This window comes from Lithobates pipiens, unplaced genomic scaffold, assembly GCF_037356315.1.
Source record: "Lithobates pipiens isolate NorthernLeopardFrog02 unplaced genomic scaffold, aLitPip1_a1.2 Scaffold_25, whole genome shotgun sequence".
Taxonomy (NCBI): domain Eukaryota; kingdom Metazoa; phylum Chordata; class Amphibia; order Anura; family Ranidae; genus Lithobates; species Lithobates pipiens.
The window spans coordinates 105,182,027-105,254,115 of record NW_027507787.1 but is presented as its reverse complement, the minus strand read 5'-3'; the positions used below and the strand labels follow the sequence as shown (position 1 = coordinate 105,254,115).

The 72,089-nt window shown below is 42.8% G+C and overlaps 5 pseudogenes; all 5 read left to right on the top strand.

The window, feature by feature from the left end:
• Nucleotides 1-23,371: 23,371 nt before the first annotated feature.
• Nucleotides 23,372-23,491, top strand: LOC143931033 (5S ribosomal RNA; annotated as a pseudogene).
• Nucleotides 23,492-23,599: 108 nt separating this feature from the next.
• LOC143932560 (5S ribosomal RNA) lies at nt 23,600-23,718 on the top strand (annotated as a pseudogene).
• A 108-nt stretch (nt 23,719-23,826) lies between these two features.
• On the top strand, nt 23,827-23,945 carry LOC143932220 (5S ribosomal RNA; annotated as a pseudogene).
• A 108-nt stretch (nt 23,946-24,053) lies between these two features.
• Nucleotides 24,054-24,170, top strand: LOC143931453 (5S ribosomal RNA; annotated as a pseudogene).
• A 291-nt stretch (nt 24,171-24,461) lies between these two features.
• On the top strand, nt 24,462-24,580 carry LOC143932401 (5S ribosomal RNA; annotated as a pseudogene).
• Nucleotides 24,581-72,089: the final 47,509 nt, after the last annotated feature.

Here is a 72,089-nt window from a genome sequence, read left to right as displayed (position 1 = left end):
TTTTTGCGTTTTTGGACATGCATTTTTGCCACGTTTTTTTTTTTTTTTCTTCACTGTGGTTGCTTGCCAACCAGCATATACAGTGAAAAAAAAAAAAAACTGCAAATCGCAGTAAAAATGCAGTGCTTGCGTTTTTCGATGCAGCTCCATTGACTTCTATTACATGAAAAAACGCTGCATTTTTGCATGGAAAAAATGCCCCGCCCTTTCCAAAAATGCAGAGGCACAAAAATGCATTGATGTGAACATGTTCCATAGGAACCCATGTTAAAAAAAATGTCCCTGCATCTCTGCAAAATGCATCAAAAAACGCGTTAGTGTGAATCCAGCCTTAAAATCCATTATATTTTATTTAGAAATTTCCTCTAAATGACTCTAGATGCAGCCGTCAAGGCCAGTGTAAATGAGGCCTAATAGTCGATAGTCTGGTGTAAAATGCATAAAAAAGCACACCTATGCTTTCTTTTTTTTTTTTTTTTGTGCATTTTCAGTTTTGCATAAACACCCTACAGTCCATTTAACATGGTTTCCTATGTATGTAGTTCACATCTGTGCATTTTTTGGAAAGGGCCAGGGATTTTCTGTTTTTTGGTTACATTAGATGGTTTAAATGGTCTAAAGATGTGCATTGAAAAATGCTAAATACACCTGCAATATGCAAACTGCACAAGTGTGAATCAGACCTTGGACAGATTTAGAAGCTGCAGTGTGCATGGGCACTTAGGCTGGATTCACGCCTGTGCATTTTGGAGATTTGTACTACAGAATGTGTTCCATATGAAAACATGTTAAGTGGGCTGTAGTGAAAATCTGCAGAATGCAAAAATCACAAAAAATGCATGGGTGTGAATCAAGCCTTATAGCTTATGAAGAAAAAACTATCCAAGGAAAAACCCTTACCTTTTTTTATGTATAGGTTTTGCTTGCAAAAGCTTTCTTCTGTCTCCCAGGATGCCAGTTTTTCAGACAAGAGATTGGCAGCATTTTTTTAAAATTTGGAGCACTGGCCTTTGCTTGTGACCAGACAGTGAACCCTAAGGCCGCGTACACACGGGCGGACTGTCTGACGGACTTGGTCCGCTGAAACGTGTTTCAGCGGACAGTCCGCTCGTGTGTGGGCTTCAGCGGACTTTTTCAGCGGACAGTCTGGCGGACTAAGTCTTTCGGAATTTCCGTAATATTGTCCGTCCAAACTTGGTTTCAGCGGACAGTCCGCTCGTGAGTAGGCAAGTTGGACGGACTAAGTATGGCGCATGCTCAGAAAGGATTTACACGGCCGAAGGTTGCATTGCAGTGTATTGGACGTCGTATTTCTAGTCCCGTCGTACGTGCTGTACACGTCATCGCGCAAGCTTTCAGCGGACTGTCTGTTTATCGTGTGTGGTCAAGTCCGTTCATTCAAAAGTAGGACGGACTGTCTGTCGGATTGTCTGACGTACTTAGTTGGACGGATAGTCCGCCCGTGTGTACGCGGCCTAACTTGTTACAATGTTGTATCCTCCTATCAGGACATGTTTTGGACTTTTAAACTCAGGTGACTCTGTGCTGTTTCTTCCTTTGCATTTTGGATTTTATCTAGAGTGGATTGAATTTATCAGAGTCTGTGACCAGATCATCCAGTGCGTTGGAAGAAGTGAATATCAAGTCACATTCAGGTATGTACACCACTTTCATGTTGTGAAGTTTGTCAGTCACTAGAGAGGTGACATATGGGCTTATTTTTGAAGTGCAGTTTGCCGCTTTTGTAAACTTGCGTGATGCTGTCTATTGGTGAATGAGGGATTTATCTGGAAAGTTGGTTTGCAGGGTTTCTTCTTCCTTTTTTATTTTTCAATGTTATATACTTAGAATGCAAGGGTAGAGCATACTGCTGTATACTCTATATTGTGTAGTATGTGATATGTAATGCAAACATCTTGCATTCTGTAGTTTTTCTGTATTGTAAGCACATTTAAGCTTGCCATACACTGTACAATGTGATTTTACAACCTTCTTTAGAACTACCAGAAACTATACGGTGCAAGTGACTGTCCATTTGTGTTCTTTCGCATAGTTTTATTCAAGCCATACACATGGTGGTTTTTAGTTTTTTACTTTTTTTATTTACTTTAACATGCAGGTTGAAGGAGAGTGTGTATCTGTGCAGTAAAGCTGAACGATTCTGGCTAAAATGAGAATCATGATTTTTTTTTGCTTAAAATAAAGATCACGATTCTCGCTGCGTAACATCATCTTTTACAATATATAAAAAAATCGGGCTAACGTCACTGTTTTTTTATTTATTTTTTATTTGTTGAAGTGTATTTTTTCCCAAAAAACTGTGCTTGAAAGACCCCTGCACAAATACAATGTGACATAAAATATTGCAACAACCGCCATTTTATTGTCTAGGCTCTGTTAAAAAAAATATATGTAATGTTTGGAAGTTCTAAGTAATTTTCTAGCAAAAAATACTGATTTTAACTTGTAAGCAACAAGTGTCAGAAAAAGGTTTAATCTTTAAGTGGTTAAACTGACCTCATTTACACAAAGTTCATCCCTTTCATCTCTAAAAGTACTAAATGTTACAATGTTTATAGTTATCTCCCAGCGCTGACAATTTTGTGAAAAATGTGGCAAGCTACCTGTTTTTTTGACAGCTGAGTGAGCAGAGAACTTTCTGCACTTGTTAGGGGAATGAATCAGGGAAATGCGCATAGAGATCGGGAGGGGGGGTTGAATCAAGATCACAATTTTTGAACGAATAATTGTGCAGCTCTACTGTGCAGCAAGGTGCAGCAATCTTCAAGGCTAAGCGAGTCTGAACAGCCGCTGGTCTGAGGGACTGGTATGCATAGCAGCAGGACTATGGAAGCATAGCCAGGTTGGCTAGCATTTTCTCCAGTTCATGTTTTGATGTTGAAGAACTCTTGTATGGGAACCTATATTCATGGACTTTTTTAACACTAGGGCGGTGCTGGCGTCGGCGGTAAAGTGCTGCTATTTTTAGCGGGGCTTTACCGTCGTTTTAGCGACGGTATGCGGCCACTAGTGCTGCAGTTTTAACCCCCGCTAGCGGCCAAAAAAGGGTTAAAACCGCCTACAAAGCACCGCTGCAACGGAGCTTTGCCGGCAGTATAGCCGCACTGCCTTATTGATTTCAATGGGTAGGAGCGGTGAATAAACCGCTCCAAAGATGTGGCTAGCAGGACTTTTTTCACTGCCCTGCTAGCGCACCACTCCAGTGTGAAAGCCTTCCGGCTTTCACACTGGAGTGAAAGGGGCTGTTTTTTTCAGGCGCTACATAAGTGCTATTTTTAGCGCTGTAGCGCCTGAAAACCACCCCAGTGTGAAGGGGGCCTTAGGCTCGATTCACATCTATGCATGTTGCTTTTGAGCGTTTTTGCAGCTCTTGTTGCGTTTTTGGACATGCATTTTTGCCACGTTTTTTTTTTTTTTCTTCACTGTGGTTGCTTGCCAACCAGCTATATACAGTGAAAAAAAAAAAAAAAACTGCAAATCGCAGTAAAAATGCAGTGCTTGCGTTTTTCGATGCAGCTCCATTCACTTCTATTACATGAAAAAACGCTGCATTTTTGCATGGAAAAAATGCCCCGCCCTTTCCAAAAATGCAGAGGCACAAAAATGCATTGATGTGAACATGTTCCATAGGAACCCATGTTAAAAAAAATGTCCCTGCATCTCTGCAAAATGCATCAAAAAACGCGTTAGTGTGAATCCAGCCTTAAAATCCATTATATTTTATTTAGAAATTTCCTCTAAATTACTATAGATGCAGCCGTCAAGGCCAGTGTAAATGAGGCCTAATAGTCAATAGTCTGGTGTAAAATGCATAAAAAAGCACACCTATGCTTTTTTTTTTTTTTTGTGCATTTTCAGTTTTGCATAAACACCCTACAGTCCATTTAACATGGTTTCCTATGGATGTAGTTCACATCTGTGCATTTTTTGGAAAGGGCCAGGGATTTTCTGTTTTTTGGTTACATTAGATGGTTTAAATGGTCTAAAGATGTGCATTGAAAAATGCTAAATACACCTGCAATATGCAAACTGCACAAGTGTGAATCAGACCTTGGACAGATTTAGAAGCTGCAGTGTGCATGGGCACTTAGGCTGGATTCACGCCTGTGCATTTTGGAGATTTGTACTACAGAATGTGTTCCATATGAAAACATGTTAAGTGGGCTGTAGTGAAAATCTGCAGAATGCAAAAATCACAAAAAATGCATGGGTGTGAATCAAGCCTTATAGCTTATGAAGAAAAAACTATCCAAGGAAAAACCCTTACCTTTTTTTATGTATAGGTTTTGCTTGCAAAAGCTTTCTTCTGTCTCCCAGGATGCCAGTTTTTCAGACAAGAGATTGGCAGCATTTTTTTAAAATTTGGAGCACTGGCCTTTGCTTGTGACCAGACAGTGAACCCTAAGGCTGCGTACACACGGGCGGACTGTCTGACGGACTTGGTCCGCTGAAACGTGTTTCAGCGGACAGTCCGCTCGTGTGTGGGCTTCAGCGGACTTTTTCAGCGGACAGTCTGGCGGACTAAGTCTTTCGGAATTTCCGTAATATTGTCCGTCCAAACTTGGTTTCAGCGGACAGTCCGCTCGTGAGTAGGCAAGTTGGACGGACTAAGTATGGCGCATGCTCAGAAAGGATTTACACGGCCGAAGGTTGCATTGCAGTGTATTGGACGTCGTATTTCTAGTCCCATCGTACGTGCTGTACACGTCATCGCGCAAGCTTTCAGCGGACTGTCTGTTCATCGTGTGTGGTCAAGTCCATTCATTCAAAAGTAGGACGGACTGTCTGTCGGATTGTCTGACGGGCTTAGTTGGACGGATAGTCCGCCCGTGTGTACGCGGCCTAACTTGTTACAATGTTGTATCCTCCTATCAGGACATGTTTTGGACTTTTAAACTCAGGTGACTCTGTGCTGTTTCTTCCTTTGCATTTTGGATTTTATCTAGAGTGGATTGAATTTATCAGAGTCTGTGACCAGATCATCCAGTGCGTTGGAAGAAGTGAATATCAAGTCACATTCAGGTATGTACACCACTTTCATGTTGTGAAGTTTGTCAGTCACTAGAGAGGTGACATATGGGCTTATTTTTGAAGTGCAGTTTGCCGCTTTTGTAAACTTGCGTGATGCTGTCTATTGGTGAATGAGGGATTTATCTGGAAAGTTGGTTTGCAGGGTTTCTTCTTCCTTTTTTATTTTTCAATGTTATATACTTAGAATGCAAGGGTAGAGCATACTGCTGTATACTCTATATTGTGTAGTATGTGATATGTAATGCAAACATCTTGCATTCTGTAGTTTTTCTGTATTGTAAGCACATTTAAGCTTGCCATACACTGTACAATGTGATTTTACAACCTTCTTTAGAACTACCAGAAACTATACGGTGCAAGTGACTGTCCATTTGTGTTCTTTCGCATAGTTTTATTCAAGCCATACACATGGTGGTTTTTATTTTTTTTTATTTACTTTAACATGCAGGTTGAAGGAGGGAAAAGCGGATCCCCCCCCCCCCCCCTTCCCACATTTCTCTTTGGATGGGGTAATCTTTCCTACTGTGGCATTGCAGTATGACAGTGGGCTGTTTTCAAATTACTAGTGTTGTCAGCTATAGCCACACTGATCATTGGGGAAAATTGTCTGGTTGTACACAAGTCATCCAATAGATCAACTTCTGTACAACCAGCCAGCCTGTACATGGATCAAAATTCAGCCATTCCTGCTAAACAAGCAAAATTTTTTGACTCCATGTACAGCCAGGCTAAGGCCGCGTACACACGGGCGGATTGTCTGTCCAACTTAGTCCGCTTCAGCGGACTTTTTCAGCGGACTGTCTGACGAACAAAGTCTTACGGAATTTCCGTAATTTTGTCCGTTCAAACTTGGTTTTGTCCGTTCAAACTTGGTTTTGTCCGTCCAAACTTTGTTTCAGCGGACAGTCCGCTCGTGTGTAGGCAAGTTGGACGGACTAAGTATGGCGCATGCTCAGAAAGGATTTACACGGCCGAAGGTTGCATTGCAGTGTATAGGACGTCGTTTTTCTAGTCCCGTCGTACGTGCTGTACACGTCATCACGCATGCTTTCAGCGGACTGTCTGCTCATCGTGTGTGGTCAAGTCCGTTCATTCAAATTTTGAACGGACTGTCTGTCGGATTGTCTGACGAACTTAGTTGGGCAGACAATCCGCCCGTGTGTACGCGGCCTAACTCTAAAGCACAACCTCTGTACAATCAGATTGTCTCTTGTATGGCCAGCTGAAAATGCAAAAGATTTTAGTGTCTCTTGTCAATAACAGTCCAGGTGATAGAGGGGCTTATTTTGAAGTGCAGATACCCAAGTGTATCTTTCAGTTTACTGTAAGTTGGCGATTATGTTCTATTTGTGAATGAAGCATGAGGGAAATTGATTTGCTGTGTTCCTCTGTGTTTCTTCCAGGTATCGCGGCTCCGGCGCTGTGAGTGGCCGGAGCCGCGATGTCGTCACTCCCACGCATGTGCGTGGGAGATTTCATTCCGGCCGGTCGGCCACTGCCGGATTTTCAGACCGAGAATCCCCTTGTGCGCATGCGCCGCTGCAGTCAGCGGTGCATACCGAGGGGAATATGTCCTAAACCGTACAGGTTTAGGAGATATTTTTTTTACCTACAGGTAAGCCTTATTATAGGCTTTCCTGTAGGTAAAAGTTAAAAAAATGAGTATACAACCACTTTAAGACACTACAGATTAGGGAATATGCCAGGGACTTGTATACTATTTGAGATCTTGACTTCAACCATAACAAAAAACGCATTGCATAGACCTAGTTTTTCTGTCTTGTTATGCACATTTAGGGTGGTCATACACTATACAATCTCCTTAAGACCCCTTTCACACTGAGGCAGTTTTCAGACATTTTAGCACTAGAAATGGCCTCTAAAAAGTGCCTGGAAACTGCCTCCCATTCTGTGCATTGTGTGCTTTCACACTGGGGCAGTGCACTTGCGGGATGTTAGAAAAATTCCTCCAAGCAGCATTTTTTGAGCGGCTTGGAAGCACTGTATTTAGCGCTTTCAAAATGCCCCTGCCCATTGAGTTTTACTTTTTCTACCTTTCCATTTTTAAATGCAACGCATAAACAGAGTGATCATTGCTGAGCTAGCAGTCTGTCAAAATGGACATGTCATGTGTGAAATGCACCTAACATTAACCACTTGCTTACTGTGCACTTAAACACCCTTCCTGCCAAGACCAATTTTCAGCTTTCGGTGCTCTCACACTTTGAATGACAATTACTCAGTCATGCAACACTGTACCCAAATGAATTTTTTGTCCTTTTTTTCCCACAAATAGAGCTTTCTTTTGGTGGTATTTGATCATCTCTGGGGTTTTTATTTTTTGCGCTATAAATGAAAAAAGACCGACATTTTTGAAAAAAAATATTTCTTTGTTTCTGTGACAGAATTATGCAAATTATACATTTTTCTTCATAAATTTTGGCCACAATTTATACTGCTACATATCTTTGGTAAAAAATAACCCAAATTAGTGGATATTATTTGGTCTTTGTGAAAGTTAGAGAGTCTACAAGCTGTGGTGCGAATCGCGCAAAATTGATCACATCTGATGTACTGGTGGCCTATCTCGCTTCTTGTGACCCGAACAAGCCAGGGAAGTACAAATACTCCCCAAATGACCCCTTTTTGGAAAGTAGACATCCCAAGGTATTTAGTAAGAGGCATAGTGAGCTTTTTGATGTTGTCATTTTTTTCCCCACAATTCTTTGCAAAATTAAGATTTTACATTTTTTTAATTTTTCTCCACAAAATTGTCATTGTAATAGGTTATTTCTCTCACTTGGCATGTGTATACCACAAATGACACCCCCAAAAAAATTCTGCTACTCCTCCTGAGTATTACAATACCACATGTGTGGGACTTTTTCACAGCCTGGCCACATAGAGAGGCCCAACATGCAGGGAGCGCCATCAGGTGTTCTAGGAGCATAAATTACACATCTAACTTGTTGACTACTTATTACACTTTTGAAGGCCCTGGAGCACCAGGACAATGACACGTAACACTGATGACAGATGGCACTGATACGTGGCAATGATGACACTTATACGTGGCACTGATGACACGTGGCACTGATGACAGATGGCACTAATATATGGCACTGATGACAGATGGCACTAATACGTGGCACTGATGACAGATGGCACCAATACGTGGCACTAATACGTGCCACCGATCACAGATGGCACTAATACGTGGCACCAATGACGCGTGACACTGATGACAGATGGCACTGATAAGTGGCATTGATGACACGTGACACTGACAACAGATGGCACGTGACACTGACAGGTGGCACTGATGACAAATGGCACTGATACGTGGCACTGATGACAGATGGAACTAATATGTGGCACTGATGACAGATGGCACTATGTGGCACTGATGACACGTGGCACTGATGACAGATGGCACTGATACGTGGCACTGGGGACAAATGGCACTGACAACAGGTGGCACTGGGGACAGATAGCATTGACAACAGATGGCACTGGGGGCAGGTAGCACTGGGGTGGATGGCACTGGAGTGGATGGCACTAGATTTTGTTTTTGTGGGGAATGCTGGTATTTATGTGTTTGTTGTCATTCTTGTTGTCTGTGTTTTGCTTTTTCTTGCAGGTTTCGGTGATGAGGGTCATCATAGCAGCTGTAGCGGTGGTGTCTTTTGGTCTTTACTGGGGCAAAAGAAAACAGATGATGGAAATGTGGGGGGGAGCTCATAGCGATATGGGCCCCCTTTTGGTGTATCCCAGCGGAAGGGTAGGCTGGAATACGGGATTTGGTGGCACTGCGGGAAAGGTGGTTGTCTCCGGGCTGATAAACGGCCGGAGGCCTGGTGTGGTAAATGTGGTCCCACAGTGTAATGGTAGAGAATGTTATGTTTAAAAGGTGGAACGTGGTACCGTCAAAGACCAACTGACTGGGAGTTCTTTCAAATTGCCGTTACTAAACAGTGGTTATATATATATATTTAATAAAGTTATTTAAGTTATTGGTTTGAAGAGTTGTTAATAAAGGCTGCTATGGCCATTTATACTCCAAAACTCCTGTGTGGCCTGATTATTGGGATAGAGGGGGAGTTATATAGAGTAAAAGGTAATAAGAAATATATGAAAGGTGAAGGGAAAGGTTAAAGCCAAGGGTAAAAGTTCCTGTACTACTTCAATCTAGGGTTGCCACCTTTTCTTCAAGCCAAACCTGAACATTTTCACGGCGCATGGCAATTTTTTTATAGTACACGCTATAGGATTGTAAAATACCTTGGGTTACCCAAAAAGAGTAGTAATGAAGTGTGCTACAGTGAACAGTTGCTATAGCCAAATTACATTAAAAGTGGGGGGACTTAAAGGGGCATGATTAAATAAAACAAAAGCATTTAGTGTACCCATAAAATATCATTCGATTAATAAAAGAAATGTCAGTGAAAATAGCCTACCTTAAAAGTGGACACTGTCAGCCAGTAGAGCAGAGGATGGTGTCAGTAGGGCAGTGGACGGTGTCAATAGAGCAGTAAATGGTGTCAGTAGGGCAGTGGACAGTGTCAGTAGGGCAGGCAGTAGACAGTGTCAGTAGGGCAGGCAGTAGACAGTGTCAGTAAAGCAGTGGATGGTGTCAGTAGGGGCAGTAGACAGTGTCAGTAGAGCAGTGGACGGTGTCAGTAGAGCAGTGGACGGTGTCAGTAGAGCAGTGGACGGTGTCAGTAGAGCAGCGGAGAGTGTCAGTAGGGCAGGCAGTAGACAGTGTCAGTAGGGCAATAAAGGGTGTCAGTAGAGCTGCGGACGGTGTCAGTAGAGCAGCGGACGGTGTCAGTAGAGCAGCGGACACTGTCAGTAGAGCAGCGGACAGTGTCAGTAGAGCAGCGGACAGTGTCAGTAGGGCAGGCAGTAGACAGTGTCAGTAGGGCAGTAAATGGTGTCAGTAGAGCAGTGGACGGTGTCAATAGAGAAGTGGACGGTGCCAGTAGAGCAGTGGACGGTGTCAGTAGAGCAGCGGACGGTGTCAGTAGGGCAGGCAGTAGACAGTGTCAGTAGAGCAGTAAATGGTGTCAGTAGGGCAGTAAATGGTGTCAGTAGGGCAGCAGATGGTGTCAGTAGAGCAGCGGACGGTGTCAGTAGGGCAGGCAGTAGACAGTCAGTAGGGCAGGCAGTAGACAGTGTCAGTAGGGCAGTAAATGGTGTCAGTAGAGCAGTGGACGGTGTCAATAGAGCAGTGGACGGTGTCAATAGAGCAGTAAATGATGTCAGTAGAGCAGTAAATGGTGTCAGTAGAGCAGAGGACGGTGTCAGTAGAGAAGTAAATGGTGTCAGTAGAGCAGTGGACGGTGTCAGTAGAGCATTGGACAATGTCAGTAGGGCAGTGGACAGTGTCAGCAGGGCAGACAGTAGACAATGTCAGTAAGGCAGTAAATGGTGTCAGTAGAGCAGTGGACGGTGTCAGTAGGGCAGTAAATGGTGTCAGTAGAGCAGTGGACGGTGTCAGTAGAGCAGTGGAGCAGTAAATGGTGTCAGTGGAGCAGTAAATGGTGTCAGTAGAGCAGAGGACGGTGTCAGTAGAGCAGTGGACGGTGTCAATAGAGCAGTGGACGGTGTCAGTAGAGAAGTAAATGGTGTCAGTAGAGCAGTAAATGGTGTCAGTAGAGCAGAGGACGGTGTCAGTAGAGAAGTAAATGGTGTCAGTAGAGCAGTGGACGGTGTCAGTAGGGCAGTAAATGGTGTCAGTAGACCAGAGGACGGTGTCAGTAGAGCAGTAAATGGTGTCAGTAGAGAAGTGGACAGTGTCAGTAGAGCAGCGGACATTGTAATAAATCACAGCAGAGGGAGGCTAGAGGTTACAGAAAGGTCACTGTGCAATACAAACAACCAAACATTGAATACCAAAAATGGTCCTCAGTTACCAAAAAAACCCCGGACCTTCTAGGCTAAATATTATCCTTGGAGGCCAAAAATGGGCCCCAGTGAAAAAAAACAGCACACCCAGCTATTTTTGGTCACCGACAGGGGCGGACTGACCAGTCGGTCACTCGGGTGCCGCCCGAGGTCATTAGGTGCCCGGCCCGGTCTCGGCCAGATGAGAGGCCACTTGAAGCGGATGTGCCGTATCACATGCCGCGATCATGCCGATTACAATACTGCAAACGGTATTCTAACGGCACGCTGCTCCCCGCCGCCCCCTCCTTCCCTCCCGTCCGTCCCAGGTGATGTCACAACACATACCGTACAAGCACCTGGGACGGACGGGAGGGGAGGAGGGGCCGGTGGGGAGCAGCGCACCGTTAGCAGTATTGTAATTGGCATGATCGCGGCATGTGATACGGGCACAGCAGATAAGTGGAGGGGCCGGCAGGGAGCTGCGCCGTTATTATCGGCATCCGGTAAGTGAAGCCTGGGCCTGCCACAAGTGATGGGAGGCGGCAGTACAGAATGCATGTGGCCCCGGATCCCCCCAACCCACAGTGTCCCCCTCTGTGAGTGCCCCCCGTTTGTGAGTGTCCCCCTGTGTGTTTGTCCCCCTGTGCCCCCGTGTGAGTGTGTCCCCCTGTGTTTGTGTCCCCCTGTGTGAGTGTCCCCCTGTGTGTGTGAGTGTCCCCCTGTGTGTGTGAGTGTCCCCATGTGTGTGTGAGTGTCCCCCTGTGTGTGTGTGTCCCTGTGTATGTCCCCCTATGTGTGCGTCCCTGTGTGTGTCTCCCCGTGTGTGTCCCCCCCGTGTGTGTGAGTGTCCCCGTGTGTGTGCGTCTCCCCGTGTGTGTGTCCCTGTATGTGTGTGTGTGAGAGTGTCCCCCTGTGTGGTGAGTGTGTGTCCATCTGTGTGTGTGTGTGTGTCCCCCTGTGTGTGTGTCCCCCTGTGTGTGTGTGTCCCCCTGTGTGAGTGAGTGTGCGTGTCCCCCTGTGTGTGAGTGTGTATCCCCCTGTGTGTGTGGTGTGAGTGTGTGTGTGTGTCCCTGTGTGTGGTGTGTGTGAGTGTCCCCGTGTGTGTGTGTCCCTGTTTGAGAGAGTGTCCCCTGTGTGTGTGTGTCCCCCTGTGTGTGTGTCTCCCCTTGTGTGTGTGTGAGAGAGTGTCCCCCTGTGTGTGTGTCCGTATGAGTGTGTGTGTGTCCCCATGTGATTGCTTGTGCCCCCCGTGTGAGTGTGCGTGTCCCCATGTGTGGTGTGAATGTGTGTGTCCCCCTGTGTGTGTGTGTGTGTATGTTTCTTCCCCTGTGTGTGTGTCTCCCCCTGTGTGTGTATTTCTTCCCCTGTGTGTCTCTCCCCCTGTGTGTGTGTCTCTCTCCCCCTGTGTGTGTGTCCCCCTGGGTGTGTGTCCCCCTGTGTGTGTGTCCCACTGTGTGTGTCTTCCCCTGTGTGTGTGTGTGTGTCCCTGTGAGTGTGTGTCCCCCTGTGTGCGTGTTTTCCCCTTGTGTGAGTGTCCCCCTGTGTTTGTGTGTGTGTGTGTGTGTGTCCCTGTGCTTGTGTGTGTGTGTGAGAGTGTCCCCCTGTGTGAATGTCCCGCTGTGTGTGTCTCCCCGTGTGTGAGTGTCCCTGTATGTGTGTGTGTGTGAGAGAGTGTCCCCGTGTGTGGTGTGAGTGTGTGTCCACCTGTGTGTGTGCGCCCCCTGTGTGAGTGAGTGTGCGTGTGTATCCCCCTGTGTGTGTGTGTGTGTGAGAGTGTATCCCCCTGTGTGTGTGTGTGTGTGTGGTGTGAGTGTGTGTGTGTGTCCCCCTGTGTGCGGCGTGTGTGAGTGTCCCCGTGTGTGTGTGTCCCCCTGTGTGTGTGTGAGTGTCCCCCTGTGTGTGTGCCTCCCCTTGTGTGTGTCTTCCCTCTTTGTGTGTGTGTCTCCCCCTGTGTGTGTGTGAGAGAGAGTGTCCCCCTGTGTGAGTGTGTGTCTCTGTGTGAGTGTGTCCCCCTGTGTGGTGTGTCCCCCCTGTGTGTGTCCGTGTGAGTGTATGTCCCCCCATGTGATTGTGTGTCCCCCCCGTGTGAGTGTGTGTGCTCCCCTGTGTGAGTGTGCGTGTCTCCCTGTGTGTGGTGTGAGTGTGTGTCTCCCCCTGTGTGTGTGTGTCTCCCCCTGTGTGTGTGTGTCTCCCCCTGTGTGTGTATGTCTCCCCCTGTGTGTGTGTGAGTGTGTGTTTCTTCCCCTGTGTGTCTCTCCCCCTGTGTGTGTGTGTGTCTCTCCCCCTGTGTGTGAGTGTGACCCCCTGTGTGTGTCTCCCCCTGTGTGTGTGTCCCCCTGTGTACGTCAGTGTGTCCCTGTGTGTGAGTGGTTCCCCCTGTGTGTGTAAGTGTGTCCCCCTGTGTGTGTGTGTGTGTGAGTGTGTCCCCCTGTGTGTGTGTGTGTCCCTGTGTGTGTGTGTCCCTGTGTGTGCGTGTGCGCTCTTCCTCCAGTTTCCCCCTGTGTGCTCCCCCAGTGTCTCCCTGTGCAGGTGTGGTGCCCAAGGGGGCCCCATGAGCTTCTATTGCCTGGGGGCCCCATTAGCTGTCAGTCCGCCCCTGGTCACCGAGGACCTTTTTGGCATTCAAAGGTCAGGAGTGTGCCTTTTTTAGTCACCAAGGACCATTTTGGGCATTTAATCACTTTAGCGCAGGACCATTTGGCTGGCCAAAGACCAGAGCACTTTTTGCGATTCGACACTGCATCGCTTTAACCACTTGCCGACCATTGCACTCTGATGTACGTCCCTACTTTGGGAACAAACAGAGGCATCTTTAGGGGGTGGCCGTAGTCTGGGACCAGTAGCCCAGAGTCTCGGTCCAGAATGCAGGGAACAGGGGCAGACTGAGCCTTGGTTGGCTCCAGCTCCAGCTTTAGCTCTGCCCCGCTTCCACCCGACTTTACTCTTGGTCACTGATTGCTATAGCTGCCTGGCGGCTAGCAACCATTAACGTCACTGCCCACTGTGCCCACACTGCCCAACATTCAAAGCAGAGGAGGATTGCACTTCCTCCTCCTCCGCGCTAGTGCTCGTGGGGCCTGGCCTACGACTTCTGGTCTGGATTGTCCCGCAGCTGTTATGGTAGCGTGGAGTGTAGAGCCTACACTCCTGCAATCTTAGTCCTCTCCCAGCTTGCTGTGCTGGAGCAGGAAGAAGGCAGAAATGACAATGCGGCGGCCGCACCACATCAATACCCACTTGGACGGGCGGCTCTCCTCTTCTCCTCTGGCTGCCTTGCACACCAGCACCACGGATGAGCTGCTGCTGTAGTACCTGAACACATGAAGTCTATCTCCTCCTGGTCAGGTAGGTCAATCAGAGTTTGTATGTCATGTCCCCCTATGTGTGTGTCCCTGTGTGTGTCCCCCCGTGTGTGTGTGTGTCCCCCGTGTGTGTGAGTGTCCCCGTGTGTGTGTCTCCCCGTGTGTGTGTCCCTGTATGTGTGTGTGTGTGAGAGTGTCCCCGTGTGGTGAGTGTGTGTCCCCCTGTGTGTGTGTGTCCCCCTGTGTGTGTGTGTGAGTGTGTATCCCCCTGTGTGTGTGGTGGGAGTGTGTGTGTCCCCGTGTGTGTGTGTGTGTCCCCCTGTTTGAGAGAGTGTGTCCCCTGTGTGTGTGCCTCCCCTTGTGTGTGTCTCCCCTTGTGTGTGTATGTGTGTGTCCCCCTGTGTGTGTGTCTCCCACTGTGTGTGTGTCTTCCCCTGTGTGTGTGTGTCCCTGTGTGTGTGTGTGTCCCCCTGTGTGTGTGTGTGTGTGTCCCCCTGTGTGTGTGTGTGTCCCCCTGTGTGTGTGTCCCCCTGTGTTTGTGTGTGTCCCCCTGTGTGTGTGTGTGTGTGTGAGAGTGTCCCCCTGTGTGAGTGTCTCCCCATGTGTGTCTCCCCGTGTGTGAGTGTCCCTGTATGTGTGTGAGAGTGTCCCCCTGTGTGAGAGTGGGCATTTAATCACTTCAGCGCAGGACCATTTGGCTGGCCAAAGACCAGAGCACTTTTTGCGATTCGGCACTGCGTCGCTTTAACCACTTGCCGACCATTGCACTCTGATGTACGTCCCTACTTTGGGAACAAACAGAAGCATCTTTAGGGGGTGGCCGTAGTCTGGGACCAGTAGCCCAGAGTCTCGGTCCAGAATGCAGGGAACAGGGGCAGACTGAGCCTTGGTTGGCTCCAGCTCCAGCTTTAGCTCTGCCCCGCTTCCACCCGACTTTACTCTTGGTCACTGATTGCTATAGCCGCCTGGCGGCTAGCAACCATTAACGTCACTGCCCACTGTGCCCACACTGCCCAACATTCAAAGCAGAGGAGGATTGCACTTCCTCCTCCTCCGCGCTAGTGCTCGTGGGGCCTGGCCTATGACTTCTGGTCTGGATTGTCCCGCAGCTGTTATGATAGCGTGGAGTGTAGAGCCCAGGAGGGAGAGAAAGGGATGACGCCGCCACCCTGAGCAGCATTCGCAGCGGCTCCCTTAGCCTACACTCCTGCAATCTTAGTCCTCTCCCAGCTTGCTGTGCTGGAGCAGGAAGAAGGCAGAAATGACAATGCGGCGGCCGCACCACATCAATACCCACTTGGACGGACGGCTCTCCTCTTCTCCTCTGGCTGCCTTGCACACCAGCACCACGGATGAGCTGCTGCTGTAGTACCTGAACACATGAAGTCTATCTCCTCCTGGTCAGGTAGGTCAATCAGAGTTTGTATGTCATGTCCCCCTATGTGTGTGTCCCTGTGTGTGTCCCCCCGTGTGTGTGTGTGTCCCCCGTGTGTGTGAGTGTCCCCGTGTGTGTGTGTCTCCCCGTGTGTGTGTCCCTGTATGTGTGTGTGTGTGTGAGAGTGTCCCCCTGTGTGGTGAGTGTGTGTCCCCCTGTGTGTGTGTGTCCCCCTGTGTGTGTGTGTGAGTGTGTATCCCCCTGTGTGTGTGGTGGGAGTGTGTGTGTCCCCGTGTGTGTGTGTGTCCCCCTGTTTGAGAGAGTGTGTCCCCTGTGTGTGCCTCCCCTTGTGTGTGTCTCCCCTTGTGTGTGTGTGTGTGTGTCCCCCTGTGTGTGTGTCCCCCTGTGTGTGTCTCCCACTGTGTGTGTGTGTCCCTGTGTGTGTGTGTGTCCCCCTGTGTGTGTGTGTGTGTCCCCCGTGTGTGTGTGTGTGTCCCCCTGTGTGTGTGTGTGTGTCCCCCTGTGTGAGTGTCCCCCTGTGTGTGTGTCCCCCTGTGTTTGTGTGTGTCCCCCTGTGTGTGTGTGTGTGTGAGAGTGTCCCCCTGTGTGAGTGTCTCCCCATGTGTGTCTCCCCGTGTGTGAGTGTCCCTGTATGTGTGTGAGAGTGTCCCCCTGTGTGAGAGTGGGCATTTAATCACTTCAGCGCAGGACCATTTGGCTGGCCAAAGACCAGAGCACTTTTTGCGATTCGGCACTGCGTCGCTTTAACCACTTGCCGACCATTGCACTCTGATGTACGTCCCTACTTTGGGAACAAACAGAGGCATCTTTAGGGGGTGGCCGTAGTCTGGGACCAGTAGCCCAGAGTCTCGGTCCAGAATGCAGGGAACAGGGGCAGACTGAGCCATGGTTGGCTCCAGCTCCAGCTTTAGCTCTGCCCCGCTTCCACCCGACTTTACTCTTGGTCACTGATTGCTATAGCCGCCTGGCGGCTAGCAACCATTAACGTCACTGTCCACTGTGCCCACACTGCCCAACATTCAAAGCAGAGGAGGATTGCACTTCCTCCTCCTCCGCGCTAGTGCTCGTGGGGCCTGGCCTACGACTTCTGGTCTGGATTGTCCCGCAGCTGTTATGGTAGCGTGGAGTGTAGAGCCCAGGAGGGAGAGAAAGGGATGACGCCGCCACCCTGAGCAGCATTCGCAGCGGCTCCCTTAGCCTACACTCCTGCAATCTTAGTCCTCTCCCAGCTTGCTGTACTGGAGCAGGAAGAAGGCAGAAATGACAATGCGGCGGCCGCACCACATCAATACCCACTTGGACGGGCGGCTCTCCTCTTCTCCTCTGGCTTCCTTGCACACCAGCACCACGGATGAGCTGCTGCTGTAGTACCTGAACACATGAAGTCTATCTCCTCCTGGTCAGGTAGGTCAATCAGAGTTTGTATGTCAGGGACCAGGTCAGTGTGTGTCAGGTAGGTCAGTGTATGTATGTCAGGTAGGTCAGCGTGTGTCAGGTAGGTCAGTGTGGGTCATGTAGTTCATCCTTTTTTCCCCACAAATAGAGAGGTTTTTTTTTTAAAGGTATTTGATTGCCTCTGCAATTTTTTTTTGTTTTTTTTTTGCGATATAAACGGAAAAATCTAAAAAATATTGAAAGAAAATTATATTTTCTGCTTTTTGTTATAGGAAAAATCCAATAAACTCAATTTTATTCATACTTTTAGGTCAAAATGTATTCAGCCACATGTCTTTGGTAATGTTAATAAGTGTATATTTATTGGTTTGCGCAAATGTTATAGCGTCTGAAAACGATGGTACATTTTCTGGAATTTACGCATCTTTTAGTTTATGACTGCCTATCTCATTTCTTGAGGTGCTAATATGGCATAGTTGACTTCTTTTTTCCCCTTGTTTCCCAAGGTGACCATCTTGGTGTTTGTCAAGAGGGCTGAGGGTGCCAAAAGTGAGTGCCTATGGCAACATCACCCTGAAAGCATCTGATACTAAGCAGGGACGGGCCTGGTTAGTACCTAGATGGGAGACCGCCTGGGAATACCCTCTTGAGAAATGCCAAGATGGTCACCTTGGGGAACCACAAAAAAAGGCAGTCTCCCATCCAGGTACTAAGCAGGCCCATCTCTGCTTAGTCTTCAAGACCAGATGAGATCGGGTGCTTTCAGAGTGGAGTGGCCATAGGCAATCTCTTCTGGCACCCAAAACCCTCTTGAGAAATGCCAAGAAGGTCATCTTGGGAAACCAGAAATAAAAAACAGGTCAACTAATGCAGGTACTAACCAGGCCCGACTCTGCTTAGCCTCCAAGATCAGGTGCTTTCAGGGTGATGTGGCTGTAGGCATTCTATTTGGGCACACTCCACCCTCTTGACAAACGCCAAGATGGTCATCTTGGGAAACAAGGGAAAAAAAACAAGTTAACGGCAAAAAAAAAAAAAAGATGCCTATGGCACATGCTATTCTCAGGCGGTCTCCCATCCAGGTACTGACCAGGCCTGACCCTGTTTAGCCTCCGAGATCAGACGAGATTAGGGCTTTGAGGGTGATGTGGCCATAGGCAATCTCTTTGGGCACCGTCAACCCTCTTGACAAACCTCAAGATGGTCACCTTGGGAAACAAGGGAAAAAAACAAGTCGACGCAAAAAAAAAAAAAAGAAGACTGCAGCTCCTGGTATTCCCAGGCGGTCTCCCCTCCAGATGCTAATCAGGCCCGACCCTGCTTAGCCTCCAAGATAAGACGAGATTTTGAGCTTTCAGGGTGATGAGGCCAAAGACAATCTCTTTGGGCACCCTAAACCTCCTTCACAAATGCCAAGATAGTCACCATGGAAAACAAGGAAAAATAAGTCAACGCCAAAAAAAAATAAAAGAAGCCTATGCTACCTGGTATTCCCAGGCAGTCTCCCATCCAGGTACTAACCAGGCCTAAGCCTGCTTAGCCTCCGAGATTAGACAAGATTAGACAAGCACTTTAGTGAACACCTGGGGTGCTGTGGCTAGCCCAAAGGGCAGGGCTACGAACTGGAAATGCTGCTGTTCCAACTCAAACCGCAGAACTCTTGATGAGTGGGAAATATAGGGACATGCAGATATGTATCCCTGATGTCGATTGATACCAGAAGCTCTCCTCCTAGGATATAAACTACTGACCTGATAGTCTCCATGCGAAAGGCATGTATCTTTAGGAACAGCTTCAGATTTTTAAAATCTAGAATGGGTCTGACATGTCCCTTTGGTTTCGGTACTGTAAAAAGGTTTGAATAAAACCCCAAGCCTTGCTCCTTTTTGGGGGATCTGTATGATCACCCTTTGAGATATTAATTGGTCTAGTGCTTGACCTCAGGAAGCAAGATGGTAGAAAGTGCCAAAATTCCAGCTTGTACCTCATCGTTACAGTGGAGATGACCCATCTGTCCAGAATTTCTTGCTTTCCAGAATTCTGGAAACTGTAGAAGTCTTCCCCCCACTTTGGTGAGGGGTGTTGCCTCTTCACGATGAGGCTTTATGATTCTGCTTTGCAGGTTTCCGACCCCAGGACTTCTTTTAAAGCCTGGGTCTGACTTTGGGATTTTCCTCTAGAGTGTGACGGTGGAGGCCGTCACCTCTGCCTAGAGGCGGAAGCCCCTGGCATAGGGGGAAAGAGCCCTTTTAAATGAAGGGCGTTTATACTTTCTTTTGACTGGCAAAAGAGTACTTTTCCCATTAGAAATTGTTTGGATATATTTGTCCAAGTTTTCTCCAAATAGTCACTCCCCATGAAAAGGAGCCCAGTTACAAGGTCTTTACATGATGCTTCAGCTGACCAAATTTTTTAACCACGGGATTCTACGCATATGCACAAGCATAAGACATGACGCCTGGTGAATAGAATCTTTAATAGCATATATGGCAAAGCATAATGCTTTTGGTAGTTCAGCCAAATCTCGGGCTTGTTGTGCAGGAAGCTCTCTAAGGGCCTGTTTAAATTGGTCCTTTAGGGATTGACAGACGCTTATTGCAGCGACTGCAGACTAAGTAGTTTCACCTGCCATGGAAAAAGTAGATCTTAACAGGGATTTCAACTCCTTATCTGTTGGATCCTTAAGAATCGGTGCATTGTCTACTGGACAAGTTAGGTCTTTATTCACATTGTAAATTGCAGTGTCAACTGCTGGTATTTTCCATCTTTTGGAGAATTTCTCCTCCAGGGGATAGAGAATTGCAATTTCCTTAAGAGGGAAAAAATGCTTATCCGGGTGATCCCATTCAGCAACAATAAGCTGTTCTAGTAATGCATGTGCAGGAAACGCCTGCAAATGTTGAGCGTTTTAAAGGAACCAAGGAAGAAACCAAACTTTGAGGAGACTCCGTTAGCGGTAGCATGAAAGTAGAACGAACCAGCTCCTAAGATTGCATCAGCAATTTCTTAGATTTGAGAGGCTGAAAACAGCTCATCTAGCATTGTTTGCTCCGCAGAGGAATCTGTTTTCCTCCTGATCAACCGAGAGTAACACCTTATCCTGTGCCCACTGTTCACCTTGCAAAGGTTCGCAAGTGGGGGAGGGGAATCTAGCACTCTTCCTATCCATCATGAGGATGCAATTAAAGCCACTAATCTTTCTTCCAGACCCTGCAGGGAGGAGGAAAGGACATCTTCAATCACATATACAGGGGCTGAAATGTGAGAAGTAGTTACACCATCAATTTGTTCCAATGGCTCATCCTGGCTTGCCATAATTGGTCATTCAGGAGAGGATGACCGCATAGAAATGCGACTCGGGATCCTAGCACCTGGGGGTGAAACCTTTACTTTATTGGGTCTGTGGTGTCTTTTGGTAGGCATAGGCATAGTAGGCATAGTCCCAGATACAAAAACAGAGGCACTATACATATTGCACTTAATCGCTAAAATTTAAAGCCGCTATAAAATTGAGCCTGGTGCTGGGAAAACAGTCGTTCCTGTATCAGGAATACCAGTTTGAAACCCTCACATGTCCCACAGCTCGTGTCCTTGTGTTGTAGGGTGATTGTCTTCTCGTCAGCTGAGGAGAGACTGTCGGGTGTGTGTGACCCCCTGGATGGGTTCACAACACAAAATTAGGCACAGCAGACAGCGTTGTAGGTGCAAAAAAACAAAAGATGCAGTTTATTTATGCTACATGCAGTGAAACATAACAGCCAAACAAAAATAAAACATGAAAATAAATCCTGGTCAGCTTGACCTCTAATTACACACTTAGACTCCCTGTCTAACAACTGAGTGCAGCCTTGTGCTGCCCCCAGTCCCTGTCTCTGTTGTAGGGGTTTGCCACACAGGCGTTATCTCACCGCACAGAACAGGTATCACACTCCCCAGTCTATACACACAAAACTGGTTCCAGGATGGAGCATCTCCCTAAGCATGCTGGGGTTTTTTGTAGAGGTCTTAATGAGCCCACTTACTTCAGCTGGGCTCATTAACTCTTCCCCTCTAGTTGTACAAGTCTGCGTAAAGCCTGAATCTAGGGCACACATATTTCACGCGTTCGAAAAATTGCTGCGCAAATACCGTGTGAGATAAAAATTTGCAACGACCACCATTGTATTCTCCAGGGTCTTTGCTAAACAAAAATATATAATGTTGGGGTTCTGTGTAATTTTCTAGCAAATAAATGATGATTTTTACATGTAGGAGAGAAATGTCAGAATTGTCCTGGGTGCTCCAGAACGCCTGATGGCGCTCCTTGCATGTTAGGCCTCTGTATGTGGCCACACTGTGTAAAAGTCTCACACATGTGGTATTGCCGTACTCGGGAGTAATAGCAGAATGTGTTTTGGGGTGTAATTTGTTGTATGCATATGCTGTGTGTGAGAAATAAACTGATATGACAATTTTGTGGAAAAAAAAAAGGAAAAAAAAATCTTGATTTTGCAAAGAATTGTGGGAAAAAATGACAACTTCAAAAAACTCATCATGCCTCTTACTAAATACCTTGGAATGTCTTCTTTCCAAAAAGGGGTCGTTTGGGGGGTATTTGTACTTTTCTGGCATGTTAGGGTCTCAAGAATTGAAATAGGCCGTCAGTACTTCAGGTGTGATCAATTTTCAGATATTGGCACCATAGCTTGTGGACTCTATAACTTTCACAAAGACCAAATAATATCCACCAATTTGTACTTATTTTTACCAAAGATATGTAGTAGTATAAATTTTGGCCAAAATTTATGAAGAAAAAAATACTAATCTGCTAAATGTTATAACAGAAACGAAGAAAAATTAATTTTTTCACAGAATTTTCGGTCTTTTTTCTTTTATAGCACAAAAAAAAAAAACTGAGAGGTGATTAAATACAACCAAATGAAAGCTCTATTTGTGTGAAAAAAAGGACAAAAATTTCATATGGGTACAGTGTTGCATGACTGAGTAATTGTCATTCAAAATGTGAGAGGACCAAAAGCTGAAAATTGGTCTGGTTATTAAGGGTGTTTCTTCGTTTCTGTTATAACATCTAATTAATCGGCTATGGGCGGTTGTTAAGTGGTTAATTCACAGATGCTAGGAAAACTATAAAATACTCACCGACGACCTCATTGACGCGCATCACGTACTGCTGTTGCCTCCACCTCTTGTAGCATAAGCCTCGTGTGCCGTTGTAAAGATTCGGCATGTCTTCAAACCTGGCGGTTTTGTGTCGGTTCCCATCGGAAAGGCATCTTGTACTCTTCTGAAGGTCATCTCCTTGTCTTCAACTGGCACTGCTTCCTGTCTCGTCCTCGGGTCTCCAGAAATAAAAATGGGTGTTTAGCCATTAACTTGCTTATCAATGTAACATTGAAGAAAAAAAAACAAAACAAAAAAAACCCATACAAAAAACAGACACACACACACCAAGAAAAAAGAAAAAAAAAAGTTCCCACTTTCCTAACTGAACCTCCTTTTCTTGGGTACCCCACTGGCATTACTGGCTCCTCATATGTCCAGTGCCCGCATGGGAAGCAGATTCCTAAGGGGGCACTTATGCAGGCTTGCACCTGAGCACTGATGTCTATAGAAAGCAGGACTCTGCCCTGCCCCTCACTCCATCTCTGGATTTGATGGACAGCAGTGGGAGCCAATGGCTTCTGGTGCCTTGGCAAAGCCTATGAGCCGAGTGAGTGAGGGGAGAGAAGAGCTGTAGATGTGCACAGCACTGGATTGAATGAGGAGAAGGACCGATTCCAGACCTTGGAGGACCTGCGGAAGCAGTGGACTGAGTCTGGAGTAGAAACATCCAGAGCCACCGTGAACAGGCGTGTGCAGGAAATGGGCTACAGGTGCCGCATTCCCCAGGTCAAGCCACTTTTGAACCAGAAACAGTGGCAGAAGCGCCTGACCTGGGCTACAGAGAAGCAGCACTGGACTGGAGATGGGAGACCGCCTGGGAATACCAGGTGACGTAGGCTTTTTTTTAATATGTTGTTAACATCAACTACCTATTTTATTTTTCTGCTCGTTTGCTGAGGTGACCATCTTTGTGTTTGTCAAGAGGGTTGAGAGTGGTCAGCAAGATCGTCTATGGCCACATCACCCAGAATGCGCTCGCTCTCGTCTGGTCTCGGATGCTAAGCAACGTCGGGCCTGGTTAGTACCTGAATGGGAGAGCGCCTATGAATACCAGGTGCCGTAGGCTATTTTTTAATATGTTGTTGGAGTTGACGACCTGTTTTATTTTTCTGCTTGTTTGCCAAGGTGACCATCTTGGCGTTTGACAAGAGGGTTTAAAGTGGCCAGCTAGACAGCCTATGGCTACATCACCCTGAATGCACCCGATTTTGTCTGATCTCGGATGCTAAGCAGGGTCGGGGCCGGGTTAGTACCTGGATGGGTGACTGTCTAAGAATACCAGGTACCGTAGGCTTTTTTTTAATATGTTGGTGGCCTCGACGACCGGTTTTATTTTTCTGCTTGTTTGCCGAGGTGACCATCTTGGCGTTTGTCAAGAGGGTTGAGAGTTGCCAGCAAGATTGCCTAAGGCCACATCACTCTGAATGCACCCGATCTCATCTGATCTCGGATGCTAAGCATGGTCGTGCCTGGTTAGCAACTGGATGGGAGACCGCCTGGCAATACCAGGTGCTGTAGGCATTTTTTTAATATGTTGTTGGCGTCAACGACCTGTTTTATTTTTCTGCTTGTTTGCTGAGGTGACCATCTTGGTGTTTGTCAAGAGGGTTGAGAGCGGCCAGCAAGATTGCCTAAGGCCACAACACCCAGAATGCGCCCGATCTCGTCTGATCTCGGATGCTAAGCAGCGTTGTGCCTGATTAGTACCTGGATGGGACACCACCTGGGAATACCAGGTGCTGTTGGCTTTTTTTTAATATGTTGTTGGCGTCAACGACCTGTTCTATTTTTCTGCTTGTTTGCTGAGGTGAACATCTTGCCGTTTGTCAAGAGGACTGAGAGTGGACATTAAGATTGCCTATGGCAACATCACCCTGAATGCGCCCGATCATCTGATCTCGGATGCTAAGCAGGGTCCAGCTTGGTTAGTACCTGGTTGGGAGACCGCCTGGGAATACCAGATGCCGTTGGCTTTTTTTAATATGTTGTTAACATCAACAACCTATTTAATTTTTCTGCTTGTTTGCCGAGGTGACCATCTTTGTGTTTGTCAAGAGGGTTGAGAGTGGCCAGCAACATCCCCTATGGCCACATCACCATGAATCTTCCCGATCTCGTCTGATCTCGGATGCTAAGCAGTGTCAGGCCTGGTTGGCTTTTTTTAATATGTTGTTGACGTCAACGACCTATTTTATTTTGCTGCTTGTTTGCCGAGGTGACCATCTTGGCATTTTTCAAGAGGGTTGAGAGTGGACAGCAAGATCCCCTATGGCCACATCACCCTGAATGCACCCGATACCATCTGATCTCGGATGCAAAGCAGGGTCGGGCCTGGTTAGTACCAGGATGGGAGACCGCCTGGTAATACCACGTGTCTTAGGGTAATTTTTAATATGTTGTTGGCGTCGACGACCTGTTTTAATTTTCAGCTTGTTTGCTGAGTTGACCATCTTGGCGTTTGTCAACAGGGTTTGGAGTGACCAGCAAGATGGCCTACGGCTAAATCACTCTAATGCGCCCAATCTCGGATGCTAAGCAGGGTCTGGACGGGTTAGTACCTGGATGGGAAACCACCTGGGAATACCTGGTGCCGTAGGCTTTTTTTTAATATGTTGGCGTCGACGACCTGTTTATTTTTCTGCTTGTTTGCCGAGGTGACCATCTTGGTGTTTGTCAAGAAGGTTGAGAGTAGCCAGCAAGAACCCTTATGGCCACATCACCCTGAATGCGCCGATCTCATCTGATATCAATTGCTAAGCAGGGTCAGGACTGGTTAGTACCTGAATGGGAGACCGTCTGGGAAGACCAGGTGCCGTAGGCTTTTTTTTAAATATGTTTTTGGCGTCGACGACCTGTTTTATTTTCCTGCTTGTTTGCTGAGGTGACCATCTTGGCGTTTTCCAAGAGAGTTTAGAGTGACCAGCAAGATAGCCTACAGCTACATCACCCTGAATGCGCCCGATCTTGTCTGATCGTGGATGCTAAGCAAGGACGGGCCTGGTTAGTACCTGGATGGGAGACTTCCGGAGAATACCAGATGCCGTGGGCTTTTTTTATATGTTGTTGGCATCAACGACCTGTTTTATTTTACTGCTTGTTTGCCGAGGTGACCATCTTGGCGTTTGTCAAGAGGGTTGAGAGGGTCCAACAAGATCATTTACAGCCGCATCACCTGGAATATGCCTGATCTCGGATGCTAAGCAAGGGCGGGCGTGGTTAGTACCTTGATGGGAGACCGCTTGGGAATGCCAGGTGCCGCAATGACTTGTTTTATTTTTCTGCTTGTTTGCCAAGATGACCATCTTGGCATTTGTCAAGAGGGTTGAGAGTGGCCAGCAACATTGCCTGTGGCCACATCACACTGAATGCACCGATCTTGTCTGATCTTAAATGCTAAGTATGGTCAGGCCTGGTTAGTACCTGGATGGCAGACCGCCTGGGAATGAACAAATGAATGAATGAATGAAATACTTGTATAGTGCACAATGCGAACTGAATCGCCTCTAGGCGCTGTGGCGAGCTTTTATCACCTGCTAAAAGAGGAAGGTCTTGAGTTTTTTCCTAAAAGCCAGGTGATTTTCTTCTTGGCGGATGTTGATTGGTAGAGCATTCCATAGCCGAGGCCCTTGGACAGCGAATCTCTGATCCCCCTTAGATTTAAGACTGCAGTTTGGTGTGTAATAATTTATTTTCTCCATTAGGTATTGCGGAGCTTCTCTATGCACGCATTTGTGAGTGAGGCAAAGGGTCTTGAACGTGTTCCGATTTTTTACGGTTAGCCAATGTAAGCTCCTCAGTGAAGGAGAGATGGATTCCCAGGTTTTTTTTCCTGTTATCAGCCTTGCTGCCGTGTTTTGGATCAGTTGTAATCGCACAAGTTGATATTGTGGTAATCCTATGTAAAGCGAATTTGCGTTGTCCAGTCATGAATTAATGATTGTTCCAACTACCACTGCTTTGTCATTCTTTGGGATAAAAGGGATGAGTCTGCAAAGCATGCGCAGCAGATGGTAAGTTGACTACTGCTCCTATTTGCGCATCCATTGACATTTGTGCGTCTAAAATAACCCCGAGACTCTTCGTTTTGGTCTTTGGGGAGATAGTCTGCCCAAAGACGGTTGGTGGAGACCAGGAGGTTTTGGTTGCGGGCTTATGATTTGGGTGTAAGATAAGAAGCTCTGTCTTTGATTCCTTCAGCTGGAGGGAGTTAGTGGTCATCCAGTCCTCTATTGATTTGAGGCAGTTTTTAAGGTTGTTGTTGGTGATCTTTTTTTCCATTGATCCGGAAATAAAGTTGCGTGTCGTCAGCGTAAGAGTGGAAGCAGAGATCTGATGATTTGAAGGAGTGGGCAAATGTAAATGTTGAAGAGAACGGGTGACAAAGGAGAGCCTTGAGGGGCTCCGCAGGTGACTGCCCGAGTTTCGGAGAGGAATTTTCCTAGTTTTACTGTCTGTGACCGATTTCGTAGGAAGGACGCGAACCATTGGAGATCTATGTCTATGGACTCCGGCTACTTCTGTGAGGCGGACGAGTAGAGTATTGTGATCTACTGTATCAAACGCTGCACTTAGGTCTAGCAGTACGAGGAGACACGGCTCTCCGTCATCTGCTGCTTCGAGGGCGTCGTCCAAAATCTTGAGGAGAGCTGTTTCTGTTCCATGACCCAGACGGAAGCCTGATTGCAGCGGGTCCAGGAGTTTGTGAGTATCCAGGTGGATTTGTAGCTGATGTACTACAGCTTTCTCCATGATCTTAGAAATGGTGTTGAGGCTTGTAATTGGCCTACGGTTGTTTGGATCCTGAGGGTCCAGGTTTGGTTTCTTGAGTAGAGGTTTGACAATGCCTTGTTTGAGGATGCTGGGAACAATCCCTTCGTGGAATGATGGGTTTATAAGGTGAGTTATGGTTGGAGCCACGATGTCGGAGCATTCTTTCAGTAGTTTTGTGGGGGTGATGTCAATAGGTGAGGTACTGTCACGCAGTTTATTAATGATGTTTTTTGCGGTGTCTACGGTAATTGGGGATAGTGACAATTTTGGCGGTTGTGGTATGTTGGTGCAGACATCCTCTTTATGTATTTGCTGGGTCGGATGTTTTCTTCTGAGAGATTGTTTCCCAGATGGTTTTGACTTTATCAATGAAAAAATCCGACAGTTTGTCACAGCCTCAAACATACATACATACACGACTTCATCATCGAGAACAATGTAGACTGCCTCTTCATCACCAAAAGCCGGTTAACCTCTGACTGCAACACCATCCTCACCGAATTGGTGCCAGAAAACTACAGGATCCTAACCGAACACCAGATAGGGAAAAAAGGAGGAGGCCTAGCAGCTACTCCACCCGGCAGACTCCACTTTGCTTAGCGGGAGAATCGCTCTGCTGAGCAGGTGGATGAAAAGATCCATCTCAGCTCACTGTACAGAGATGGATCTGTCAGAGCCCTGCTCTACTCTATGGGGAGATCAGATGAAAATGGATCACCCGTCTGTTTTCAGCTGATCCGCCAGATGGATGGATCGAAAATAGGTCACCATCCCTCTGGATTTCATGGACAGGATTGGACAGCAGCGGGTGTTAGCGGACCTGTCACATAAAAGAAAATTGGAGCTGCATGCTGCCAAAACAATACATAAAATACAGTGACCTTATTTAAAATTGACCTCTAAGCTGCTACAAATACAAATTTTGTTCCGTTCCCACAATGGTAAGTGCTGATTGAATTTTTTTTTTAAAAAATGTGTATTTTGCGCTGCTTAAAACAGATTGCCTAATTGTAAAGGAAGGTGCAAGTATTGAGGGCTCTTCACCCTTACAAACTATGTGTTCCACCACCACACAGGTGCTTCCAAAACACGAAAATCATCAATAGATTGAAAGTAGCACTCCCTCTTAAATGTTCTACAGGTTTAAACAAGGGTCAGTGTTTAGGTCCCTTCACCCTTAAAAACTATGCACTTCACTGCGAAAAGCTTCCAAATAGGCGTTATACTAATTTAATACTATTTGGAAGCTTTTCGCAGTGAAGCATCACAGCGATTTGGAAGCTTTTCGCAGTGAAGCACGACAGCGATTTGGAAGCTTTTCGCAGTGAAGCACATTGTTTTTAAGAGTGAAGGGCCCTAAACACTGACACAAGTTTGAATCATAGCACATAGTTTACGAGGAAGTGCCATTTGTCATTTTATGTAAATAAGGGGTTGATGGAATATTAATGATATTGATATGAGATATTTTCTACCATTGTTTAACCACTTAACAACCACCCTATAGCCGAATGACGGCTACAGGGTGGTTTCTTAACTCTGGGAGGCCGTCATATGATGTCCTCCCAGAATTATGCTCTTGCGCGCCCCCATAGGACCCGGCGTATCACGGATCACGGTAAACGGCCGCTCATATCACTTGTAAACAAACCGGCGTCATGTTATGACGCTGGTTCCTCCCTCCCCCTCTCTGTACCGATCGGAACAGCGGAGGGGGAAGAGATCGGTGTCAGCAGCGATGTGGGCTGCATCTGCAGTGCCCACATCGCTGCTCACCGAAAATTAACCCCTCAATTCCCTGACAATACTCTGCAATACCCTGCCATTACTCTGCATTACTCTGCATTACGCTGCAACACTCTGCAACACTCTGCAACACTCTGCAACACTCTGCAATACCCTGCAATACCCTGCAATACCCTGCAATACTCTGCAACACTCTGCAACACTCTGCAACACTCTGCAACACTCTGCAATACCCTGCAATACTCTGCAATACCCTGCAACACTCTGCAATACCCTGCAACCAGTAATTGTCATTCAAAATGTGAGAGCACTGAAAGCTGAAAATTGGTCTGGTTATTAAGGGTGTTTAAGTGCCCAGTGGTCAAGTGGTTAAGCACCACTGAAATCTGTTGCTCCATAGTAGTGAATGGAGGCTCTAATGAGGTCCATCTGAAAAACTGACAGGCGGACCTGATTGGAAACCTTAAAGGGGTTGTAACCCCTCCTGTTTTTTCACCTTAATTCACCCAAAAAAAAAAAAAAAGGGACACTGACCGGCCCTCTAGACTCCTGTTTTACTCACCTAAGCCCATTCATACCCTCGGTGGAGATGCACTGTACCTCTCTGCCTGGGGTTCTTGGCTCTTGATTGGATAGATTGATAGCAGCGTAGCCATCATCTCCCGCTGCTGTCAATCAAATCCAATGATGCAGGTACTGGTGCAGAGTCTGGAATTTTGTCTATGCACGCAAATGCTGCACTTGGGAGCATGCCCGCAAGATAACCCCCAGGGAGAGCGCTTCTCCCAGGGGATTTACCGATGCAAAAAATGAGCCGTGAGTACTGCCGGGGACCCCAGAAGATGAGGATTGGGGCCACACTGTGCAAAACAAACTGCACAGTGGAGGCAAGCATGATTTTTTTTGTTTTTTTAAATAACAAACACACAAGGGTTTACAACACCTTTTAAATTTGTTTGCAGATATTAAAGATTTTAACTACCAGCAAGAACAAGACATTTAAAGAGAACCTGTCATTTAGATCCATCATGGCAGCACCTGTTAGCAGGCATCCACTCACCTGCTGCCACCGTGTCCGCTGCATCACCAGCCATCCCATTGAAGTGAATGGGACTGTCAGTGATTCAACAACGGGTCAGAGGAGGAGCTGCTGTAGGATAGAGAAGACAGTTGCTCTTCAAATCAAATCCACCCTTGAATCAGATTGAGTAAAATCGTTTGCAATTCCTAGAGTTAAGGGGCTGGTAAGGTGGGGTATAATTTATCCCAGTGGAACATTTGAGCAGCTGGGGATAAATATGTTAAAGCTATCCACAGACTATTGCAACTCAGCCATTTGTAATGAAAGCGATTGATTTCAGTACAACCAGTTGTCAATCAACTTTGGTACAGACAGCATTTATGGTCACTGCAGTGATTATATTACCGACAGGGAACCCCCCACTTTCAGAATACAATAGCGCAGCCAGAGTGCGTTGAATTCATTAAAATCTCAGCTGGTCCCTGCCGAACCGTCCACTTTCCTCCTTTCAACCCATCAATGAGAATAAAAAAAAACAAAAAAAACAAACAAACACTCAAATTAAAATCCACCCATGGCACATAAGTTAACGGTTCAGCAGAGACCAGTTGAGATTCAATTCATCTTCATCATGGGCAGGCTGGTTGTACCCAAGCCTATCCATTGATCGACTTGGGGCAATTAGCCTTTCAGAGTTTTTACATGCAATTTCTACTGCAACTATAGCAGCTAGCAGTAATCATTGGGGTTTATTTACTGAAACTGGAGAGCACAAAATCTGGTAGAGCTCTGTACAGAAACCAATCTGCTTCTAGGTTTGTCAGTTTGATTGAACAATCGAAAGCTATAAAGCAGATTGTCTACTGTATTTTGCACTGTCCAGTTTTAATAAATCCACCCAATTGTGCTCTGTTGGCAGGGATCTTTTCCAGCCGGCAGACCGCAATAGCGCTGTGGATGGAATTCCCCATCAATACAGATATGTCTATGGGGGAACAAGAAAAGGGAAAAAAAAAAAACACATAATCCACAAGTTGCTCAATATGTAAATATGGCCCAATTAAAAATATACCAAATATAAAATACAAATACCCACCAGCGCATAAGTGTATCTAAGCCAATATAAAATACACATGAAACAAGAGATATATATATATATATATATATATATATATATATATATATATATATAAATTATGGGACCCACAAATCATGTCCATGTATGTGTGGCTGCAGCTCAATAGTTCAGAGAATGTTCCTCAATCAAATGTCATGGACAAAACAATGATGGCTAGCATAGAAGATAAATGGCTTAAATGAAGATTCAAAGAACAGTATAAAATCAAATGCACTTACCCCTCTGATGCCATGGTAGATTTTTTAGAAATCCTAAAATACAAAAACAGGTTATAGTACAAACAGAAGTTCAAATGGAAATAAAACATATTAACCAGTATTAATGCAGTACACAGTGTGGTAGTATGGTACCCCACCAGCAGAAGAATGCAGGGTTCTCAACCAGGCAGGTTGAGGGGCTCCAGGAAAGTTGTTTATTTGTGAGGAAACTTTTCAGTTTCCTCTGTGTTTTCAAAAATCCAGTTTGGGACCTGGAGCCCGGAGATTCCATAGTGTTATGGGTGGGACGGAATCTCCAATCCTGGGACCGGGTTTTGGGAACAGCCAGAAGTCTGGCTGGATGATTGCACAGGTGGGTCCTGGGTTTAAAACAGAGCCAAGACCAGGGTTCTGGGCTCCACCCTCCCGAGGAGTCCAGGCAAGTAAGGGAGAAGTCTGCAGGTCGGTCGGTCGGTCGGTCGGTCGGTCGGTCGGTCGGTCGGTCGGTCGGTCGGTCGGTCGGTCTGAGCAGACAGAGGGTCCAAGCTTGTGGGCTGAAAAAGAAGCTAGTAAAGAGTGCTGAGGTACTGGGTGTACAGGAACTCTGTTACAGAGCCAAGAGGGCTGCAGCATAAGTCTGAGCAGCAGTGCTGCTAAAGAGAGCCAGGTGGCTTGGTATTTTTGGTTCTACTTACATTATTGCTGTGGGCAACTCTTCTGTTATCGGACTTTTCTTTCTTTAATAAAAGTGGGCCTACAAGCCCTTAAAACGGCATATCTGGCGTGGACTCGGCTCACTGGTAAGCTCTACCCTTAAGCTAAAATAACCCCCAAAGATTACAACAGTAACTGGCAATAATAAACAATAATAATATATGTCCTCATATGTCCAGTGCCCGCATGGGACGCAGATTCCTAAGGGGGCACTTATGCAGGCTTGCACCTGAGCACTGATGTCTATAGAAAGCAGGACTCTGCCCTGCCCCTCACTTCATCTCTGGATTTGATGGACAGCAGTGGGAGCCAATGGCTTCTGGTGCCTTGGCAAAGCCTATGAGCCGAGTGAGTGAGGGGAGAGAAGAGCTGTAGATGTGCATAGCACTGGATTGAATGAGTGCTCATCTACTCTGTAGACATTTTTGTTGGCAACAGTAACACGATCAATATTTTTTACTTGGCGACTTTCTAGATTCCGATCAGCAATATACAACCTACCCTGAAGTAGAAGGCATCCAGTCTCTCTGAATCCTCTTCACCATCACGGCACCCTTCACAATCTTGCCCTCGACGTCTTCACCTTCCATTGATCTGCTGAAGTATTCCTTCACAAGATCCTTCACTTCGTCATTGCAGTGGGATAAACCACACTGCTCAAAAGCCTTCCTTGCCTGCTGGTAAGTAACTGCAGGAAGGTTAAATCTAAAGGGTGAGAGATTTTTGTTAGTTTTTGGTCTGTTATGGTTGTACAACTGAAAAAAAAGTTTTTGGTTAGCACTGATGAGTAATTTTACATTTGTGGCATAGCTGTATGACCAATTTTATATTTTACTTGCCTCTTATGGAACTGAGTGAGGTCATCAGATATCAAGCGTTTCCCTCCCTCGCTGGTGACAAAGAAGGCATCCCCTTTGTTGAAGGTCTTATCTTTCGGAAATAGGTGGTAACCACATTTCCTCAGATCCTTCCAAGACCACCTTAGCCATCTGTGAAGGAGCTTCCGCACTTCCGACATCCACCTCAATGATCATTGCATCCACAGCCTCTGCATCAACGTGGATGGTCTTGTGGGTCTTCAGCAGCCATTCATTTACCTGTTGAAGGATAACAAAACAGATGTTGTTGCAAGTGTCACTCCTTACATTTGGTGTAAAACACTATTGACTCGTGTAAACACTCACAGTCATGTTTTGAATGACGGTTGGTCGCTGAAGATGCTCCAGTGTAAGTAGAGCTTCAAGGTAATACATGACGGTCATCTGGTCTTGGTCTTCCAGCTCCAGTCCATCATTTGCCCTACCTATCAAGGTAAGAAAATTAGGTTTTGCAAGAGACAGAATCCTTTGGCTTACCTCTGGATCCTGAGCCCAATCTCTATGGGGAAGAGAAAAAAAAATGATTGCATGCATATTTAGCAAAATAAAATGCATTAAAAAATAAATAAAATGGATAAAGGCAATACAATATTTACTACCATCAATATTGCCAACCCCATTTCCTTTCTGCCCTTGGCAGCTTTCTTGTTGATCTTCTTACGGATGTCATTCAGAAGTCCTACAAATCTTGATATGGCTTGATTGGCAGAAGGATCGTCCATGCATCTTGGTTCCATGGAGATATGCCTTGCAAACTTCTGGATGCTATCCAGATGGTTGATCGCAGTGGATTGGCTGACTCCGGAGGCTTCCAGTTGATTGAAGAAATCGACGGTCCTTTCTGGCTGGTCAAGACACTTCAACGAGACCTCCTGGCTGTCCACGAAGTACAGGTACCTGGTCACAAAGTTCACCTAAAAATGGATAATAAAAACATCTTAAAGTGCTTTCAAAGGCTGAATTTTGTTTTTACCATAATGCTTTCTCTGCATTGAAGTAAACAACATGTGTAGCTCCCCCCAGCCACTCCTAAAATTACATGAGCCCCATCTAGATCCAGCGCTGTGCACGTTGGCTCTCTCCCTTCTTTTAGGCTCAGTGACAGAAGTGGGAACCTTTTGGCTAAGGCTACAGTCAATCACAGCCACTGAGGAGTGGGATGGTGCCCAGCCATGTGCTGTAGCTATAGACACACAGAGCTGGCTTGGAATAGAGTCTGCGGGAGCGTCCACACAGCAAGCAGCTTGCCATGATGGGCAGTCGGTGAAGGAGGGAGTCACAAGCGTCAGGGGAACCTGAGAAGTGCATCAAGACTGCTCTGTGCACAGAGCAGGTAAGTATGACATGTTTGTTATTACAAATGGGGGTTAAAATTGATTAAGATCAGAAACTTAAAATTGGTAGTCTTAATAAAGTATCTAGATTAAAGCGGGAGTTCCGCCGTTTTTTTTTTTTTTAAAGCCAGCAGCTGCTGACTTTTAAAATAAGGACACTTACCCGCCCAGCACGCCCGCGATGTCGGCACCCGAAGCCGATCTCTCGATCATCTCTCGGGTGCTGCCGCCGCCATCTTGGGTATGGGAATCAGGAAGTGGTGCCTTGCAGCTTCATTTCCCGGTTCCCTACTGCGCATGCGCGAGTCGCGCTGCACAATAAGGATGGTCCCTGCTGTCTCTGGGATCCGCGTGTTTCCCATCAGACAGCGGGGGACCTGTGGAAAGGGGCGTAAATATCCGTAGATTCTGCGGATATCTATGCCGGAAGTGGGTGCAGATACCTGTACTGTACAGGTACCTGCACCCCCCTCCCCCCTGAAAGGTGCCAATTGTGGGGGGGGGAGGGTTCCAATGAGCAGAAGCTCCACTTTAGGGTGGAGCTCCGCTTTAACTAACCTTGCAGTGTGTAACGTTTGACATTTTTACCTGCCGTCTGATGAATTCCTTTGATCCCGATGTCTCCAAATACTTCTGAAATCCTCGGATCAAGGGAGAATCCACCGAATGTTGCTTGTAGAGTCCTGCCTCTTCTAAGCACCGACGAGTGGATGTGCTAGGGGATGGGAAAGAGGATGTACAATAAAGGTTTGTACATCAGGCATATGAAATGAGAAGATGCATTACTGTATATATATATATATATATATATATATATATATATATATATATATATATTTTTTTTTTTACCTTGGCTGCTCCTCTTCTATCTCCATTTCCTGTGCTTCTTCAGGTCTGCTAATAGAGCCAGGAATGAGGCTATGTAGTTTTATGGCATTATAAAACGTTCTTTAAATAAAGCTTGGTTTAATACGTACTGCTGTCTTCCTGACTCCGTAAGGACGATGCTTCCCCTGGCCTCGAGAAAACCTACGCAAAACCGACAAGGCCTGACCACACTTGGATGCTCCAGGTCTTCGTATGCGACAATACTAAGGCGTCTGGTCACGTGTCGCATCTTCGACCGGGCCTCCTCGACAAGTTGGTTGATCTCAGCCTCATCCGCATTCTTTACGCAAACTATTCTCAGGTGTGTTGAAAGCGTGGTTTGAATCTTCAAGCACACCTTGCAGACCAAGGGGATCCTTGTGGTTCTGGGGAGAAAACATTTTAGCAATTAGGTAGATTCCGGTTTGATTGACAGAAAAAAAAAAAATTATAATGTATGGCCAGCCCTATAAATATACCTTCACCCAAGGTTTGAAAATTAAAATCAAATTGGCTACATGTACAGTAGCTACTGACACTTAAGAAATCCCTCACTCCATGGAGTCCAGTGCTGTATTTTTTGGACGAAACCTCAATTGGATTTGAGTGGAGTCCTCCTTTTTGGATATTGACATTTTTGCCATCTTTTGATTTTATAATATCCGGACTCGTAGACAGATTGAAATTTACTGAGGTCCCAGCAAACGGGATGCCACCCAAATAGGCAGGCTACAAAATATAGGGAAAAAAATTGACTACCTCTCCCAGACCTTGAGCTCTGTAATCCAATCAAAAACAAGCTAGTTTATATTCATCACTCCTTAAAGTGGAAATGGCACCCAAGGGGAAATTTTGCTTTGGAGCCCTCCTCTCCCATATTTGGCATCTTATTTTTTTTGTTTTGTGGGGGGGGGGGGGGATTACAGGTACCCAGTATTGGCAATAAAGAAGTGCTCCTTCCCCTCCACCCTCCCTGCAGACTTCTGGGACAGATTACCAAAGACTGCAGGACCATTCACAGAGTGCAGTGTACAGTTAGCTTTGAAGCCAAAAGCTGCATAAGTGCCTGCCCACAGTTAGGGTGCCAGGAACCTGTAGGCTAGTGAAGAACTAGCCAGGGTGAGGATGATGCTGGATCCCTGGACAAGCAAGCGTCCTATCAAAAGTCAGCAGCTACATTTGTAGCTTCTGAATTTTATTTTTTATTTGCACAACTAGAACTTCCTATTTAAACCACAGCAAGTTTACCCTGGATGTCTTCTCCCTTCCAGAGCTTCATCCCCTCCGGTGGGATCATCCTGGACTTCCTCCACTGGAACTTGAGATCTAGAATATAGTTTAGGAGAGGTTTAACTTGTTTGCAAACTTTTTTATTGCAAAGTTTTACAAATTTCTTGGGATAAAAATAGTATCAGTACTGAAAGATCCATGAACTCGCAAAAGGTGAGCAAATGTCTGATAAATATAGCTGTAATGTAAAAACAATTATAACGGTAATTACAGTTGAGGTAGGCTATAGCCCATTTGGGTCTGAACTGAATAATTATAACTTCAAGCTGTAGCGCCTTTAGCATAGCTCCAAATCGGGGCATTTTTCACCAAAGTTGAATAAATTGGTGCCAAAAACAGAGGCTTGAGGTTTACTTTTTAGACCCCTTTCACACCACACCGCCGATAGCGTGGGCGGTAAAACGCCGCTATTTTTAGCGGCGTTTTAACGCCGGATTTGCGGCACATTTCAGCCGCTAGCGGGGCGATTTTACCCTCCCACTAGCGGCCGCAAAAGGGTTAAAACCGGCGGCAATACGCCGCAATAGTGCCGTTTTGCCGACGGTATTACAGCGCTGCCCCATTGATTTCAATGGGGAGCAGCGGTGGAGCAGGGCTTTCACACTACACACAATGCTGCAGCTTCTTTAGGGTGTTTTGCAGGCGCTATTTCTAACCTATAGCGCCTGCAAAACGCCCTGGTGTGAAAGGGGTCTTAATGCCATTATAGGGTCACAGGTTAAAATAACGTTATAACCATTTAAAATGTTGACCACTTATCGCTGTCTTCCTGCAGGTTGACGTATAACAACACTTCCCTTGGACTCAAGAAAGTGTGCCAAAAATTCCTGCGGTGTGCTAGAACTGCTAGCATGGTCGAGATCAGCACACTGGACAATACCGAGGTTCCCAACCAGGTCCTCTTGATCTCGTCCTCACTATCATTTTTCCTACACACTCGCCGAAGATGCCCCGAGAGGACATCATATATATATATATATATATATATATATATATATATATATACATACTGTAATGGACGCCGTGGCTGGGTCCTGGAACACTATATTTCCCCTCTGTTTGGGTTGTGCTCTCTTTAAGGGAATACAATTGATTAACCCACCTGTTAAGGCAGTGTCTTTAAAAAGCAAGACAGGAAGTTGTAGAGGGGTGTGGTGGAGTGTGAGCAGCTTGATGCTGGCTGAAGAGTGGTTTGCCCTGTGGGAGACTGTAGTCCGTGTAAGGGACTGGGAAAGGCTGACAACCTTGAGAGTCAGGAAGACTAAGGAAGCCGGTGAGTCCAGGGGGCTGGAAAGAGTTGACAAACCTGTTGGGAGCAAGCAGAGGAACTGTTGACAATTGAGAGCCAGGTGGCTTGGTATGTTCATTTGTGTGCTGAATGAATTTAAACCCCTGCGTGGGATTACTGGATGAACTAAATATTTTGTTTTCTTATAATAAACGTGGGCTACCAGGCCCTTAACCATAAAACGCCTGCCTGATGTAGACTAAAACGCGCATCTACCAATTGAGCTTAATCACCCCAATATTACAATACACAATATTAAAAAAGTTTTAATTTTAAAAAGTAGCTTTTATTTTCATAAAAGTTTAATATTTTTGAAGAAAAAAAAAAAGCTATGTAAAGATTATTTTAGATACATTAATAATTGAGTTTATTCAGCATGTAATGAAGCTTAGTTATGTAGCATGAGGCTGTATATTCTTCAATATTTAAATTTTTGGTAAACTCATTCAATAAATCAAAGCTATGCAAGCTGAGATGACATGCACTCACACAATTTAAAAGCAACCATGAGATAAAAGCTCGGGAACATTCCTTTATCCTATTGTTTTGCAAGTCTATGTGCACTACAAACTGTATGGTTGAATTGGTTACGATATTGTGGTTTTACTAACCTGACAACTCATTCTAAAAAGGGCCCTTTCACACAGCCACTCCACCCGGCAGACTCCACTTTGCTTAGCGGGAGAATCGCTTCGCTGAGCAGGTGGATGAAAAGGTCCATCTCGGCTCACTGTACAGAGATGGACCTGTCAGAGCCCTGCTCTACTCTATGGGGAGATCAGATGAAAATGGATCACCCATCTGTTTTCAGCTGATCCGCCAGATGGATGGATCGAAAATAGGTCACCATCCCTCTGGATTTCATGGACAGGATTGGACAGCAGCGGGTGTTAGCGGACATGTCGCATAAAAGAAAATTGGAGCTGCATGCTGCCAAAACGATACATAAAATGCAGTGACCTTATTTAAAATTGACCTCTAAGCTGCTACAAATACAAATTTATTTCTGTTCCCACAATGGTAAGTGCTGATTGAAAAAAAAAATGTGTATTTTGCGCTGCTTAAAACAGATTGCCTAATTGTATGACCAACCTCTGGTATAATCATTGGTGCTTAAACATATTACAGAAAATCTTTTATATCAAAATCATATTCACGGGACATCAAGCCCTACACTTAATGACATAAAAAAAAATTCCAAAAAACATGACAGCAAGTAAAAAAGAAAAAAAGAAAAAAAAAGGAAGGTGCAAGTATTGAGGGCTCCTCACCCTTACAAACTATGTGTTCCACCACCACACAGGTGCTTCCAAAACACGAAAATCATCAATGGATTGAAAGTAGCACTCCCTCTTAAATGTTCTACAGGTTTAAACAAGGGTCAGTGTTTAGGTCCCTTCACCCTTAAAAGCTATGCGCTTCACTGCGAAAAGCTTCCAAATAGGCGTTATACTAATTTAATACTATTTGGAAGCTTTTCGCAGTGAAGCACGACAGCGATTTGGAAGCTTTTTGCAGTGAAGCACAACAGCGATTTGGAAGCTTTTCGCAGTGAAGCACATTGTTTTTAAGAGTGAAGGGCCCTAAACACTGACACAAGTTTGAATCATAGCACATAGTTTACGAGGAAGTGCCATTTGTCATTTTATGTATATACGGGGTTGATGGAATATTAATGATATTGATATGAGATATTTTCTACAATATGTTTAAGCACCACTGAAATCTGTTGCTCCATAGTAGTGAATGGAGGCTCCATTGAGGTCCATCTGAAAAACTGACAGGCAGACCTGATTGGAAAGGGGTTGTAACCCCTCCTGTTTTTTCACCTTAATGCAGCCAAAAACAAATAAAAAATAAAAAAAGGGACACTGACCGGCCCCCTAGACTCCTGTTTTACTCACCTAAGCCCATTCATACCCTCGGTGGAGATGCGCTGTACCTCTCTGCCTGGGGTTCTTGGCTCTTGATTTGATAGATTGATAGCAGCGTAGCCATCATCTCCCGCTGCTGTCAATCAAATCCAATGATGCAGGCGCTGGTGCCGAGTCTGGAATTTTGTCTATGCGCGCAAATGCTGCACTTGGGAGCATGCCTGCAAGGTAACCCCCAGGGAGAGCGCTTCTCCCAGGGGATTTACTAATGCGAAAAAGGAGCCGTGAGTACTGCCGGGGACCCCAGAAGATGAGGATTGGGGCCACACTGTGCAAAACAAACTGCACAGTGGAGGCAAGCATGATTTCTTTGTTTTTTTAAATAACAAACACACAAGGGTTTACAACACCTTTAAATTTGTTTGCAGATATTAAAGATTTTAACTACCAGCAAGAACAAGACATTTAAAGAGAACCTGTCATTTAGATCCATCATGGCAGCACCTGTTAGCAGGCATCCACTCACCTGCTGCCACCGTGTCCGCTGCATCACCAGCCATCCCATTGAAGTGAATGGGACTGTCAGTGATTCAACAGCGGGTCAGAGGAGGAGCTGCTGTAGGATAGAGAAGACAGTTGCTCTTCAAATCAAATCCACCCTTGAATCAGATTGAGTAAAATCGTTTGCAATTCCTAGAGTTAAGGGGCTGGTAAGGTGGGGTATAATTTATCCCAGTGGAACATTTGAGCAGCTGGGGATAAATATGTTAAAGCTATCCACAGACTATTGCAACTTGGGGTTTATTTACTGAAACTGGAGAGCACAAAATCTGGTGGAGCTCTGTACAGAAACCAATCTGCTTCTAGGTTTGTCAGTTTGATTGAACAAGCGAAAGTTATAAAGCAGATTGTCTACTGTATTTTACACTGTCCAGTTTTAATAAATCAACCCAGTTGTGCTCTGTTGGCAGGGATCCTTTCCAGCCGGCAGACCGCAATAGTGCTGTGGATGGAATTCCCCATCAATACAGATATGTCTATGGGGGAACAAGGAAAGGGGAAAAAAACACATAATCCACAAGTTGCTCAATATATAAATATGGCCCAATTAAAAATATACCAAATATAAAATACAAATACCCACCAGCGCATAAGTGTATCTAACCCAATATAAAATACACATGAAACAAGATATATATATATATAAAAAAAAAATTATGGGACCCACAAATCATGTCCATGTATATGTGGCTGCAGCTCAATAGTGCAGAAAATGTTCCTCAATCAAATGTCATGGACAAAACAATGATGGCTAGCATAGAAGATAAATGGCTTAAATGAAGATTCAAAGAACAGTATAAAATCTTACCCCTCTGATGCCATGGTAGATTTTTTAGAAATCCTAAAATACAAAAACAGGTTATAGTACAAACAGAAGTTCAAATGGAAATAAAAAATATTAACCAGTATTAATGCAGTACACCGTATCTGGCAATAATAAACAGTAATAATAAACTAATCAATATCTATAACTATAAAAAGGGATAGACAAAGACAAGATAAATCTATGCAAATGTGAATATTAAAAGGATAAAAATCAAAGATTTTCAAAAGAGGCAATCTGCAAAATGGCAATCCAATATCGCAAGCGATCTCAGGATCAGGAGTTCTGCTTGAAATGGCTGTGTCTGTAGAATTTATAGAGGTTTGGAATTGCGGACAAACCAATAGGACTTTTTCTTTTTTTATATACTACCAATGATTGGCTAAGCCCTTTTTACACTGATGTCTGAAAATGAGGAGCCTTAAGGTCTGAGTCTATCTTTTTTTGATTTTTCGTCTCCACCTTTGTCTGTGACAAGTTCGGGACATCATGCCTCATTAGCATAAAAAAATATATATATCACACCTGTTCAGTATTGCTCTTCAATGTTGATGTATAAGTTCTACTGAAACAGACATCTGAGTCTCAAATTGCTTCATAATTGTCACTTTATAAAAGTCTAATCTCTTTACGCGCAAAAACAATTCTCCCCAAATATGCAAATCATAGAACTCATTTTAATAGATGTCGTTTTAGTTTTCTGCCTTAGTACCTGTAATTGTAAGTTTTAGCCCAGTTTCACACTGCTGCGATCTCAGACATAGCATGTGATTCGCACCCGCACTGCAGGTGTCGATCACATGCGATTTCTATGTAATGCCAGTACAGGCACACAGTTGTATGTCTGAACTCACATTAAATTCACAGGGAAAAACAAAAGTAATGGGACTCCCTCCCACACTGAAAATCGGATGGCATAGGTGTTCTTACCTATGCAAGTTCACAGTTCACACTGCGATCTGTGAACCAATCCGGTGGTGTCAATAACAATGTAATGACATCTGCCGTGGTTTGCAGAAGCCAGTGTGAACTGCCTGTGGGAGAGGAGCGATGTGGGAACAAATGCTGGAATTGCACTTGTTCCTACATTGCAGCAGTGTGAACATAGGCTTAGGGCCAGTTCACACCAGATGCCGTTCCGTGTGATTTTCTCGGCGCTAAAAAAGCATATTTATCTAATACATTTTCGATGTATTCCAATGGCTCTAGTTCACACCAATGCAGTCAGTTCGTCAGTTTCTGCATGGTAAACTGACTGGAACTGACTGCACTGGTGTGAACTAGAGCCATTGGTATACATGGAAAACACTGTGTATGCATATATTGCATAAAAAAAGTGCACGGAACTGCATGCAGTCAGACTTTGGGGTGATTTTACAGACATTTATGTGGGTTCATACAAATAAAGCCCTACAAATCACCCTTGAATTCGCCAAAAGTAGTACAGGCATTACTTTTGGTAATCAGTGCATTGCCACAAAGTCGGAGTTGCACCAATTTGGACGGTGCCATTGCCGGCAATAGTCAAATCGACTCAATGTGAATGTGGGCTATTTTTTTTTTTTAAACAAAGTTACATGGCCCTTTGTCATTTCCAGCAGCAATGCACATGGTGATGGTGGCTCACATTTTTAAAACCATCATATCTATTTAACCACTTAAGGACCAGGCCTCTTTTTCAGACTTGGTGTTTACATGTTTAAAACAGTTTTTTTTGCTAGAAAATTACTTAGAACCCCCAAACATTTTATATTGTTTTTTTTCTAGCACCCTAGAGAATAAAATGGCGGTCATTGAAATACTTTTTTTCACACCGTATTTGCGCAGCGGTCTTACAAGCGCACTTTTTTTGGAAAAAAACACTTTTTTGAATAAAAAAATAAGACAACAGTAAAATTAGCCCAATTTTTTTTATATTGTGAAAGATAATGGTACGCTGAGTGAATTGATATCCAACATGTCACGCTTCAAAATTGCGCCCGCTCGTGGAATGGCGTCAAACTTTTAGCCTCAAAAATTTCCATAAGCGACATTTAAAAAAATCTACAGGTTGCATTTTTTGCGTTACAGAGGAGGTCTGGGGCTAGCATTATTGCTCTCGCTCTACCGATCACGGTGATACCTCACATGTGTGGTTTGACCACCGTTTTCATATGCAGGCGCTACTCACGTATGCGCTCGCTTCTGTGCGCAAGCTAGTCGTGACGGGGTGTTTTTAAAAAACTTTTTTTTTCTTATTTATTTTAATTGATTTTATTTATTTTTACACTGTTTTAAAAAAAAAAATGGATCACTTTTATTCCTATTACAAGGAATGTAAACATCCCTTGTAATAGAAAAAAGCATGACAGGTCCTCTTAAATATGAGATCTGGGGTCAAAAAGTCCTCAGATCTCATATTTGGGCTAAAATGCAAAAAAAAATCTAAAAAAATCTGACATTTAAAAAAAATATACCTTTAAGAGGTATGGGCAGAAGTGACGTTTTTACGTCGCTTCCGCCCTCCTATGGTATCGAGACGAGTGGGGACCATCTTGGCCTCACTTGTCTCTATACCCAGCTAGGAAGAGGACCTGATCGCCTCCGCCGCTACCGACGGCTCCGGTAAGCGGCGGAAGGTGCGGGAGGGCGGCGGGAGGGGGGGGTGGCACCTCTCCCGCTGCCAATAGCGGTGACCTCGCGGCGAATCCGCCGCGGAGACCACCGTTATCCTACAGCCGACCGCCGCCTGAAGAGATGGATATCTCGGTTGTGGCACCAGATGCTGCCGTTACCGAGATATCCCTCTTCAAAAATAGGACGTACATCGGCGTGCGGCGGTCGGCAAGTGGTTAATGAAGTTTTGTTTAAGGCTGATAGTACATTATTAATGTTAGGTGCCTTTCACACATGGCATGTCCATTTTGACAGACTGCTAGCTCTGCGAGGATCACTCTGTTTATGCGTTGCATTTAAAAATGGAAAGGTATAAAAAGTAAAAAGCCCCACCTACTCAATGGGCAGTGGCATTTTGAAAGTGCTAAATACAGTGCTTCCAAGCCGCTCAAAAATGCTGCTTGGAGGGATTTTTCTAACATCCCGCAAGTGCACTGCCCCAGTGTGAAAGCACACAATGCACAGAATGGGAGGCAGTTTCCAGGCACTTTTTAGAGGCCATTTCTAGTGCTAAAATGTCTGAAAACTGCCTCAGTGTGAAAGGGGTCTTAAGGAGATTGTATAGTGTATGACCACCCTAAATGTGCATAACAAGACAGAAAAACTAGATCTATGCAATGCGTTTTTGTTATGGTTGAAGTCAAGATCTCAAATAGGATACAAGTCCCTGGCATATTCCCTAATCTGTAGTGTCTTAATACAGTAAACATAAGGAACACAGCAAATCAATTTCCCTCATGCTTCATTCACAAATAGAACATAATCGCCAACTTACAGTAAACTGAAAGATACACTTGGGTATCTGCACTTCAAAATAAGCCCCTCTATCACCTGGACTGTTATTGACAAGAGACACTAAAATCTTTTGCATTTTCAGCTGGCCATACAAGAGACAATCTGATTGTACAGAGGTTGTGCTTTAGAGTTAGCCTGGCTGTACATGGAGTCAAAAAATTCTGCTTGTTTAGCAGGAATGGCTGAATTTTGATCCATGTACAGGCTGGCTGGTTGTACAGAAGTTGATCTATTGGATGACTTGTGTACAACCAGACAATTTTCCCCAATGATCAGTGTGGCTATAGCTGACAACACTAGTAATTTGAAAACAGCCCACTGTCATACTGCAATGCCACAGTGGGAAAGATTACCCCATCCAAAGAGAAATGTGTGAATGGGGGGGGGGGGGGGGGGAATCCGCTTTTCGCTCCTTCAACCTGCATGTTAAAGTAAAAAAACAAAACAAAAAAACACCATGTGTATGGCTTGAATAAAACTATGCGAAAGAACACAAATGGACAGTCACTTGCACCGTATAGTTTCTGGTAGTTCTAAAGAAGGTTGTAAAATCACATTGTACAGTGTATGGCAAGCATAAATGTGCTTACATTACAGAAAAAACTACAGAATGCAAGATGTTTGCATTACATATCACATACTACACAATATAGAGTATACAGCAGTATGCTCTACCCTTGCATGGGACAGCAGGCTGGAATTTTTTTTCATAACTTTTGAAATAAGACAAGAAGACAAGTGTTTGGATAATAATGGCCGCGGTTGTTTATTATTGGTTTCAAAATGTTGTACATAACTCATCCAATAAACTTAAAGCTAGCCCAGTCACTACGGCTCAGGCAGCAACACAAAATCCCCAAAAGGGGCATGTAGTACATATCTCAACCAAACTCATCCAATAAACTTAAAGCTAACCTAGTCACTACGGCTCAGGTAGCACATATTTGAACACTATAATTAAAAGTCTTAATAACTTGTCCCCCTTTGCTGTTATAATTCAGTATTATTATTATTAAATATTTTTTATTTTATTATTATTATTATTTTTATTTATTTTTTTATTTAATTTTTTGCAAAGGTGACTTACCACATAACAACAACCGCGAAAGAATAAATTAACATAACCATACAGAATTAAAATACAATTAAATACAAATTTATTTTATAGGGAGGGAGGGAGAGGAGAGAACACCACAGCTTTTCTTCTGAGGCGAATGAGCCCTCTCAGCGGAACCCCCTTTTTATAACCCCAAGAAAACTGGTTTAAACCAGTTCTTCCCAGGCTTTTCACATTTCATGAAGAGAGGTCACCTGTACCCCTTCTCAAAACATGTGACTAACAGCTGTTTCCCCGCTGGCCACAGGCTCTGCGGGGAACTTGAAACTGCTGATCCAGCCGCTCTCCCATGAGGAAAAGGGGGGGCAAGAAACTGCCCTCTCCCTTTTCCTGTCATGGGACAGCAGGCTGGAATTTTTTTTCATAACTTTTGAAATAAGACAAGAAGACAAGTGTTTGGATAATAATGGCCGCGGTTGTTTATTATTGGTTTCAAAATGTTGTACATAACTCATCAAAACTCATCCAATAAACTTAAAGCTAGCCCAGTCACTACGGCTCAGGCAGCAACACAAAATCCCCAAAAGGGCAGGAGGACCTAAGGCCAACTGCCCACAGAACCCCAACCCGCGGCCATCTCAACACAGTAACTTAAATTTACATTGAAAATATCCAAGCCAATATCAGACAGATGGATGCCATCCTGCCTGAAAAGGCCAGGGATACCCCCTTCCAGCTCAGTGTGCCTAAAGGATAGCATTCCCAATCTTGATAGCAACTTGGATACTGCCCTATTCACTCTCTTCCTGATTTTTTCAAAAGGACGTACAGAAGGATGAGAAAGCCAACTTATCCTCTGCACAATTTCTGAAAAAAAAAAACCCACTACTGAATTGGGAAATGACAACTGTATCCTAAATGATAACTGTATCTTCTGTAGATCATCCCTAATCCGAAAATTAAGGTCCAAAGTTTTATGGTAACCAATATCATTACCACTTATATGAATAATTAAGATATCCAGAGAGGGAAAATGAAGAAGAAGCTGTGAAATAAAAGAAATTAGGTCTGACCATAACATTCCCCTCTTTCCACACCAAAAAATCTTAAATTTCGAAGCATCCAATCCTAAATTGCTAGTATAAACTCGTTGCTGAGCTCTCAAATTCACCCAATAGATGAAGGAGTGTCCAATCATCCACACAATGCGAGTGTTACCTGAAATAAATAATAGTATTGCGTTAGGATGAATATAAAGCAAATACCTATCCGACTTCCATCTATCAAACTGTTTAATAGATCTAACATCAAAACCCAATCTAGTGGCCTCTGTTGCTGCTCCAATCCGAAAAGAATGCATCGATAAATGTTCCTGATCTAAATTTAAGGCCTTCAAACATCTCCTGAAAACACATAAGAACTGGTATTTAGTAAGGGTAACCCTGATTCATGAATGAAAAACTTAGAAAACCCCAAAGGCCTAATTGATGAATATTGACGTATCAGAGCCACCGGGCAAATGCTAGTACTCATACACATATCTAATGTTAACCAATTACCTTTACCTACCTGATCCGTTTTGGATCTGCTAATTAAAATTTTTAATGAACTTTCAAAAATAACAACTTCAGACATGTGTATTTGAACCAGCTCAGATACCCTAAGCGCCGCAAAAAACATAACTGAAAAAAAAACGCCCAAAAAAGAACCGATTCAAAATGAGAATTTTTTTTTTTTTTTTTTTATCCGTCACGGAGCAAAGCTCACCCAGTACTAGAGGAGTGATGGGCTTCCTTGAATCAGGCCTAAAATTAATCCTTTTGTAAACTTTTAAAGCTTGTTTTATAGAAAAATACTGCATGCAAGATGGCATGTTATTTAATTTCAAGAAAAAATAAATTCCCGACAGGGTTTTATGTATGTACGACCAAGAAATAATTCTGCTCAAACAAAGAACCAACAAACTTCAATAACAGCAATTCAGACACGGAACCCAACGGTTCACCTAATATGTTTAAAAATTCTTGATACATAAACCAAGCAGATTGATAACCTGCCCAAGTAGAAGGTGCCAAAGAATTGATAATATTCAAAATAAGGAAAATAAAAATAAAAATTGTAGCTGTCATGAAGCAAAGCAGAACCAAGAAACTTTAATAAACAGTAACAAACTTAAAGCTAGCCCAGCCACCACGACTCAGGCAGCAACAACAAATAAACTTAAAGCTAGCCCAGCCACCACGGCTCAGGCAGCAACAACAAATAAACTTAAAGCTAGCCCAGCCACCACGGCTCAGGCAGCAACAACAAATAAACTTAAGGCTAGCCCAACCACCACAGTTCAGGCAGCAACAACAACTCAGACAAGGAACCCAACGGTTCACCTATCATATTCAAAATTATTATTATTATTATTTTTTTTTTTTATACAGAAACCAGGCAGAATTGATAATATAAATAGAAATAGGCCTTAAACCAGGTCCCATAAATTGATTGGACAGGAGTGTCCCACACGATCCGCCTCCAGAAGTAGCTTGAAAAAACGCTCCACCTGTGAACGAGACAACTCATCTGCCAAATCATTGTCCTTACCTGGTACATGTAAAGCCTTTAACCAATATGTTCAAACATAAGCATTTAAAAATCAGGTATCTTATAAGGACAATGACTGGCGGAGACTTGGATGTTAGACAATTAATAGCGTACATTACTCCTTTATTATCTGTACGTATCAAAATTATTATATTTTGGAAGAAAGAACAAAGCTCCAATGCAACAATGATAGGAAATAATTCCAATAAGACTATGTTTTTAATGTAACACTTTACTAATCAAAAAACATGCCAACGTTCAGCGCACCAATGCTTCTGCCAAATTGCGGCAAAGCCATGTGACCCTGCTTCATCAGTGAAGAGAAGGAAATCTGAATCTAGAATGAAATCCCCCTGCCATAAGGCCCTACCATTGTTAAATGTGAAAGAAATTGCAACCAAACCAGCAAATACTCCTTCACATCACTGCTTGTTTCTTTTTCTTTTTATTAACTTGAACAATAAAGAGGCTATTTTCTCAATTTTTTCTTCTGATAACCTAAACTCCATTAACCAGTATCAATAACGATACCTAGAAATTCCAGACAAGTTGAAGGCCAAATAGTCCTCTACTGAGCCAATGGGATACCAAAATGGTCGCAAACCTCAAAAAATTTCTGTAATAAATTAATACAAAGGAAAGAATCGGGAGGGCCTAAAAACAAAATCATCTAGATAATGAATTAAAAATTGTGAACCGGAAATGGCAAAAACTACCCACTCTAAAATGAAGAGAAAGACTCAAAATAAAAGCAAGACAAGGAACAACCCATAGGTAAACATTTATCAAAATAAAAATCATCAGTAAAGAAAAAAAAAACCCAAGGGAATTAAAAGATAAAGGATTAATGGGAAGTAAGCGAAAAGCTGACTTGACATCCGCCTTTGCTAAAATAGCTCCCTTCCCCAACATTCTTTACTTTACTAGAGCACCTCCAAAAGAAGCATATGAAACTGATGACATACTCTCATCAATTTGGACATTAAGGGAATTGCCTTTGGGAAAAGATAAGTGATGAATTAATCTAAAATAATTATTTTCCTTTTTTTTTTTTTTGGAACTACACCTAAAGGAGAAATCCTGAAATTTGAAAACTGAGGGAAAGAAAAGGGGAATTTGAAAACGGAGGGAAACAAAAGTTGCAACCCTTCCTTCTGAAATTTCAAAATTAACCTTATCTAAAATTACTTGAGGAAATTCAGATACTGATTTGAATTATTAACTATGGTACAACCCTGACATTGAAATATAGGCAATAAAAACCATCCCTAAAACCTACAATGAGAAGATGGGCCTTCAACTTGTCTGGAAACACCTGAAGCCATGGGAGCATGTTTGCTAATATCACTGGTGTGTGCGGTTTGAAAAATCTCCAGATTACAAATTTGTTGCTATTTATTTATTTATTTATTTTTTTTACTTCTGACGAAATGCCTCATCAAAATTAAACCATGCCACTTAATGTCTAAGTGTTGAAATAAACCTGTACTTTTTTCAGGTGATATTTCACATAAAACACCCGCAAAAAATACAAAACGCCTGTAACCAGTTATTAAAAAAAAAAAATTTGATACAGGTCTACGTCTGTCGTCATCCTTTTATTTTTTTTTTATTTTTTTTTAATAATAAAATCTTTAGCGGAAGGAAAAATGAAAGAATATCTAAAAATTCCCCCCCCCCCGCCAAATTTTTCCTTAACAACCTGACACAAATGAAATCCCAACGGAAAAATATCACAGGGCATGGACTCCTTTAAACAAATTTCCAGCAAGTTTTGTGATTTAGCATTACTATAATACACATTGATATTCTGTTCTAAATGAATTGGCAAAGCTGGAGTGCCATTAGCAGAGACGCCACTAGGTGGCGACCAAACTTCCATAGCTGAAACGTCAGAGGCTAAAACATTACTTATAGCTGGCTGACAAAACGATTTCTGAATAGCTAATTCTTTAGACACTTTAGATAATAGTACCATTTAATAATTCATTAACAGAAGGTTCATACATACCTGCACTCCCTTGATGTAAAGCAGGCCCACTATCAAGCCCTGCTTCAGTGAAAGGCAGCATGGTCGGTTGCCTAGGTGATGCCTGACGCTGTGGAGTGGGAGACTACTCCCTCAGAGAGGTTGCTCCGCCTTCGGTACCACCTCTGACCTCACCCACCGCTTCAAACGTGGATGCTCTTCCGCTCAGCTGGCCGCTCTGCCTGCCCGCTCCAAGCCTTCCCCTGCCCACCTGTCCTCTGGTACGGTCCTGAGAAGGACCAGCTCTTCTGAATAGCAGGGCACGGCGGGTAGGCGAATAGCTCCGGCGGGGGTTTCGCTTCTTTTTCGCCGCCCCATCCGACCGAACGGCTTCCTTGCTGATGCGCTGGCTCCTCCTCCACATCTTCGGGATCCGCTTCTTCCTGACGCAGCGATGGCTTCCACCGCTGACCCCTCTCCTCTTCTTTCCTCCGGACCAGGATGGCTGACAGGCGGTGTAGCTCCCACCGGAGCCTCTTGACACGACGGGCGGGTAGGTCTAGGAGTGGCGAATCCAGGCTTCCCTCCTCTCTCATCTTCTGGCCTCAGAAGAGACTGTTTGTTCAGGGCAGAACCCAGAGAGAACACCACAGCTTTTCTTCTGAGGCGAATGAGCCCCCTCAGCGGAACCCCCTTTTTATAACCCCAAGAAAACTGGTTTAAACCAGTTCTTCCCAGGCTTTTCACATTTCATGAAGAGAGGTCACCTGTACCCCTTCTCAAAACATGTGACTAACAGCTGTTTCCCCGCTGGCCACAGGCTCTGCGGGGGAACTTGAAACTGCTGATCCAGCCGCTCTCCCATGAGGAAAAGGGGGGGCAAGAAACTGCCCTCTCCCTTTTCCTGTCATTCTAAGTATATAACATTGAAAAATAAAAAAGGAAGAAGAAACCCTGCAAACCAACTTTCCAGATAAATCCCTCATTCACCAATAGACAGCATCACGCAAGTTTACAAAAGCGGCAAACTGCACTTCAAAAATAAGCCCACATGTCACCTCTCTAGTGACTGACAAACTTCACAACATGAAAGTGGTGTATATACCTGAATGTGACTTGATATTCACTTCTTCCAACGCACTGGATGATCTGGTCCACAGACTCTGATAAATTCAATCCACTCTAGAAATCCAAAATGGAAAGTAAGAAACAGCACAGAGTCACCTGGGTTTAAAAGTCCAAAACCTGTCCTGATAGGAGGATACAACATTGTAACAAGTTAGGGTTCACTGTCTGGTCACAAGCAAAGGCCAGTGCTCCAAATTTTTAAAAAATGCTGCCAATCTCTTGTCTGGAAAACTGGCATCCTGGGAGACAGAAGAAAGCTTTTGCAAGCAAAACCTATACATAAAAAAAGGTAAGGGTTTTTCCTTGGATAGTTTTTTCTTCATAAGCTATAAGGCTTGATTCACACCCATGCATTTTTTGTGCTTTTTGCATTCTGCAGATTTTCCCTACAGTCCACTTACCGTATATACTCGAGTATAGGCCGACCCGAATATAAGCCGAGGCCCCCAATTTACCCCCAAAAAAACTGGCAAACTTATTGACTCGTGTATAAGCCGAGGGTGAGACATGCCTGTCCATCCCTGTGTGTGTGTCCGTCCATCCCTGTGTGTCCGTCCATCCCTGTGTGTCCGTCCATCCCTGTGTGTCCGTCCATCCCTGTGTGTCCGTCCATCCATCCCTGTGTGTGTGTGTGTCCATCCATCCATCCATCCCTGTGTGTGTGTGTCTCCATCCATCCATCCATCCATCCATCCCTGTGTGTGTGTGTCTCCATCCATCCATCCATCCATCCCTGTGTGTGTGTGTCTCCATCCATCCATCCATCCATCCCTGTGTGTGTCTCCATCCATGTGTGTGTGTGTGTGTGTGTGTGTGTGTGTGTGTGTGTGTGTGTGTCCAGCCTACCTTTGTCCCGAGCCTCCGTCCCGTGCCTTGCCTCCTTGCCTCCGTCCCGTGCCGTGCCTTGCCTCCTTGCATCCGTCCCGTGTCGTGCCTTGCCTTGCCCCCGTCCCGTGCCGTGCCGTCCCGTGCCCTCTTCGTCGGCGGCCATTGTAAAGTTCAAAAGCTGCGCCGCCGCCTTCGCCTGTGATAGGCGGAACACTGAATTTCCCAGCAGCCTGTGTTCCGCCTATCACAGACGTCGTATCATCCTCGTCCGTAGTACGAGGATGATACGATGTCCGTGATAGGCGGAACACAGGCTGCTGGGAAATTCAGTGTTCCGCCTATCACAGGCGAAGGCGGAGCCGGAGGCGCGGCTTTTGAATAGAATGGCCGCTGTCTGTCTGCTCGACACGCTGATCGAGCGGGCAGACAGCGATGACTCGAGTATAAGCCGAGGGGGGCACTTTCAGCCTCAAAAAAGAGGCTGAAAATCTCGGCTTATACTCGAGTATATACGGTAACATGTGGAACACGTTCTGTAGTACAAATCTCCAAAATGCACAGGTGTGAATCCAGCCTAAGTGCCCATGCACACTGCAGCTTCTAAATCTGTCCAAGGTCTGATTCACACTTGTGCAGGTTGCAGTTTGCATATTGCAGGTGTATTTAGCATTTTTCAATGCACATCTTTAGACCATTTAAACCATCTAATGTAACCAAAAAACAGAAAATCCCTGGCCCTTTCCAAAAAATGCACAGATGTGAACTACATCCATAGGAAACCATGTTAAATGGACTGTAGGGTGTCTATGCAAAACTGAAAATGCACAAAAAAAAAAAAGCATAGGTGTGCTTTTTTATGCATTTTACACCAGACTATTGACTATTAGGCCTCATTTACACTGGCACTGTCAAGGCTGCATCTATAGTCATTTAGAGGAAATTTCTTAATGAAAAATAATGGATTTTAAGGCTGGATTCACACTAACGCGTTTTTTGATGCATTTTGCAGAAATGCAGGGACTTTTTTTTTTTTAACATGGGTTCCTATGGAACATGTTCACATTTTGGAAAGGGCGGGGCATTTTTCATGCAAAAATTCAGCGTTTTTTTCATGTAATAGAAGTCAATGGAGCTGCATCAAAAAACACAAGCACTGCATTTTTACTGCGATATGCAGGTTTTTTTTTTTCACTGTATATAGCTGGTTGACAAGCAACCACAGTGAAGAAAAAAAAGGGAAAAACACGGCAAAAACGCAACAAGCACTGCAAAAACGCTCAAAAGCAACATGCCTAGATCAGAATCAAGCCTTAATCCCCCTTCACACTGGGGTGGTTTTCAGGCGCTACAGCACTAAAAATAGCGCTTATGTAGCGCCTGAAAAAAACAGCCCCTTTCACTCCAGTGTGAAAGCCGGAGGGCTTTCACACTGGAGTGGTGCGCTAGCAGGGCAGTGAAAAAAGTCCTGCTAGTCGCATCTTTGGAGCAGTTTATTCACCGATCCTACCCATTGAAATCAATGGGGCAGTGCGGCTATACTGCCGGCAAAGCGCCGTTGCAGCGGCGCTTTGCGGGCGGTTTTAACCCTTTTTTGGCCTCTAGCGGGGGTTAAAACTGTCCCACTAGTGGCCGCATACCTTCGCTAAAATGACGGTAAAGCCCCGCTAAAAATAGCAGCACTTTGCCGCCGACGCCCACACCGCCCTAGTGTGAAAGGGTATGCACACTGGTTTTGAATGCATTTTAGGTGCAGTCAGTTGCTTTGAGAGAAAATAGAATTGTGTGCATACAGGAGCCAATTAGATGCTCAAAATGCATACACAATGCCACCAAGGCTTGGTTCACATTGGGTGCAATGCCAGATATTGCATGCAATTTGCACCGCATTGCTGTGCAGATCACATGTGATGCAAATGCAAACAGTTTGTTTGGCTGAATAGCCTTACAAATGGTATGGCTGAATTTGCATTGCATTCTGAGCAAACTCATGCAAGACTCTTTTTTAATCTGAACCAGAAATGGATCCCATGGGTATTCACGCCCATGCAATCTGATTCCTGTCTGAATTCACAGTTTGCACTGTGATCCAATCCGGGAGTCAACTTTGTATCGACACATGCAGTGGTTCGCCGAGGGCAGTGTGAACTGCCGGCAATTCAGGTGCACTGGATTCACAGAGTTTCCCACATCGCACCATTGTGAACTGAGCCTAAAACTCTTTTGAAGCAGGAACATCTAAGGCTGAGTTTCCATCTATGCATGTTGCTTTTGAGCGTTTCTGCAGTACCTTTTGGGGTGCTTGCCGCATTTTTGGACACACGTTTTTACCGCATTTTGCTTATTTTTTTTTTTTTTTACACTGTGGTTGCTTAGCAACCAGCTATATACAGTGACATTTTTTTTTTTTTTTTAATCCAAATTGTGGCAAAAAACGCAGTACTTGCATGCTTAAGGTTTCATGTACAATGGGCTACATTTACTTCACAAATAACCCTATGTGTAGAGTTCTAGGTAGTTAGAGCCATTACAAGAAGTTCTTTGACAAAACTAATAATGGCTGAAAATGTAAAAAAAAAAAATGGGTAGAGAGGTGTCCAGGTGTGGTTTGTGGGTTTTTATTTATTTATTTATTTCCAGTAAAATGGAGAATAGTTAGACCCACTTTCAGGTTTACAGTAAAATTCTTCTTAAACTATCAATTAAAAAAATGCATAGGTTTAAAAACATGGTTAACATGTTATCTTACAGTGAACCTTTATACCATAGAAAGGTTATCTTGTACAAGTCCAGATGTTCTCAGCCCTATCAAGGCTCATACAGAGGGTAGATTGCGATAATCCACCATCCATAGATGCTGTCAGGTGTGTACCTGCTCCAGTTTGCCTGTCCAAAATGACATGCATTTGTGTCCGTGCTTGTGTACCCACTTCTATGGCCAGCCAGCATGACACTGATGCACACCTCTGCCAGTGGCTCTGTATGGAAGATGACACTAATCCTGTATTTTTAATTATTTTCTTGGAATTCGTTTTTTAAGGATCATTTCAAACATGTGCTTGGGTTATTTGAAGTTTTTGCTAAAAAAAAAAACCCCCCCACAAAATGCTGGTAAACTGCACCGCATCAGTGTGAAAGTGGCATAATAGCTGTTAGCTCCATTTTTGTTTTCTAGGTGCTATTATGTTCATTGCTAAGTATAGCTGCTTATTATGCCCAGTGATATGCTTAAGACACTGACCTGAATTTACTTTTTCTGTCGGTTATGCTGCTTGCAGGAATAATGGGCAGAGTATAGTTGATATTGCTCCGTCAGACACTGCAGCCAGCACTACCGAGTATTTTTTTTACCTACTCGGCTGCCTGTTCTGTACATTGCTGGCTCAGTTTCCCAAATAGTCCTGATTCTAATTGCACTGTCTTTGATGCTCTACAGTGGTGGGGTTGGCAGCCTATGGCCAAATCTATCAGTCACCTGTCTGCGATTGACTGACTGTTAGATCCAATACTTTCTGAAAAATACCACAATTTTTAGCTTGATTCTTCAATAAAGTTGGATTACTCCAACATCCATTTATGGACACAGTGCTTCTGTAAATTTATGTGTGGGTATCTTTCAGAGTGGCTCTACAGTGGATATCCCTGGAGAAGTAATGTCTTTTTTTATTGCAGTGCACAGGTAGTCACCATGTCAAAATGTTTTCTATATTTTTTTCCACTGTATTCAGTCTCCTTTGCTTTTTCATTGGGGTTTTATTCTATCACAGCCTTGATTCTACAATAAAGTTTAAGTGGGATTACTGCAACATTCGTGCAGAGTGGTTATCCCTGGCCTTTCTGGAGATGCAATGTATTTACTGCAGTGCACAGGTAAGCACCATATGTCAAGATGTGATAGATAGAGATATGGATATAGATTATATAATTTATTTTTTCACTTGATTCAGTCTCCTTTGCATTTTCATTGGGATTTTCTACAGCTTGATTCTATTACAGCCTGTCTACATTTACACCATCAATCATCTGATGATTATTATTGATCTTGACCATGGGTCTTCAAAATGTGGCTCTTGGGGCACTATTCTTTCTACCGACAACCAACTGTCATAAATACACTGACCCCCAACAAGGATGGGGCAATATTTTGTCCTACTGATCACAGGCTTGCACTCCAATCCTACATTATTGCTTACCCCCAATGCTGAGACATTTTCTACTCCCCTGTGCCACAGGCAGTACACTGGGACTTTTGGAGATCTCTGGTCTAGAACAACCACATTTCATTACTTTTTCAGAGAAGAGTTAAAAGGTACTCCTTACTTGGTTGGAGATTTCACTTCATTTAATCTTCTGGAGGCGCAACAATGAGTGTACAATTCCTTTTTTATAAAGGGGTGAAAATCCAAAAGTCTCCATGAGAAAATTGTAGCTGCATTACTGCATCCAATTTTTGGGGATTGTGAACCAAGCAGTACTCCTTGGGCTGCCTGAAAGCTTCATAACAGTACTCGCTTGTTCTTCACAAGGCAGTATCACAACAGTACTCGCTTGTTCTTCACAAAGCAGTTTAGCAGCATACACGCGATTCCAGGAGCAAGAGTGAGCACATTGAGGCTGGAGTGAAATGCATGCAAAGAGTAATGGCCGCTCAGCCAATACAAACATGTCAGGCCAACAGCAACTGATCATGTTTTCATGTAGTCACACACCAAGGGGTGACGTGTGTTTAAGGGCGGATGTATGATTTTGGACAAAGCTGACTGCATCCAGGTTTCAACATTGAATCTTAAGAGCAGGCAACAAAGTGCTAGCTAGGCTTTATATTACTAAAATAGTATACGTTTTCCCCAAATGTGAAAAATGGACAGCATTGAATGGCTGCAGGGACATGTGACCTAGCATGTTTACACTATACATTTTACTATTTGGTTAGGGAACATGCATGTATCTTTGGGCTTCCATTGATACCTGAATATTGTTTGGGAGAATAAATTGCTTGTCTGGTATGGACTATGCAAAGTGACAGGCTGAGGCTGACCATACAGTGTACAATCTATTTGAACCCTTTCACTGTCCGGTTGTAATATATGAAATAATATATGATATTTCAAAGTCTTAGATCGATTGATCTTGTGCGACGAATTTTCTTAATTAGATCTGAGTCAGCGTAATTCAAAAATGTGTATTTATTTGTACACATTTAAATACAAAAGGATGCTTACAAAAATAGTACAATGATAATCATTTGTATAAAGTTATTGCATGTGTGGAATAACCCTTTGTCTGCTGTGTAAAAGAGATGTATTAGCTTGCCTGCTTTGGTCTTTCAAGCACCCATCTGCCTCGTGGCAAGGGCAGGAAACAACAGGAAATTCTCCTCCCAGCACTTCTCATTATATTAACCAGGCTTCTAATTTCGCACCAAAAAGACAGACCCTCCTTCCCAAAGGTGGGAGGGCTAAGAGTGGTTGTTATAACAGAGCTGACATGTGTTACCACTTAAAATGCAATTCTACAGTCTAATGACAGGATGTAAGGGGGAAGGGAGAATTTAGACTTAGACTAGAAAAATAGTGTCTCAACTTACATAGGCAAGACCTTCTAAAAACATATATATAATGAACTGGAACATAAACAAATATCACTTACATAGCTCTTAAAAATATATATAAGATATATAATATTCATCAAAATCCTGACAGGTTTTAAATATTTACTTTTCCAATTATCGCAAGTCATAACATAGAAATTATTGTCTCAAAGTTCTTTCACACAGTATGAAAAATATTATATTCTGAATAAAGTATAATAAAGCCAATTAAAATTTAGATATTAAGAATATAACATTCCCCTCTGAAATATGAATACTAATCATATTTTTCAGATTAAAAATTCATCCATCATCATTCATGTCACAAACTTTGATTCAATAACTCCAAATGTTTTGTCATGCAAAACTGAATTCATACCTTCAAAACCCATTTTCCTCTTCAATTTACTTTGTAACAAATCATCTCCTTTCTTAATATCACTTCTAATTCGATTATATAATTTTTTCATTCTAAACATTAAACATAACTGGAATATAAGGAATAACATGATAATAATAAAAATAATTACAATAGGATGTGATAAAATATTTCCTGCTGCTGAAGTTATCTAAGTTTTTTCCCCACATGGATACACTATTACTAAATCTTTTCCACCAATTACTTCCTGAAAATTCTGACCATTGATGTGATATTTCTTGCAAATTACCTTGTTCATGTTTAAACAATACTTCTGCATTCTGCAATTCCTTAGCCAAAGCTATTAATAAACCTTGATCCTTTTGAATTATATTTGCCCATTTTTCCCATGGAAATGCATCTATTTGAGAAATATTATACTGTGTAGGAAGAGCGCTAATATTTTTCATAAACATATTTGTTAAATTTGTTCTCAACCCATTAATACTTATTGCAACAATATCTCCTTCTATACAATACAACCCTTGATTTAGGTTTTCTGTATTTGTACAAGAAGAGAAAAAAGTTTTAACCTTTTCTGTATCTGACATAATTTGAAAACAAACCTTCTTTTTATCTACACGAGTAACTAATTCAGAATTAATTTTATTTTCAATTCTTGCTGAACATAATGTATGATTATGATAACAAGAATGAAATATGCTTTTATCTTGATTAGGTAAACATATAATTTTAGACTGGAATTGTAAACATGATGACAAATCTAATTGTTCTAATTCAGAATTTTCATTGTTAAATACAAAATCTGTATACTGTAATTTATAGTATAATAATTGTGTATTACTGACAGGTAATCCCAAAACAGTGATTGGAACCAAAATTTGTTCTTTTCCGGCTATTGGAATCATAGAAGAACTATAACATATGTCCTGCTTGCATCCTATCCATTTATTTACCCATAAATCTGTATGATTTATCGCATATAAATATTCTTTGGGCAAATACTGTAAAATGCCAAGAGGAGTTATTCCACTCTGAAATGCTTGCGCAATTATTTTAAAATTAGTGGAATATTCCGTTTGAATCTCTAAGCATGCTCTGGCTATATGAGAATGTTGTTCACTTCTCATCAAATCAAGAGTAATATTTTGAAGATGTAAAATAGATGGACCCATTTAGCAGTTTTAATATTAGCAGTTTTAATTACCATATTTTCTAAAATCTGATTTAAATGTCTTTGTATTTTAATACCGTTACTTCCCACTAAACCAGCGGTTTCTAGATCAGACTTTAAAGTATTAATATCCATACTATTTGTTATACTCCCGATTGTGCCAATCCCTCCTAAAATACCTTCAACAATACCACGCTTATTTCTGTTATAATTTCTATTATTAATTCCAAACCATCTCTCAATACCCAATTCCATAATAACCAGATGTCCTTGACATTGTGGAAACCTTATAGAAATTTTCCATTCTGAAACATTAAAGTTCCACAAAACAATGACAAACTTTCCTTCTCTCAAAAGAGTTCTGGATTGGAAATGGTTAATTTGAAAAGGACTTGCAGAGAAACTTTTCTTATTGACACATGGAGTTTTCCTTGGAGACATAACAATAACACTTGCCTTTGCACATTTCACCGGATAATTTTCTATTGATATGCAACATTCATATATGCCAGTATCATTCAAAGATACTCTCATTTGTTGATAAACAAATGTATCATTAATCCAATTCACACTACCAAAAATTCCTTTATGAATTATGACAGTTGAACTATAAAGAAAACTACCCAAAAACTCACCATTCCTTTTCCAAGTCAACAATGAATTTTGAGGTAAAGATATTTTTGTATCACATATCAAATGCAAATTATCTTTATCTTCCATAATTTTCAAAGATTGTGGGAAAATATTAATTTCTGGAACAATCTTATCAACTATAAAGATATCAATTTTGACCCTTATTTCAGTAAATTTTCTTATAACTTTAAAATCCCATGTTCTTACAACGTCTCCTATTTCATCTCCAATGATGTTTAAATATTTTGGATTTAATATCTTTACAAAACTTTGAAAAAGATAATAAAATTGATCAAAGGAATAAAGTATTTTCCCAGATCTTGTCATAATATTAGTAACATCTCCAGACCAAATTGTTGACTCATTGCCCTTTAAAAATATAGACCAGAAACTCCTCAACAATATGTTACACTCAAAAGTTCCGGTTTTGTTATTTAGTCTATAAGATCCCTGCATTTTAACAAACTTTGTTTTGGATTCTATTTTAACTTTGATGTCAATATTATTGCTATGAATGAAATACAATTGTAAACAACAACGATATCCATCACCAATACATAAAAATCCATACAAATCTTCTGCTGTATTAATATCAACATCTCTAAAATTATGATTTTTATCATATGCACTAATATCAATAACTCTATCATTTTTGTCCTTTGTAATGATATCAATGTTCTTATTTTTCAGTTCATCTGCATTGATATCAATGTCTACATCTCTCTTATTTCTGAATAACATATGATCTTTGTTGTGTAATTCTTCATTCCTGTTAGTCTTTATATAACTTGAGCAGTTCTTGATATATCTTATCACAAATAAAATTGTCACTAGGGAAAAGATGCATCCTGTAGTGATGATACACTTTCTCTCTTTAAAACTTTTCATTTGTTGTGCTGACATCTTTTTTTCTTTTGGAATACGCACTTTCTTCAGATTCGATTCTTATTTTTAATTCCTGAAAAAAATAAAGGCAGCATCATTATCTTGGAATATAAAATTTGTTATACCCACATTTTTCTTTCTACATACTTGTTTCACTGAACTGAGAAAGTATTTGTACCCCTTGAACATCCCAAAATGTCCATGGACTTTCCCAACTACTTTTCCATGTTTCAACTCCTGAAACTCTGTGACGTGTCACCATCTCTGGGTGTGGCCTCACATGTAACAATTCTTTAATCATCTTTTATCTTTTCTTGTCTTAGACTTGTGTCAACAATATCTAATTTTATCTTAAATAAACCTTTCTGTTCCTGGTCTACTTAATAGACCGCTTATCTTATATAAAAGATAATTTTGGTTTAACAACAAAATAACAAAATGTTACAAAAAACAATATCAATTGTAAAATATCAAAAAATAGATTATTCTGAAGATTAAATCCGATATGTGCGTGGATTTAATAACAATCCTTCATGATATATATGTGTCTTGTGTGTGCTGGAGAAAAAATCTCCCTGGAATGTGTGCCCTCCAGTAATTGACTGTCTCCTCTCCTGTTACAAAATTCTACTCCTAAACACCAACTCCCACCTTTTTCCTTTTTAAGACTAGCTTAAAAGTTCCGCTGGGCTATATTGTTCCACAGAATGAGTATTTTCCCTCCCACCTTTCTAAAACAATGGGTGTCTCATTCTAAATTCCTAAGGGTTGCTATGAATAACCCTTTGTAAAAAACCATTTTAAACATACACAAACCTTTTTACCTTATCAATATATATATATATACAAATTATTTCTTATTCTCTTAATCAAGAAACATTGTAATATAAAAACTTATATTTTTAACTAACAAAGACACTTTTTATCATGAATTAACTTTCTTTTTCAAACTTAGAAATATGAGGAGAAACCATTTTGTAACTTTTCTTCAACCAATTATGACTCCACGAGGCAATACACACGCCATTTTACTTTTTCTTTTAAACTCAAAAGGAGAATACTTTGTAGCATCAGAAATTGTGCTTCTTACATCCATTAAAAATAACTGGAACAACATCAACCCAAATATTTCCTTTGTCCAACAACCTTTATCAATCCTAGATTTAATTATCCGATACATCCTCACAATAATACCTACAAACTGTGAATGCTATCATACATGAAATCTCTGTTCTATTCCCTGATATTACACATCCTCTGTCACTACTGAGGTTTGCTGATATATCCCAAACTAGAAAAACATGATTATTCAACCTCTAAACAATAGTTAAAGCATCATCATTAGTGAATCCCACCTGTAGGTGCTGTGAACTATAAATACACAATAATCCTTTTTCGTCATGACACAAACTTATGGTCTAATGACCCAAATAATAACTTCGTGGCAACCTATGAGAATAAAAAAGATTGTTATAACCTTTTTTTCCTCTGAAATTAAAGGAATATGTGTGTCCACTTTCTTCACAACATTAATTGATACCATTACAGGTTGGACTACTAACTCTCTATGCAAAAGCTGCTTCCTTTGCCAATAAATCTGCTGTTCTGTTACCTACAGATAACTCACTATTTTTTTTTTTTATGTGCTGGAATTTTTACAATAGCATATGCAAGAGGATTACTCTCTGCAAGGTCAAAAACTGCTTCTAATGTCTCTTTCTGCACAAGAGTCTTGTTGGATGAATCCACAAAACCTCTACATAGATAACGTACAACATATGAACTATCACTATAAATCACTAGTGAACCTTTCTTCTCTTCCTTGTCAATACTATCTCAATATCTTTAAACAAACCTGTATCCATTTTGGTCTGACTCCAAAGACTTTTATGTGCTCTAACTGATTGTTCCAATTCGAGATTGGTTCCTGTGTGTGGCCAATTAAAATCTGAAGACATGTCAGCGACTGCTGTACAAATACTTCCAACGTTACTGTACTTTGAGGAATCTATTAACATAGATTTGGGCCTAGATGAATCTTTCCATATAGTAGAATTACTTAAATCAATAATCCAATCTAATTTACTAATCGCATCCATGCCTAAAATATTCTCTGTATTTTGGCAACACCATATGTCTATATTTGTTTTTAAAATTCCGGGAATTTCGAGAGTCACATCAGAAACTTTAACTGCAACTGTATTTTCTTTTCCATTAAAATCAATTAAATTACATTTTGGAGAATCAATATTCACAGATAATTTGTGTTTAGTTAAACTGAGTTCAGATCCTAAATCTATTAGCCATTTAATATTCTTACCATTTAATAAACCATGTAACCATGGCCTTCCACTTTCATCTATTAAAAGTGAAGTCACATATTTTAATGTTGGAGGTGACTCGGAACCCTTTTCCGTAAATCCTGATGGTGATGGATGTAATCCATCCCTCTCATTTTCATCATTGTTTGTCATATTGATTGAACTGTCATTAACAGTCAATGTACTAATCTGTTTGACTTCTGAGGCATAAGGCAAATCAATCAAACTATTGTTTGAAGAAGAAAGAATAAATTGCTCAGAAATATGTTCTGTATTTTCTACTTTCAAAGTTTTCCTGTGTACTATGTATGGGAATAACATTTCCTGTCTGCTCTGAAGCTTTAGCTCCGCCTATGGCATGTATCTCATCATCTCTGTCTCTCTGAGTACCATGCTGACTGAATACAACCCTTTCAATGTTCAGCTTGAACAAAACAAAAATAAAAACTTAATACTTATGACAATGACACATAGATAAAAATATTAAAATTATATCAAAGTCCTCAATAATATTCCAAACGTCACAACCAAATCTTTTTAAACTCAAATCAATCCTTATTCATAGCCATTAAACGTCAACCAGAAAATTCTTACCATATCTGCAGTTAATTTAAGGACTGCTGACTGTTTTCAGAGTGTTATAAGCTACATAATTAAACCTTTCCTGTCTTAATGGACTATTTTCAGTTTGTAATCTTTGTCTTTGGGTCTTAGAAGAAAAATGAATTTGCTTATTATGACCTCTATACCTCAGATTACTGTGCCAACGTACAGAATAAACTTCTTGACGCCTGGGCAAAATTTTCGGATAATACAACCTCTTTTGTGTATTATTATTATTCAACTTTTTTATAGACTTTCCTCTGAGCATATGGCGATGAAAATCTACATTTCTGCTTACTATCAGTATTATTTAAGTCAACTGACTTCCCACTCTCATTGTCTGAGGAAATATTAACATTTGACTCATTACAGGATATGACGTTGACGGCTGCCTTCGTCATATGTTCACCATCCTCCATCCTTGAGCACTGAGCATGTGCAGGACTCTCAGTTTGCAGTAATTGGGTTTTAAGCAAATTTAAAACATTTCCATGCACACAGCTTTCCAAAAAACCTATTTGATTTTCATTTTCTTTCAGAGATTGCAATAATGCATCAATTCTATGTTCCAATTCAATTTTTTCAGTCAATAATTGTTCAGTATATTTCTTCTCCTGCTCTGCTGCAATTTCTATTGTATTCTCCAAATGTTCAATATATGTACAAAAAGTCTCACAACTTGAACATCTAGATTCAAAAAATAAATTATCAGTTACACTTTGACTTTGTTTTCCTGGCATATCAAACACCATAGTATTATAACTTTTAACAAGTTTCATTACATTACGTACTTTTTTCTTTGTTTTAACTAATGAGAATCTATCCTTCTCAATGTCAGCATTTGCCTGAAAGCATTGATCATACATTAATTTCCATAAAACAGCATCAGAGACCTGTTTCGATAAACCTTTAAATTCTAATGTACTTTCATCAGCTAAAACATCTACAAATTCCATATTACGTTTCTACTCACCAAATATCAATTTTCCGCTGTCCTCGAAATTCACGTCTGTCAAGACTTCTGTATATCTGAAATTCTCCGGTCTTTCACAATCAATCGATCGATTTTTCTTCTAGGTTCTTTTTCAATCTTTGCGAAGTTTAATCTCTGTTCATCAATTTCTTCCCCTCTGATCAAAGGATGGAAGTTTAGAAAAAAAAACTTCCGACTTATGATTGAACTGGCTGCAGGTCGCCAATTGTAATATATGAAATAATATACGATATTTCAAAGTCTTAGATCGATTGATCTTGTACGACGAATTTTCTTAATTAGATCTGAGTCAGCGTAATTCAAAAATGTGTATTTATTTGTACACATTTAAATACAAAAGGATGCTTACAAAAATAGTACAATGATAATCATTTGTATAAAGTTATTGCATGTGTGGAATAACCCTTTGTCTGCTGTGTAAAAGAGATGTATTAGCTTGCCTGCTTTGGTCTTTCAAGCACCCATCTGCCTCGTGGCAAGGGCAGGAAACAACAGGAAATTCTCCTCCCAGCACTTCTCATTATATTAACCAGGCTTCTAATTTCGCGCCAAAAAGACAGACCCTCCTTCCCAAAGGTGGGAGGGCTAAGAGTGGTTGTTATAACAGAGCTGACATGTGTTACCACTTAAAACGCAATTCTACAGTCTAATGACAGGATGTAAGGGGGAAGGGAGAATTTAGACTTAGACTAGAAAAATAGTGTCTCAACTTACATTGGCAAGACCTTCTAAAAACATATATATAATGAACTGGAACATAAACAAATATCACTTACATAGCTCTTAAAAATATATATAAGATATATAATATTCATCAAAATCCTGACAGGTTTTAAATATTTACTTTTCCAATTATCGCAAGTCATAACATAGAAATTATTGTCTCAAAGTTCTTTCACACAGTATGAAAAATATTATATTCTGAATAAAGTATAATAAAGCCAATTAAAATTTAGATATTAAGAATATAACACCGGTCCATATGTCGTACAGACCTGACAGAAGGGGTTATCGCACACAATCCAGTGGCTGCAGCAGCCAGTGTATTTGGCTCCTGCCAGTGAGGGGAGAGCGGGACCAAGCAACACTGTCAATGTACTGTATGAAAATGATGCAGTTGGGCAATAAAAAGGAATGGCAAGAATCAACCATCCAAGAGATGTGCCACTGAGCAGCTTTAATGCTAATATTTGGTGAATTTAACCACTTTCAGACCGGACCATTTTGCTGGTAAATGACCAGAGGTCTTTTTACACTTTGGCACTGCGCTGCTTTAACTGGTAATTGCGCGGTCATGCAATGTTGTACCCAAACGAAATTTGCGTCCTTTTAATCCCACAAATAGAGCTTTCTTTTAAAGGTATTTGACTGACTCTGAGATTTTTATTTTTTGCGATATAAACGTAAAAAGACCGCACATTTTGAAAAAAAATGATATTTTCTACTTTTTGTTATTAGAAAAATCCAATAAACTCAATTTTAGTCATACATGTAGGCCAAAATGTATTCAGCCACATGTCTTTGGTAAAAAAAAAGTCAATAACTGTATATTTATTGGTTTGCGCAAAAGTTGTCACATCTACAAACTAAGGTACATTTTCTGGAATTTACGCAGCTTTTAGTTTATGACTGCCTATCTCATTTCTTGAGGTGCTAAAATGGCAGGGCAGTACAAAACCCCCCCAAATGACCCCATTTTGGAAAGTAGACACCCTAAGGAAATTGATAAGAGGCATGTTGAGCCCATTGAATATTTTATTTTTTTGCCGCAAGCGATTGAATAATGACAAAAAAAAAAATGTGTTTTTTTTTTTACACAAAGTTGTCACTAAATGATATATTGCTCACACATGCCATGGTTATATGTGGAATTGTACCCCAAAATACATTCTGCTGCTTCTCCTGAGTACGGGGATACCACATGTGGTCGACTTTTTGGAAGCCTAGCCGCGTACGGGGCCCCGAAAGCCAAGCACCGCCTTCAGGATTTCTAAGGGCATACATATGTCATTTTACTCCTCACTACCTATCACAGTTTTGAAGGCCATAAAATGCCAAGATGGCACAAAACCCCCACAAATGACCCCATTTTAGAAAGTAGACACCCCAAGCTATTTGCTGAGAGGCATTTTGAGTCCATGGAATATTTTATATTTTGCCACAAGTTGCGGGAAAATGACAAACTTTATAAATTTTTCACAAAGTTGTCACTAAATGATATATTGCTCACACATGCTATGGGCATATGTGAAATTACACCCCAAAATAAATTCTGCTGCTTCTCCTGAGTACGGGGATACCACATATGTGGGACTTTTTGGGAGCCTAGCTGCGTACGGGGCCCCAAAAGCCAAGAACCGCCTTCAGGCTTTCTAAGGGCGTAAATCTTTGATTTCACGCCTCACTACCTATTACAGTTTTGAAGGCCATAAAATGCCAAGATGGCACAAAACCCCCACAAATGACCCCATTTTAGAAAGTAGACACCCCAAGCTATTTGCCGAGAGGCATGGTGAGTATTTTGCAGCTCTCATTTGTTTTTGAAAATGAAGAAAAAAAAAAATAATGTATATTTTTTTCTTTTTTTCAATTTTCAAAACTTTGTGACAAAAATGAAGGTCTGCAAAATACTAACCATACCTCTCGGCAAATAGCTTGGGGTGTCTCCTTTCCAAAATGGGGTCACTTGGGGGGATTTTGTGCTATCTGGGCATTCCATGGCCTCCGAAACTGTGATAGGCAGTGAGGAATGAAATCTAAAATTTACACCCTTAGAAATCCTGAAGGTGGTGCTTGGATTTTGGGGTACCGTACGCGGTTAGGCTCCCAAAAGGTCTCACACTTGTGGTATCCCCGTACTCAGGAGAAGCAACAGAATGTATTTTGGGGTGTAATTTTACATATAACCATGGCATGTTTGAGCAATATATCATTTAATGACAACTTTGTGCAAAAAAAATAAAAAAAATAATAATAATGTATTTTTTCCACAACTTTTGTCAAAATATAAAATATTCCATGGACTCGACCTGCCTCTCAGCAAATAGCTTGGGGTGTCTACTTTCTAAAATGGGGTCATTTGGGGAGGTTTTGAACTGTCCTGGCATTTTATGCACAACATTTAGAAGCTTATGTCACACATCACCCACTCTTCTAACCACTTGAAGAAAAAGCCCTTTCTGACACTTTTTGTTTACATGAAAAAATATTTTTTTTTGCAAGAAAATTACTTTGAACCCCCAAACATGAAGTGTTTTTTTAAAGCAAAAGCCCTACCGATTAAAATGATGGGTGTTTCATTTTTTTTTTTCACACGGTATTTGCGCAGCGATTTTTCAAACGCATTTTTTGGGGAAAAAACACACTTTTTTTATTTTAATGCACTAAAAATCACTATATTGCCCAAATGTTTGATGAAATAAAAAATATGATCTTAGGCCGAGTACATGGATACCAAACATGACATGCTTTAAAATTGCGCAGAAACGTGCAGCAGCGACAAACTACGTACATTTTTAAAAGCCTTTAAATGCCTTTACAGGTGACCACTTTAGATTTACGGAGGAGGTCTACTGCTAAAATTAGTACCCTCGATCTGACCTTCGTGGTGATACCTCACATGCATGGTGCAATTGCTGTTTACATATGCCACCAGACCAACGCTTGCGTTCTGCGTTGCGCCTTAGCAGGGGGGGACAGGGGTGTTTTTTTTTTTTTTTTTTTATTTTGCTTTTTTTATTTATTTTTTTTAAACTGTTCCTTTCATTTATATATATTTTTTTATGATTTTTATTGTTATCTCAGGGAATGTAAATATCCCCTATGATTGCAATAGGTAGTGACAGGTACTCTTTTTAAAAAAAATTAGGGTCTATCAGACCCTAGATCTCTCCTCTGTCCTCAAAGCATCTGACCACACCAAGATCGGTGTGATAAAATGCTTTCCCAATTTCCCAATGGCGCTGTTTACATCCCGCAAAATCTAAGTCATGAAATGCTCGTAGCTTCCGGTGTCTTAGGCCATAGAGATGATTGGAGCCATTCTGATCTCTGATCAGCTCTATGGTCAGCTGGCGGAACCACCGGCTGCATTCTCAGGTTCCCTGTTGGGACAGGAGAGCCTGAGAAAACCATGGAAGATGGTGCGGGGGGGGGACATTCCCTCCCACTGCTTGTAAAAGTAGTCTAGAGGCTAATTAGCTGCTAGGATTGCTTTTACATAAAAGCCGACCGCTGGCTGAAAAGAATGATACCAAGATGATACCTAAACCTGCAGGCATCATTCTGGTATAAGCATTCAAAGTCCCGCAACATACCAGTATGTTGCTGGAACTGGTTGGGCATATATTGTAATTTTTTTTTCATGCAGCCTGTGGGCTGAACGAAAAAAAAATATTGATTGGTGGGTATGCCCACCATTAGATACCACCCTTCATCCACCCACTTTCTAATGGTGGGCATACATGCACCATTTATATATGCCGAAGCCTGGGGGCATCCTCCCGCAAAAGGTAGGAGCAGATCGCTCCTCCACCCCGTATGCCCCCATGCTTCGGCATATATGCTCTTTTTTAACTGTGGTGGTGAAATCACCCCCGACAGTGCTGGAGTCGCGGCTTTATGTATCATGGGAGCAAACGCTGTTGCTGTCAAGATAAATAAATCCGCTCTGCAGCAGAATGGCGTACCTGCTAAGCAAATGATGGTTAACAATAAAACAAAGTAACATTACAGTATAACAGTAGGACTTACCATACCTGCAAAGCAAATACAAAAAAAATCGCAAAAAATAACACATTTAACACAATCTGTGCCTAAAATATATATATGCCGAAGCATGGGGGCATCCTCCCGCAAAAAAGTTATGCCGCGTACATACATTCAAACTTTTCCACGGGCAAGCCCTCCGTCGGAATTTTGACTGTATGTACGCGGCATTAGGAGCAAAATCGCTCCTCCACCCCTTATGCCCCCATGCTTCGGCATATATGCTCTTTTTTAACTGTGGTGGTGAAATCGCCTCCGACAGCGCTGGAGTCGTGGCTTTACATATCGTGGGAGCAAACGCTGTTGCTGTCAAGATAAATAAATCCACGCTACAGCTGAATGGCGTACCTGAAAACAAAAAATGGTTAACAATAAAACATTGCCGAATAGAATACAGTACAAAGGAGCAGAACAATAGAGAGAGAATAGAGAGAGAGAGAACAATAAAACGACAACTATTTTTGGTTTTTTTATTTTATATTTTTTTTGTTTTTTTTTTTTTTTTTTACTTTTTTTTTTTTTTAACACTTTTTCTGTTGTAACGGTTCCAGCGGTTTGGGTCTCTCAAAATGCGATGGCATCTTGGGAGACCCTGTGAACGTGTGCCTAGCCTGTGCAATGCTGTACCCTACGCTAATACTCAACTAGTGAATGGTAGCGTTCAAAACACTCACCCTGACAAAGACCAGGCTGGTCAGGACAGCGGGGACAATAAGAACGGGTGTCACGCCTAAATCCGCGCTTTCTGCAGACACGACATTTTCTTTGGGGGGCTCGTTGGGTAGGGGTACTCGGGATGACATAAGAATAATGCCTCTCATGCAGCCGGCTTACTGCATCTGGTAGGGGAAGGTGAGGTGGAGCACCGCCTGGATACAGAAGGGCTCTGACGATATCCTCCTGGAATTTGAGGAAGGATCCAGTCCGTCCTGAAGCTTTGTGTAGTACATAAGCATTCAGTATAGCCAATTGGAATAAATAAACAGACACTTTTTTGTACCAGCGTCTGGACTTACGGGCAACTAGATACGGCGCCAACAACTGGTCATTGAGGTCCACCCCTCCCATGTTAAGGTTATATTTGTGGACACAGAGGGGTTTCTCCACAATACCAGTCGCCGTAGGAATTTGGACCGTCGTGTCTGCATGAAGGGAGGTAAGAGCGAAAACATTCTTATTATCCCTCCACTTCATAGCAAGCAAATTATTACTGCGCAAGCAGGCTCTCTCCCCCAGCCTAAGACGGGACTCTACAAGCCGCTGGGGAAAGCCCCGGCGATTAGGTCGCACGGTGCCACATGCTCCAATCTGCTGATCAAACAAGTGACTAAACAGTGGCACGCTTGTGTAATAATTGTCCACGTACAAGTGGTACCCCTTTCCGAATAAGGGTGACACCATGTCCCACACTATCTTGCCAGCGCTTCCTATGTAGTCAGGGCAGTTCTCCGGCTCTACGTGACTATCTCTTCCCTCATAAACCATGAAACTACATGTATAGCCTGTGGCCCTGTCACAGAGCTTATACATCTTGACCCCGTATCTGGAATGCTTGTTGGGGACGTATTGTTTGAATGACAAGCGACCAGAAAACTTAATCAGGGACTCATTAACGCAGACAACTCGATCGGGAGTAAACAAGTCTGCAACACGTTGGTTGAAGTGGTTTATGAGGGGCCGAATTTTGTAGAGCCGATCGTACTCAGGGTCTCCACGAGGACGACAGAGTTCATTGTCGCTGAAGTGCATAAACCGCAAAATCATCTCGTATCGTGCCCTGGACATGGAAGCAGAGAACACGCGCATATGGTGAATTGGGTCAATGGACCAATATGACCGCAACTCACTCTTTTTGGTTATGCCCATGTTGAGGGAGAGGCCCAGAAAGATTTTAAATTCGGAAACCGTAACTGGTTTCCATTGTCTGGCAAGGGCGGACTGGGGAATAGTGGCGATGTGTTGAGCAGCGTACAAATTGGTTTGGTCCACAATAGATCTAAAGAGATCTTCGGTGAAAAACAGTGAGTAAAAGTCAAGTGTCGTAAAATCAACTGTTTCCACGTTAATGCCAGGTTGGCCAGTGAATGGGGGAAGTACGGGTTCTGCAGAAGTGGTGGGCACCCAAATAGGATTGGCGAATTCTGCAGGAAGGGCACTATGTGTACGACGGGCCTGTCTTTGTCTTCTTGGTGGCAGCGGGACGCTACTTGTGCTTGCCTCCTCGCCAGCTTGAACTGCACTTATGGGACTCGCCACGTCACCACGTGTTACTGCAGTGCTGGATGTAGGTCCAGGGTGTACTAGGCCGCTGGTGCTTGCCAGTTCACCAGAAGGATGAGCGGCTCTAGTACGTCTCTGCTCCATACGAGCGACCTGCGGTTCCTGCACCTCAACAACAGAATACATACGGGATTAGGCACACCTGTTCTTAGCAGCGGCCTCATCTCCGTCGTCAGAGCTATCTGTCATGGAGCCGCTGTCCTCTACAGGATCGTATTCTGAGCCTGAATCTGACAGATGAGTGACGTCCTCTTCACTATCTGTCATGCTCAGAAACGTGTAGGCCTCTTCACTAGTGTACCTTCGCTTTGCCATTTTGGGCTCTAAATTTAGGGGTACACTAGTGAGACTCACAGGTAAAAAAGCACCTAGCCTGTCAGCGACTGTTTCAAAACGCTACAAAAAAAACTGTTAGCGATCGCAGGGATCAAGCCTGACTCTGCGAACGCTGCAGTTATGTGTGTTGTGTTTTGTAAGTGTGTAATATGAGTGAAATATATGAAATAATTACGATATTTCAAAGTCTTACGTATATGTTGAAATCAATCAATTCTTGTGCGACGAATTTCCTTAATTAGATCTGAGTCAGCGTAATTCAAAAATGTGTATTTATTTGTACACATTTAAATACAAAAGGATGCTTACAAAAATAGTACAATGATAATCATTTGTATAAAGTTATTGCATGTATGGAATAACCCTTTGTCTGCAGTGAAGAGAGATGTATTAGCTTGCCTGTTTTGG